This window comes from Eumetopias jubatus, unplaced genomic scaffold (assembly GCF_037043125.1).
Source record: "Eumetopias jubatus isolate StellerSeaLion01/CBP00866 unplaced genomic scaffold, mEumJub1_p1.0 scaffold_15, whole genome shotgun sequence".
In the NCBI taxonomy this organism is placed as follows: domain Eukaryota; kingdom Metazoa; phylum Chordata; class Mammalia; order Carnivora; family Otariidae; genus Eumetopias; species Eumetopias jubatus.
Genome location: NW_028274821.1, coordinates 58,217,549 through 58,289,637, shown reverse-complemented (window position 1 = coordinate 58,289,637; position 72,089 = coordinate 58,217,549). Strand labels below are relative to the sequence as shown.

At 41.6% G+C, this 72,089-nt stretch overlaps 2 protein-coding genes across 2 annotated transcripts; both read left to right on the top strand.

The window, feature by feature from the left end:
- The first annotated feature begins 18,831 nt into the window (after positions 1-18,831).
- SPATA31F3 (SPATA31 subfamily F member 3) lies at positions 18,832-25,228 on the top strand. Its single transcript, XM_028115156.1, has 5 exons — positions 18,832-18,975; positions 19,468-19,513; positions 20,039-20,099; positions 21,372-21,856; positions 24,762-25,228. Exons 1-5 carry the CDS (start codon positions 18,832-18,834, stop codon positions 25,226-25,228), a joined length of 1,203 nt encoding a protein of 400 aa, XP_027970957.1.
- A 27,748-nt stretch (positions 25,229-52,976) lies between these two features.
- Positions 52,977-59,634, top strand: SPATA31F1 (SPATA31 subfamily F member 1). Its single transcript, XM_088018810.1, has 5 exons — positions 52,977-53,120; positions 53,754-53,793; positions 54,316-54,376; positions 55,806-55,908; positions 56,008-59,634. The coding sequence occupies exons 1-5, from the start codon at positions 52,977-52,979 to the stop codon at positions 59,632-59,634; spliced, it is 3,975 nt and encodes a 1,324-aa protein (XP_087874936.1).
- The last annotated feature ends 12,455 nt before the right edge of the window (positions 59,635-72,089 follow it).

Below are 72,089 nucleotides of genomic sequence, written 5' to 3'. Positions count from 1 at the left end.
TTTTATTTTATTTTTTAAAGATTTTATTTATTTATTCATGAGAGACAGAGAGAGAGAGAGAGGCAGAGGGAGAAGCAGGCTCCCAAGGAGCAGGGAGCCTGATGCGGGACTCAATCCCAGGACTCTGGGATCATGACCTGAGCCGAAGGCAGACGCTTAACCATCTGAGCCACCCAGGCGCCCTACAGGAGACATTTTAGAGGATATGTTTTATATCTTTTTCTTTTCAACACTGAAGAATTTTATGGGTATGGACACTTCAATAACTTTGTAAACAAAAATCCCCCATGATTTTTGTTCATCAGTACTCTAATATTCAAAAGCTTATATTTTTTTAAAGCTTATTTTTTAAAGATTTATTTATTTATTTATTTTTAAGATTTTCATTTATTTATTTGACAGAGAGAAACACAGAGAGAGAGGGAACACAAGCAGGGGGAGTGGGAGAGGGAGAAGCAGGCTCCCCGCTGAGCAGGGAGCCCGATGCGGGGCTCGATCCCAGGACCCCGGGATCATGACCTGAGCCGAAGGCAGATGCTTAACGACTGAGCCATCCAGGTGCCCCAAGATTTATTTATTTGAGAGAGAGAGAGTACTAGTGTGAGCACGCAACAGAGGATGGTGTAAAGGGAGAGGGAAAGAATCTCAAGCACATTCCCTGCTGAGCGTGGAACCGGATGTGGAGCTTGATCTCACAACGGTGAGACCATGACTTGAGCCAAAATTCAGAATCAGATGCTCAACTGACCAGGCGCCCAAGCTTACGAGTTTTCAAACTATTCAGTGCTTTTTTAAATTTTTCAAAGATACAGAATAATTTACATAGGAAAAAAGAATTTTTCTTTTTACTGTATTATTGTTCATGTACATGGAAAATATGTATTTCTCTTTGAAAACCTAACCTTTTAACAGGGTTGCACAGTGTTAACAGTGGTGATAATGCTTTCAAATACCCTCTGAACTGTCTTGCTAGGATTTAATAAAACACCTTCTACCAAAAAAAAATTATCAAGAATGATTTGAATCATGCTTGCCTTCTTGTAATGTAGCTTAGGGTATGGATTGAGTATCTTTTCTATGCCTTTGCAGATTATCATACTCCTAAGTCTGGATCAACTTCCAACATTTTATCCTTTGCACTTTCAGTGTTATAAAATATCTCTGAGAGTTACTTTAATGTGAGGTATTTTGCTGGCATCACTTTTTCTGGGACATGATCATCCTTCCCCATTTATGTTAAGTTCACCTTCACTACATTCCTCTTTGCTACATATCTAGGGTCTCTCAAATGGTGGCTCTGTCATCCATGGTCATCTGTTTCTTCTATAACTCCATTTGCTTTACATTTGATTCACATTTCACCCCTAGTATTATTACTTTTTGTTTCTTTGCTGTACTCTCATCTTTGTTGACTTAATTCCATCTGTCAGGTATCTATCTTAGTAAAGTGCGTATGGTTTATCACCCAGAGATAAGGAGGTCACACAGCTGTACTCTGTTATTTCTGTGTAAACTGAATAATCATACAGTGATCAATCACTGACACGCTTTGAAAGAAGTGATGCATTGGCCACTGACCAATGCTTATCTGTTACTTACATAGGGATTTGTGGACTAAAAGGTTAGTATGAAGTTTGTACTTCATGTAGTTACTCACAGCTAATATACTGTGGTAACTGAAATCTGAACTATGTTGTTTCAGAACTGGTGTTATTTAACTGAACTGTGGTAACTGAAATTTGTGCATTTGGGAACTATGCCAGGTGAGTTCTGCGTATATCCTACATGTCTACAAAATTTGCCCTAATCCTTTTACTATCTTAAAATTTGATTAGCTATTATGAGAAGACTATGACTTATTGAGAGGATTTATACTCATTTTATAGGGATACTGAAAAATGAGAGGATTCATTTGGTCCGCATCCCTGTATTCACTGCTAACACTTAAAAATTCAGAGCACAGGTATAGGACAGTGAAAGTCATCATCAAATAAATTTATTTTAAGAGCTGGAGCTACATGGTACTGAGGAAGACATGTGAGATTAAAGGCCAGAAGACAGAAACCTTCAGATCATAAGAGCTTGACAGTGTGTGGACCAAGATATTTCCCTGCATCTACCACATCATCTGGTTCTTATAGAGGCTGAACCTTGCTCAAAAGAGGGACTTAGACTAATAATGTTTTGGAATTCTCTCAGATCCCTATAACTCCAAAGTAGGAAAAAAAAACAAATTTATTATTTCAACAATTAGATTTAGTATGTTTAAAAATGTCTTTTAGCCCCAATATACTCTGTAAGTTCCAAACTTGTAGTAACCATTTCCCCATTTCCTTCTCTCTGAAGCATGAAATACTAGCTAAGATTGTCACTGATAAGTTGGTTCCATACTCACCCACCTACCTATGTTGTAAGCACTTTCACTCAAGCACATACAAAATCATACAACTAATTGTTCAATGCCAAGAAACTCTAATCAAAGGGCAAGGTACTTCACTGGCAGGTATGCCTGGGTGGCTCAGTCGGTTAAGCGTCTGCCTTGGGCCCAGTTCATGATCCCAGGGTCCTGGGATTGAGTCCCACATCAGGCTCCTTGCTCAGCGGGGAGTCTGCTTCTCCCTCTGCCTGCTGCTCCCCCTGCTTGTTCGTTCCCTCTCTCTCTCTCTGACAAATAAATAAATAAATCTTAAAAAAAAAAAGATAACCTCACTGGCTGCAAAACCAAATTCATTTATGAATACCCTTCCTTAGGGCATATTTTAGGTTAAAAGGTTTTTGCCACTTCTGCAGCAAGGTTACCCACAGAGGCTGCTCTGGTGCCAACTTACACGCAGAATAAACAGTTGTCAAATCCATTCATTGCTAGCTTCTTGGAGACAGTGTTCAAAAGCTATCTGAAAGGGTGGTGTACTCAAGGTATAGACTTAAAAATTCAGTGAGTGGATGAAGTTTGACTAATCTCAAAGAAAAGTTTTAATAGTGCCTGAGGATAGCAAGTAGATTAGAACAAGAGAAGCAATAATATACAATTAAGAAGCTAAATTTGAGTTCAGATTTTATTTCAGACTCCACTATTTATTTTATCTGATATTTTTAATAAGGAACCTAGTTGGTCATTAAGTCCCAATGCAGGACTCCGTTTTCTGGAGTCTTACATAACTGTAAGGATCTGATAAATATTAAGAGCCCAAAAAGTGATATAGAGAAGGGAACCTAGAGTCCAGTGAACTATTAAGCTCTCATAAAACGCTTATAGATAAAACAGCAGTGGGCTTGCATGATATGTTTATAATTGAACTGATTGTCCTGGGTAGATCATTTGCCAGTGCCAGGGGTTAGTTTCCAGGGGCTGATGCTAAGAAGGTGTAACCTCCTGAAGGTAGTAAGGAGCAGGATGATTAGAGGGAAAGTTATAAAGACAGTTTGTAAGCAAAGCTGAGAGTCAGGCTGAGAAGTCAAAAGCAGTTGAGCCGTCTGGAAGTAGGATCAAGGCTGAGGATGAGAGAAAAATGAGAAAAATTCACATACAGGTTTTTGTGTGAACAGAGGCTTTCACTTCACTTTAGTAATAAGTAGGACTGGGATTATTAGGTGGTATGGTAAATATTTTAAATTTGTAAGAAACCGGAAAAATGTTTTACGAAGTAGCTGTACCATTTTGCGTCTCTACCAGCAACGTATGAGAGTTCCAATTGTTCCACATCCTCACTTGGTATTGTCAGTTTTCATTGTTGCTTCTGTTTGTTTATTAGGCATTCTTTTAGGTTTATATTAGTATCTCATTGTGGTTTTAATTTGCATTTCCTTAATGAGTAATAATATTGAGCATCTTTTTATGTGCTTATTTGTCATCTGTACATCTTTTTAAGTTTATCTTATTTAAATTCAATTAATTAACTTATAGTGTATCATTAGTCTCAGATGTAGAGTTCGGTTATTCATCAATTGCATATAACACCCAGTGCTTATTACATTCATATGCCGTCCTTAATGCCCATCACCAAGTTACCTCATCCCCCTACCCACCTCCCTGCCAGCAACCCTCAGTTTGTTTCCTATAGTTAAGAGTCTCTTATGGTTTGTCTCCCTCTATGATTTCTTCTTATTTTATTTTTCCCTCCCTTCCCCTATGATCCTGTTTTGTTTCCTAAATTCCACATATGAGTGAAACCATATGATAATTGTACATCTTCTTTGGTGAAGTGTCTATACAAGTCTTTTGCCCATTTAAAAAATTAGAGATTATTTCAAGGTACTAAATTTGGTGTCAAGAGTTTCCATTGATTTTTTTCCCTTAAAAAAAATTAAAGACTATCTTTTTAGAGCAGTTTAGGTTCACAGCAAAATTCAGAGTGAGGTACAGAGAGTTCCCATATATCCCTGCCCCCACACATGCATAACCTCTTCCATTATCAACACCCCCCCCAGAATGGTAACTGTGTTACAATTGATGAATCTACATGGACACGTCATAATCACCCAAAGTCCACAGTTACACTAGGGTTCATTCCCAGTGTTGCATTCTATGGGTTTGGACAAATGTATAATGACACATATCCATCATTATAGTATCATACACAGTATTTTCATTGCCCTAAAAGTCCTCTGTGCTCTGTCTATTCATCCTTCCCTAGACTCCCAACTTCTGGTAACCACTGATTCTTGTACTGTCACCATAGTTCAACCTTTTCCTGAATGTCAAATAGTTGGAATCAAACAGTATGTAGCCTTTTCAGATTGGCTTCTTTCACTTAGTAATATACATTAAAGTTTCCTCCATGTCTTTTCATGGCTTGATAGCTCATTTCTTTTTTGTGCTGAATAATATTCCATTGTTGGGATGTACCAGTTTATTTCTTTATTTACCTATGGAGGGACATCTGGGTTGCTTCCAAGTTTTGACAATTATGAGTAAAGGTCCAGATTTTTGTGTGGAATAAGTTTTCAACTCCTTTGAATGAATACCAAAGAGCATGATTGCTGGATCATATAGTAAGAGTATGTTCCATTTTGTAAGAAATCTGTCTTCCAAAGTGGCTGTATCATTGCACATTCCCACCAGCAATATATGAGGGTTCCTGTTGCCTCACTCCTCACCAGGATGTGGTGTTGTCAGTGTTCCAGATTTTGGTGTTTCTAATAGTTGTATAGTGGTATCTCATTGTTTTAATTTGTATTTCCCTGATGACATATGATGTGAAGCATTCTTTTCATATGCTTATTTGCCATCTGTATATCTTTGGTGAGGTGTCTATTAAGGTCTTTGGCCTGTTTTTTTGTTTGTTTGTTTGTTTTTTAGTTTTCAGAGGTAGAATTTAGTGATTCATCAGTTGCATATTGCATATAACACCCAGTGCTCATTACATCAAGTGCCCTCCTTAATGCCCATCACCCTTTTATCCCTTCCCCTCACCCACCTCCCCTCTAGCAACCCTGTTTGTTTCCTAGAGTTTTGTGTCTCTTATGATTTGCCTCCCTCTCAATTTTCATCTTACTTTATTTTTCCTTCCCTTCTATGTTCATCTGTTTTGTTTCTAAAATTCCACATGAGTAATCGTATGGTATTTGTCTTTCTCTGACTGACTTATTTTGCTTAGCATAATACTCTCTAGTTCCATCCACGTTGTTGCAAACCCTTCATTCTTTTTGAAAGCGCTGAATAATATTCCATTGTATATATATACCACATCTTCTTTATCCATTCATCTGTAGATGGACATCTGGGGTCATTCCGTATTTTGCCTATTGTGGATATTGCTGCTATAAACATTTTTCATTGGGCCCTTTGTTTTAATACTGTTAAGTTTCAAGAGTTCTTTACGTATTCTGGATGCAAGTCCTTTGTCACATATCTGATTTGCAAATATTATCTCCTAGTCTGTGGCTTGTCTTTTCATTTGCTTGACAGTGTCTTTCAAAAGCACAAGTTTAGAATTTTGATGAAGTCCAGTTTATCAGTGTGTTCTTTTATGGTTCTTGCTTGGATGGTGTATCCAAAAGCTCCTTGCCTAGCTCAAAGTCACAAAGGTCTTTCATGTTTTCTTCTAAGAGTTTTATAGTTTTATATTTTGCATTTAGTTCTATGATCAAGTTTGAGTTAATTTGGAATGTGTGAGGTATAGGTCAAGATTCAGTTGGGTTTTTTTATGGTGGGGGCACAAATGTATGCCCAATTATTCTGGCACTATTTGTTGAAAGACTATCATTTTTCTATTGTTTTGGCTTTTCACTTTGGTCAAAAATCATTTGACCATTTATGTGTTGGGTCTATTTCTGGACTCTCTATTTCAGGAATTGACTTTTCCCCTTAAAGGGCCAGATAGTAAATATTTAAGGCTACTAGTTACTAAATATTCAGGCCATATGGTCTCTGTAGCAACTACTCAACTTGACTATTTTAGCATGAAAGCAGCCATATGTACAATATGTAAAATGGGCATGACTGTATTCTGTAAAACTTTATTTTCAAAAATAGGCAGTGGGTCAGATTTGGACCACAAGCTCCACTTTACCAACTGCTCTAATCTATTCCATTGATTTTTGTTATCTCTTTTCTCTGGTACCCCACTGTACTGGTTATTGTAGCTTTATAATAGGTCTTGAAATCAGGTAATGTGATTTATAAATAATAAAGTGATCCTCCACTTTATTCTTCTTTTCCTCAGTTGTTTTGTATTTTACTTTCTTTGCCTTTCCATATAAATTTACAAAAAATCCTGCTGGAAATAACTGATCGATCTGGGCAAAATTGAAATGTTAACAATATTAACTTTTCCAGTCTTTGAACTTAATATGTCTCTTTGTTTATTTAGGTCTTCTCTGATTTCTTTCGTCAACATTTTGTAATAGCCAATATTTAGGGATTTTCCAGATATATTTCTAGTCCTTAAACTATTACTTCTAGTTTAATTCTGTTATGGTGAGATAATATACTTTGTACAATTTCTGTTTTTAAAAATTTAAGTTTTGTTTTATGGCCCATAATATGTTCTGTCTTGATGAATTACTTCATGTGCACTTGCAACGAATGGGCATTTTGCTCTTGTTGAGTGGAGTGCTCTGTAAATGCCAGTGTGAGACTTGAAACTATAAAAATCCTAGAAGAGAGCACAGGTAGTAACCTCTTTGACATAGGCCATAGCAACTTCTTTCTAGCTATGTCTCCTGAGGCAAGGGAAACAAAAGCAAAAATAAACTATTGGGATTTCATCAAAATAAAAAGCTTCTGCACAGTGAAGGAAACAATCAACAAAACTAAAAGGCAACCCATGGAATGCGTGAGGATATTTGCAAATGATATATCTGATAAAGGGTTAATATGCAGAATATATAAAGAATAAAACTCAACACTCCAGAATTGAATAATCCAATTAAAAAATGGGCAGAAGACACGAATAGACATTTTTACAAGGAAGACATACAGAGGACCAACAGACACAAAAGATACTCATCATTAGGGAAATACAAATCAAAATCACAATGAGAAATCACTTCACACCTGTCACAATGGCTAAAATCAACAACACAAGAAACGACAAATATTGGTGAGGATATGGAGAAAGAGGAACCCTCTTGCATTGTTGGTAGGAATTAACTGTGCAGCCACTCTGGAAAACAGTATAGAGGTTCCTCAAAAAGTTAAAAATAAAACGACCCTATGCTCCAGCAGTTGCACTACTATTTACCCAGAGAATGCAAAAATACTAATTCAAAGGCATACATGTACCCTGATGTTTATAGCAGGATTATCTACAACAGCCAAATTATGGAAACAGCCCAACTGTCCATTGATTAATGAATGAATAAAGAAGATGTGGTATATATACATATACATACAATGGGATATTACTCAGCCATTAAAAAATAATGAAATCTTGCCATTTGCAATGACATGGATGGAGCTAGAGAGTATTTTGCTAGGCGAAATAAGTCTGTCAGAGAAAGACAAATACCATGTGATTTCACTCATGTGGAATTTAAGAAACAAAACAAATAGGCAAAGGAGGAAAAAGGGGGGCAAACCAAGAAACAGACTCTTAAAGATAGAGAACTGATGGTTACCAGAGGGAAGGTAGGTGGGAGGGTGGGTTAAATAGGTGATGGGGATTGAGGGGAGTGCGCTTGTGATGAGTACTGAGTGTCATATGGGAGTGTTGAATCATTGTACACCTGAAACTAATATTACACTGTATGTTAACTAACTGGAATTTAAATAAAACTTTAAAAAAATGTCAATATGGTGAGCTTGGTTAATGCCTTGTTTAGGTTTTCTGTATCCTTGCTTATTTTCTCTCTACCTATTAAAGAGAAAGAAGTGTTTGATGTCTCCAGCTATACATGTGCATTTGTCTTTCTTTTCAGTTCTGTCAGGTTTTGCTTCATGTATTCTGGATCTCTGTCCTTAGGTACATATACATTAAAAATTGTTCCATCTTCTTTGGTAGTTGACCCATTCATAGCTATATAATTTTCTTCTTTACTGCTGGTAATTTTCCTTGTTCTGAAGACTACTTTTCTGATATTAAAGAGCTAATCTGGCTTTTTTCTGATTAGTGTTTGTAGAGCATATGTTTTCCAACTCGTGTGTGTGTATGTATAATTCCATATATGTAGAATTATATTTAAAGTAGGTTTCTTGAAAGCACCATATAGTTATACAGCTTGGTCTTTTTAAAACAAAATCTAAGAGTTTCTATATTTTAATTTGTATGTATAGACCATTCACATTTACTATGGTAATTGAAATGGTTGGGTTTAGGTGTACTACTATATTATTTTTCTGTTTGTCTTCTCTGTTTTCTGCTCCTTTTTTCCTATGCCTGGCCTTTTTTGGAATTTTTGCATATTTATTAGTATTCTATTTTAATCTATCTGTTGGCTTTTTGGCTATATAGCTTTGCATTATTTTTTAGTGGTTGCTCCAGTAATTATAAAATACATACCTAGCACTTACACAGTCTATTTAGATTTAATATTTTATCACTTCAAGTGAAACACAGAAGTCTTCTAACCATAAAAGTCCTTATCCTCTCCCTTTATAAAAAGGTATCTTATGTATTACATATAAATACAATGTTATAATTATTGCTTTCAACATTCTTACATATTTTGATAGGAGTAGAAAAACAGTCTATTTACCCTGATATTTACCCTTTCTATTACTCTTCCTTAATACCTGAAGTTCAAAGTTTCCTTCTGGGATCACATCTGAAGAACTTCTTTTAGCATTTCTTTTAGAGCAGGTCTGCTGGCAGCAAATTCTCTTAGTTTTCTTTCCTGTGAGAATGTTTCTAGTTCATCTTCATTTTAAAGGACATTTTAGCTAGATATAACATTGTGGATTGATAGTTTTTTTTTTTTAAACACTTTAAAGATGTTGTTACACCGTCTTCTGGCCTGTATGGTTTTTCATGAGAAATCCAATCATTTGAACTGTAACATACTGTTTTTCTCTGATTGTTTTCTAGATTTCTTTGGTTTTAAGAAGCTTGATTATGATGGGTCTAGGAATGGGTTTCTTTTAGTTTATCCTATTTAGGCTTCACTGAGTTTTTTGAATGTGTGAATTTATAACTTTCATTAAATTTAGGCAATTTTCAGCCATTATTTCTTGAAATATATTTTCTCTACCAATGATATACATATTACATATGTATATATTAGTTTATTTTTTTTTGAAGATTTTATTTATTTGACAGAGAAAGACACAGTGAGAGAGGGAACACAAGCAGGTGGAGTGGGAGAGGGAGAAGCAGGCTTCCTACCCAGCAGGGAGCCCGATGCGGGGCTCGATCCCACGACCCCGGGATCACGACCTGAGCTGAAGGCAGACGCTTAACGACCGAACCACCCAGGTGCCCCTGTATATATTAGTTTAAATGAAATGGTGGTGGGCGCCTGGGTGGCTCAGTTGTTAAGTGTCTGCCTTTGGCTCAGGTCATGATCCCAGGGTCCTGGGATCGAGTCCCACATTGGGCTCCCTGCTCGGCAGGAAGCCTGCTTCTCCCTCTCCCACTCCCCCTGCTTGTGTTCCTGCTCTCTCTGTCTCTCTCTCTGTGTACTTCAAAAAAATAAAAAAATAAATGAAATGGTGGTAATAATGGATATCTTTTCAAAGGAGTTTAATTTTATGAAATTCTTATAATTCTAGAAGTCATAAGGGTATAATATATTAGCTAAAATTGTATTTCCAGATTCTTAACTAACTTTAAAACTTTAATCATTAAACATGATCAGGTTAAGTAATAAAAATATCTCAATGCCTGAACTATTTCTAAGAAACAAATGTAGAAATACTGCTCACAAAACATAATTCTGTTTTGTCCTTATTTCCTAGAGTGGCAATATATTAACAAATATGAAAAAATATGCAAATGTACTGGATGATTATTTACTACCTCAATTTTCTTAAAATGATATATAGTAGGTGCCTGTAAAAAAACTAGCTAAATCACTTTTGCATTTCTGTCTTTTAATTTTCTCCTATGTCTGGAGAAAAGAAAAGTTCGTTACTTTCAATAAAGATGATAATTAATATAATTGGTTGGTGTACTAGGTATTTTTTGTTTCTCCAGTAATCAGAACAAGGCCTTTAACATACACAAAAGCACCCAATTAAAATTTGTTGAATCAATGAATGAACTGACTGTGGCAGTGACAGTGAAGACAAAAGCCCAAGATTGAGCCTAAAATATCTTTACAACAAGATATTTGTACCCCCTTTCCCAATTTAAAAACAATAGATTCTGGGGTATGGGTGGGGTATGGTATTAGCTCCATACATTGAAGAGAAAGGAAAAACAGAAAGAGAAAATTTCAGTGAAGAAATGGATAGAACTGGAAGGCTAAGAAAAGGAAAGGAAGAAATAAAATTTTATTTTTACAGCCAAAAAAAAAAAAAAAAAAAGAAATTGAAAGAAAAACCTCCAAAAAGAGGGGTAAATTGGATGAAAGGAAGGACAATGAAAAGAGATAAATGTGATGGATAAAAAATGGCACTTTAATGGATAAAAAATAGCCTTTTACCAATAAATGTTTTATTAGAAAAAGAACTTCTGAGGTCCATGTGGCAATGAATTATCAACTACTTAAATTACTAATAATGTATAGCAGTTTCATATTTGGGCTTCAGACAGGTTCTGTCAGCAGCTCACTTTCTTCCCCCCTACACTGCCACCCTTCTAATCCTTCCTTTGTCTTTTCTTCCTATCGTCTCAGGACTGCATGTGCACACACCCACAAAGACCAAAATATCTGCAGAGAAATGCACCCACACAGACGTTTATACCTAGAAACACATATGGTCAGATTCAGGAGACCTATCTCCACAGTTTATGTCCACATCATGCAGAAAAATACAGCCACAAGGAGATATCCAAAACCTCAGTTTCCACACAAAGACAAAATGAAGTCTAAACCTCACTGCACTGAGATAAAATTTATACAAAATAAAATGTACCCAGAGTAAAATAAATATTTCAAGTATCCTTCTGTTATCCCCACATATCATTACACAGAAACACCAGCAAACTCTATGTACGTACTGACTCCTGCATTTGGATCACTTTCTCTTCCAATTCCACACATTATAATTTTCTCTCTGCTTCAAGCAGTAGATTAAATGCCATTTTCTACATGAAGCTTTCCCAGATCACTTCAGCCAAAAATAATCTCTCTCCTCTTTATAGGACACTTATATAGTAGTTTGTCTGTATGAGGCACACTATGAGATCTTGAGTATTTTTGTATGACTACCTATTATTTCCTACTAAGCTGAAAACATACAACTTTCAAGTGATCAGGATTCACTTCTAGATAACATTTATTACTCCTCATGCTTTATTAAATAGTTTTTAATAGATAATACTTTATACTAATGAGAGAAAACTAAGGCACGTAAGAGGAAGTCAGCTTAGACTGAGAAACAGTGGCACTCTCTCTCCTCTGAGGATGCTGGAGATTGTGGTCATTGCAGTAGCCTGATGTTTAGGATTGCTCTCCCTGCCTCTGCAGCTGGCTGGGAGGATGGAAACTACTAACTAGGAGGAACAGAAAGGAGGGTGAAGTAGGAGTCAGCGTTCCTCAGCTTTACAAGTAGAAAGACTCCATCTTGTCAAAGTTCTGTGAGCCAATTGGTTTCTTCAGAATGGACAAACTGTAATTAAATGGAAAAGAATGTGGGGCACCTGGCTGGGTCAGTCATTGGAGCATGCAACTTTTGATCTCAGGGTGGTGAGTTGGAGCCCCATGTTGGGTATAGAGTTTAATTAAAAATAAAATCTGGGACCACCACATCAAAAACTAATGATGTATGGTGACATAACATAATAAAATTAAATTAAATTTAAAAAAAATAAAATCTTGGGGCGCCTGGGTCACTCAGTTGTTAAGTGTCTGCCTTTGGCTCAGGTCCTGATCCGGTCCTGGGATTGAGCCCCGCATTGGGCTCTCTGCTCGGCGGGAAGCCGGCTTCTCCCTCTCCCACTCCCCCTGCTTGTGTTCCCTCTCTCACTGTGTCTCTCTCTGTCAAATAAATAAAATCTTTAAAAATAAAATAAAATCTTAAAAAAATGTGAGACATAAATTATAATACTAATATACTAATTTACACTGGAAAATATAATCCCAAGTGACTTGTCATACTCCCATTTGCTGGTCAGGGCATTCTCTTCTTACAAGTTTATTTACATTGAAAGTTATATTCTAGTCAGAGTGATGAGCCTGTCATCAAGCCAGGAGTGTGAATGGGACAATCTTAGAAAGGTTCCTCTTTCTTCCTTGTGTTCCTGAATTTTTAACCTCCATATATAGTTCACTATCTACGTTAGGTCATTGCTAGAGATAACCAAACTTACCTACTATAGGAGGATATTTCATAATATCATCACATACAATCGGTTTAAATTTTATGAGTCTTTTGCTGTCACCCCTTTCACTCCACCCTTCCCATGAGAGCTCTTTCCTTTTTAACTGAAATCTGTCATTTTCAGAACATTTAGAAGCATTTCTTTAAATGAGAAAAAAGGTGTATTTTAAAAATTAAATTCAATTTAATTAACATATAGTGTATTATTAGTTTCAAGGGTAGAATTTAGTGATTCATCAGTTATATATAATGCCCAGTGCTCATTACATCAAGTGCCCTCCTTAATGCCCATCACCCAGTTATCCCATCCCCCTACCCACCTCCCCCCCAGCAACCCTCAGTTTGTTTCCTATAGTTAAGAGTCTCTTATGGTTTGTCTCCCTCTCTGATTTCATCTTATTTTATTTTTCCTTCCCTTCCCCTATGTTCATCTGTTTTGTTTCTTAAATCCACATGAGTGAAATCATATGGTATTTGTCTTTCTCTGACAGACTTATTTCGCTTAGCATAATACCCTCTAGTTCCATCCACGTCATTGCAAATGGCAAGATTTCATCTTTTTGATGGCTGAGTAGTATTCCATTATGTGTATGTGTGTATAATTTTTCATAATCTCTTATGATTTGTATTTCTGTGGTGTTGGCTGTGATCTCTCCTCTTTCATTCATGATTTTATTTATTTAGGTCCTTTCTCTTTTCTTTTTGGTAAGTCTGGCTAAGGAACCAGCTCTTAGTTTCACTGATCTGTTCTACTTTTTTGTTTGTTTCTATATCATTTATCTCTGCTCTGATCTTTTTTTTAAAGATTTATTTATTTATTTGAGAGATCGAGAATGAGAGAGAGAGAGTACATGGGGGGGAGGGTTAGAGGGAGAAGCAGGCTCCTCGCCGAGCAGGGAGCCCGATGCGGGACTCGATCCCGGGACTCTGGGATCATGACCTGAGCCGAAGGCAGTCGCCTAACCAACTGAGCCACCCAGGCGCCCTCTGCTCTGATCTTTATTATTTCCCTTCTTCTGCTGGCTTTAGGCTTTATTTGCTGTTCCATTTCTAGCTCCTTTAGGTGTAAGCTTAGGTTGTGTAATTGAGAATTTTCTTGCTTCTTGAGGTTGGCCTGTATTGCAATATACTTCCCTTAGGACTGCCTTTGCTGCATCCTGAAGGTTTTGGACTGTTATGTATTCATTCTCATTTGCTTCCACATACTTTCCTATTTCTTCTTTTTAATTTTTTAAAGATTTTTATTCATTTTTGAGAGAGGAGAGAGAGAGAGAAAACACATGAGTCAGGGGAGAGGCGAAGGGAGAAGGAGAAGCAATGAAACATCATCTCAAATGTGTTAGAATGGCTGTCATCAAAAAGACAAGAGATAACAAATGCTGGTGAGAAAAGGGCACTCTTGTGCCCTGCTGGTAGACATGTAAATTGGTGCAGCCACTATGGAAAACAGTATGGAGGTTCCTCAAAAATTTAAATATAAAACTACCATTTAATCCAGCAGTCCTACTTCTGGGTATATACCTGAAGGAAACAAAATTATTATCTGCACTCCCATGTTCATTGCAGCACTATTTACAGTAGCCAAGACATGGAAACAACCCAAGTGCCCATCAATAGATGAATGGATAAAGAAGATATGGTACACGGGGCGCCTGGGTGGCTCAGTTGGTTAAGCGACTGCCTTCGGCTCAGGTCATGATCCTGGAGTCCCAGGATCGAGGCCCACATCGAGATTCCTGCTCAGCAGGGAGTCTGCTTCTCCCTCTGACCTTCTTCCCTCTCGTGCTATCTCTCATTCTCTCTCTCTCAAATAAATAAATAAAATCTTTTTAAAAAAAAAGAAGATATGGTATGTATATATACACAATGGAATATTATTGAGGCATAAAAAGGAAATCTTGCCTTTTGCAACAACATAGATAAATCTTGAGGGCATTATGTTAAGTAAAAATAAACAGTGAAAGACAAATACTGTACTATTTCACTTATATATGTAATCTAAAAAAAAGTTCCTAAACTTAATAGAAACAGAAAACAGATTGGTGGCTGTCAGTGGCAGGGGTGAAGGGTGGGGGAAAGGGGAGAATGTGGTAAAAGGTACCAACTTCCAGTTAGAAGATTCGTAAATTCTGGGGATCTAATATACAGCACGGTGACTATATTTAATACTTTGTATTGTATATTTGAGAGCTGCTGAGAGAGTAGATTTAATTTAAAAGTTTTCATCACAAGAGAAGAATCGTAACTGTGAGGAGATGGATGTTAAAAAGTGGTAATCATTTCTCAATGTATATATAAATCATTATGTTGTACACTTCAATACAATGTCAATTATATCTCAAGAAAACTGGAGGGTGGGAGGGGCTGTTGCCAATATCTCCTAAATATACACCCAGACCTTGGTGCTGTATTGCTTGATGATTATTTTTGATACTTAATATATAGATTGTTGGACTCTGCCCCTAGATATTCTGACTCATTAAGTCTGGGCTGAGGCCAGGAAATCTGTATTTTTACAGGCTTCCCAGTAATTCTTATGTAAGGCCAGGATTGAGAGCCATTAGAACAGATGACCTTTTAAAGTTAGTCATTCAGGGGACGCCTGGGTGGCTCAAGTCGTTAAGCGTCTGCCTTTGGTTCAGGTCATGATCCCAGAGTCCTCGGATCAAGTCCCTCCTCAGGCTCCTTGCTCAGCGGGGAGCCTGCTTCTCCCTCTGCCTGCTGCTCCCCCTGCTTGTGCTCGTGCCCTCGCTCTCTGACAAATAAATAAAATCTTTGATTAAAAAAAGTCACTAAGAAGGCGCTCGACCAGGAGCATTGGGTGGGCAGGTGCTGCCCTCTAGTGTCGCTGGCTGCTTGCTACATTTAACGCTTACTGTAACCTGCTGCATGAGCCCTCCTGGTCTTGCTGCCTGACATTACTATGGGGTTTCCTGTCCATCTCCCTGCAAATTTTGATTCTTGGGCATTAATAAAAACACTCATTATAAAAATGCTGCTGCTGAATAGCACACTGTGCTTCTCTGTCCCTAGCACCTTGGCACATCTTAGATGTTCAGTAATATTTTCTGATACTGAGACACAGCAGAACTCCTTTGTAAGGTTTGTGTGGAGAGACAAACTCACATCAGTGGTATGTCTTTCAGGATTTTTCTTTATGGGGCTCTGATATGACCCATGGTACATATGAGTCAACAACTGTGAACCGTTTCCTGAAGAAATTCTACTATTACAGTAATTGTGGCACTGTGGCACACTCATAGAAGAAGAGTCTGGCTTTGGTAAGTTTTCTCGAAACAAATGAAAAGAATTTATAGTTGTGTAGCCCTCCAGAGTCCACAGAGGCTTTTCAGGTGCTTCGTCTCCCTTGTTTGCTCTTCACTATAAACTGTGAAGCAGGAAGAGCAAATGTGAAGATCCATGCCCACATCATCGATGTATTCATTACATGAATGTGCCTTTGTTTGGGAAGACACTGATCCCACTGTCCTAACCACTCAAGGACCCTTCATCAATGAGTACCAAGGCAGTAAACAAACCTGTACTAACGGCCTACTCTGCAAAAACATGTAAGATTGTCTTTGGCTCTAACTCCTGAGTTTGGAGACAGAGGAACAAGGGTGAGGGAGTTGCTGCAGAGGGGTTCGCAGCAGATGGTTTTAATGGCTTAGTAGGATGGCATTGTGTGGGTTATCTGTAAGGTAAATAGTGCACTGGTTGGAGCAAGTGCAAGGTTTGCGCAATCTGATGGTTTTATCATGGGCAGGGGTTTAGGAGGAGACTGAGAACTGTTTCAGCAGTAAAAAGGCAGCAGCAGCTGCAGGAAGCAGAGCTGGTTGGGTAGGACAGAGAATATTCTGTTCACCTTCTCTTCATCCCACTGGTGAGGGACGGAGTGTCCTAGGGTTCTGGAGGTGGTTGAGATTGTCAGCAGATTGACAGCAGTTTATTAATCACATATATTCACAGCCCAGGGGAGGAGGACACCAAACACCATGCAGGGCCACATTAGGTCAGGTTAATGGAAGACAGGACTGTTGAAGTAGCATAGAAGGCAGCAGCAGCTGCAGAAAGCACGAGCAGCTTGGGAAGGAATAATAAAAGTTAAAGATTCAAGCTACATTGTAGGTATCTCGACCTGCTACTAAGAAGGTGAGGCAAGCTGTTTGTTAACTTGACATTCAGCACTCTTTGGTTGAAAAAGTCTTCTTATTTTTGTAGAATGGTATTTGTAAGTTCAGGAAAGATGTTAAAATGGCTCAAATTCATCCCATCATCAGGGTGAGACTCTTCTTAAGTTATCTTAAATGTAAGGATGTACTTTGTTTGCATTTTGTTCTATATAAAAAAGACACTTAAAAAAACATTCACTCATCTTTTTATGAAATCATTTTCAGAGTATTCTTCCTTATAGCTAATAAAAAAGATCCCTCATACTAATAATTGGTAGGGTTTTTTTGCCTTTTGTTTCTTAAATTGTGGTATATACTTAACATAAAATTTACTGTTTTAACTATTTTTAGGTGTATAATTCAGTGTCATTAAATACATTTACAGCATTGTACAGTCATCTCTACTATCCGTTTTCAGAACTTTTTCATCATCATCCCAAAGAGAAACTCTGTACTCACTGAATAATAACTCCTTAATCCCCTCTTCCCCAAGTCCTAATAAGGTTGATTCTTGATTCATGTGAATTAGTTTTATCTTTTAACTAGGTTCTTAAGTGTCTTGAGAACAGGCAGGTAACACAACTCACATGTGTTTGTGCCTTTGATATTGCCCAGTCTAGGGATGACCTCAGATTGAGTGCTCACCACACCTGTCTGGTGGTAGACTGGAGGAAGGACCAAGTAGCACTTTCAGAGATGTTGAGCCTAAGAATTTTGGGAGTATGGGACCACTGTTATCAATAGGGCAAGAACTTAAGGAAATTCAGAAGTCCTAGGGTGTTGGAGGTTTCTCACAATGTCGACAGGGGTCATGACATTAACATTAATATGTGAATCAGTGGATGTAAGAGTGGTGGGTAACAGGTTGAACAGGAAAAAGCTTGCCCTGCCTGAAGGTATTCAAATTCAAACTTCATAAAACATTTAGCCAAACATTCCAGCCATGTTGGATTCAACCAAAGAACCACAAGTTTGTAGTCCTTAATCAAAAGTGTTGCCAGTGACCCATCTCCAGGAATAGGCAGGATGCTGAAAGATCTATAGAGGCTGCTTTGGAAAATCAAGCTCCAGAAGAGAACCTCACTTGTGTGCCTCATGGAAGGCAGTATTTGCAGTCTTTTTCCACCCATCCCAAGCTTGACCATAGACTAGGAGGAATCCTTAACTCTCAGATAGTTATTTTCAAAGGCAGCAGCTATATCCTTTCCTTGACAGATCAGACATGATCCTCTTCTTGAACCTCTTAATACTGACCACAAATTGCCTGTGACATTAAAATCCTCACTTTCTAATAGTTAACCAGATAATGCATGTCCTAGCCTCTTGTGTGTTTTTTTTAGTTATCTTCCCAGTACAGGTGATATAGTTCATGGAGTTCCTCTGACCTAGCCAGTCTCTCTTTTATAGGGCATACATGTACATAAAGACTAACTTATCTAAGGATAGGTGCCAGACTGTTGTCTTAAGGAGAGAGCTAAGCCATCAGGTTATAGGGAATAGAGCATGAAAGAATATATGTTGCCCATGACCTTGGCACCTCTAGGGCCCAAGCTCTGCAACTCATAACAGACAACCAGACACCTCATCTGAACACTGCATCACATGAGCTTCTCCTAGACAAATAAAGGCCTGTGATGCTCTGCATACCTTTTGAAATAGGAGAGCTTTGTGATGTAGTTTAGTGACCTGGTTCCATCTTCTGTGAGGCAGAGATGACAAGGTCTAGAATTTGGAGGCATTAGGTTCCAAGTCCCTGAAAACCTAGGAAGAGAGATGGCTAGTGAGGTTTAGATTATGTTGACCCTTACCTTTCTTCTGTGGGATGTTGGATATTCCTTATACACTTATGGCTCCATCATCATTATTGCATTAATTATTTGGCAAGTGAAAAAGAGCCACCAAGAATTAAGGTTGGGACCTAACAGGAGCTCTTGCCGGGTAGGGAAACACAATGACCATGCCTGAACTGATTAAGCCCCAAACAAGAAAATTTTATCTCCTTACTTTCTCCTGTTACCCTGACCCCTACTTTTTTATGGGGGTTTCCTCATGGATCCCAGAAGAGCTCCAAATTGGGTTGATTCTTCTGGCTGGGAGACATTCAGGACCTTGGATAGCTAAAATCCTTTGGCTACTAGACCTCTTATCCTTTAATCTGTTCCTCTTTTCTCCTGTCTCATTCTGATCTCCCCACAGAACTTGTTCAGGGAATGGGGGTAGAGGTATGGAGTATAGAAGAGCCTTAAAATGAATTAGTAATAAGAGAAGGGAAATGATGGGTGAAAAAGATAGAGTAGGGGAAAGAATGGTAGGAGAGTGTATAAAATTGGAATATAGAAAAAGTTTGGGAAATATTTACAGGTTTTGTCTCGTTTAGACACAAAAAGTAAAAGGTGCCCAGCTTAATACTCTTAAGTTTTTGTTTTCAAGCATCACAGGAGAGTCAAACAAAGGGCTAAAGATAGAACATCAAGAGGTAAAGTCCTAGTTTCTCCTTGGACTCCCCTCACTATGGGCAAGATTCCTCTGATTCCTGTCCCTCTATGACCCCTGGAACAAGTAGCCAGGTGCTCTAACCACTGAAGGCTCCAATTACCCCAGTTTCTCCCAGAAGACTTTCTTGGGTGGGAAATCAGGGCCTAGGAATGTTCCAGAATTCTCTACCTTACCCTGCCCCTGGGAATGAAGAATGAGGAAGTAGGACGGAAGCCTTTAGCTGTGTCATTTACTAGCTTTACGACCCTGTGGAAGTCGCTTCATCTCTCAGTCTGTGATCCATGAAATGGGCATATCATGAGCCTGCCTCACTCACGGTGTGGTTGTGATGATCAAATGAAATTAGGTCCAGGACAACATGTTGCAGCAGGTTAAGTTGTACACAGACGTGCCTTAGAGCATTGACTGTTGGGGTTTTCAGCCTCTTCTTACTCAAAGGCCTGTGGCTTGCTATAGGATGTCCCTGCATCCTCTCATTCCTTGTAACACTGTCCTGGTTTTTCAGCTAGGAGGTTTTGCCAGGAAGAAGCTGAGAAGCCGTGGGAGCTGCTCTCTATCATGAAAAGGTGATCACTTGCTCTTTGCAGTCTCCAAACCTCCGGCCTGGCCTGTGATGATTTCTCTGCTTGGCCTGGAGCAGGGAGGAGAAGAGGGATAATGTCTGGGAGGGAGTCAGACACAGTGGATGCTAAGGACTGGTTGCGAGGGTTGTCAGGGCAGAGGGGGATCAGGTGTCTCAGGAAGGAGGAGTCTTCCAGTTCTGCTCTGGGCTAGGTTCACAGTGGTCCTGAAATTCAGGATTTTGCTATGTAATTCATTGACGACTCTACATGAGTTTGTACTCAGCCACAGATAAGTTATCCAGTCAAGAGAATAGATAAATGCATGCATAAATAAATCACCATGTCATATTCCCTTTATAGTTACAACTATTCAAGGGCAGACCCGTGGAACCTGCTGATATTACCTCCATGGTTTTTTTCTTCAGAGAGGCCAATTCCTGGGACAGACCTCAGAAAGGATCGTGTCATCTTATCCTCTTCTTAAAATCTCTGAAGAATGGGATTGGCCTTTAAGAGATGCTATGTGCAGGAGCTAGGACACTCCATAGTCCCCAGAATGCAGAGTTCCCACAAAGACCTCATTTTCCACAGTTTAGGAATACTGAATGCCAGGCTGTGGCCTTCTTAACCCCAGATGAGACTGACTCCAGGTTCTTCTGGGAATGTTCCTGGTGATGCCCCATCAGCTAACCATTGGCTCCCTGCCTCTGCCTGGTTTCCTTCTCCTGGTTCAGCTTCTCAACATAGATCAACAGACAATACACCCCACCTCCTAGTCACTCATGGCCTTACATTCTCATGGGTTGTCTGAGACCTTGCCCAATAAGCTCCAGACCCTCAGCCCAGCCCAACATAATTTGCCAATGGCATTTTCCTAGGAGGCAAAGGAGATGGGTGAACCCCATGAGGGTACAGGCCCCAAGGGTTCCAGGACTAGGGGAGGGTGGACCAAATCTCCAGGCCACACATATTTAAAGAGGCAGGTGTTGGGGTGCCCGGGTGGCTCAGTTGGTTAAGCATCCCACTCTTGATCTCAGCTCAAGTCTTGATCTAAGGGTTGTGAGTTCAAGCCCTGCATTGGGAAGTACATCAAAAACTAATGATGTACTGTGTGGAGACTAACATAACATAAAAAAAAAAAAAAAAAAAAAAAAAAAGCCCCGCATTGGGCTCCATGCTAGGTATGGAGCCTACTTTAAAAAGCAAAACAAAACAAACAAACAAAAAGAGGCCGGTGTCACTCCATCAGTAACTGTTGCCCTCTTCCCTTCCCAGCCAGGGCTGGCTTCCTAAGGAGGGAAGTGTGAGGTGGCTCCTGTGTGCAGATTCCACCTGCCCCATCTGCAGTGCTGTGGCTCTGGAAATTCAGCAGTTGCTGACGGGTGAGAACACCCTGATCTCTCCCCCTTCATCGGGACCATCGCAGGGCTCCTCTTGCCTAGAGATTTTGTCCAAGTCTAGTCTCCCTTTGGAGCAGAGTCAGGGTTCCCTGCACTCCAAAGATCTTTCACTTCCATCTGTAACCCCCACAAAGTTACAGTTAACGGATCAGAAATCCTTAACACAGTCAGCTGCCCAGTCAACCAATATCAGCATCCAAGATCACCAGGCTGAACACCTTCAGCGAAGGAAGGCATTTCAAGTGCCAGATGTGTCCAGGGATGCAGGAGATCTTTCTTCTTCAAGTGAGGCGCCTAGGATTCCCAGGAATCAGCAGGACAAGAGGAAGAGCCACTCGGAATGTGTGCTGGAGAAACAAGGTCAGCTGCCCTTGAATATCTGATTCTCTTTCTTTCCCTGAATTCAGAACTCATGAACCTAAAACACCCCATTGCCTTGCATGTTCCTATTTCCCCAAAGCCCTGAGGCATCCTTAAGTACATATATATAAATGCATACATTTCTATACCTGAGGGCTCCCAAGATCTTTAGAAGAGTTTTTATGACAGCTTATAACACATAGTCCCAAATATTTTCCAAGCCTGGGAGAAAAAAACCAACCATTTCTTTCATCATAATGCTACCTCTAAGGCCTCTGTTGAAAATATGGACTATCTCCTTGACCTGGGTTCATGAGAATTGAGCCAGTCTGCCCAAACTTTCTGGGTTATAGAAGGATCCACTATGAAACCAGAGCAAATACACTGCAAGCAAATCCCAAACTCCATGGCTCTGGCTCTACCCTCTACTACTTTTCAGTTTCTAAGTGGTCTCTATCCATTGCCTGGAGGACCCACTGAGGCCTCAGTGTAATATCTGCAGCAGAAACATAGCTACCTTTCTATGATTCTTCTTTTCTGCACAATGAGTCCTCGGTTTGCCCATAAAGATCTCTCCACAGAAGGGGTGCCCCAGTCCCTTTTTCTTCAATAATTTCTTCTTGATCTCTGTACTGTCTAAAATTTCCTCCACCTAAGTTAGCCCCATCTTCTTTTCACATCCCCAAATTTGGGCTTCTCCCTCTGACTAACAACGAACCCATATCAATATCCCACTTCCTCCTCTATTCAAGTGTAAAGCCTTAGAGTGGCAGCAGCTGCAAAGGCAGCCACATCTTCAGTGGGGCTTGCCAGCTGTTGCCCAGAAATCTCTGTAGATGCAGAGAACCCTACAAAACTAAGCCCTGAGACATGTTTCTGCCTGTCTCCAGGGGCCTATCTGCTAGGAGAAGCCCATTTCAGTCTTTAAGAGGGAGGTGGTTTTTCCCTGAAACATGCCCAGAGCTGCTTGGGTTCTACTTTCAGAAGTGGTTGATTTAGCAAATTGATTCACTATTGCAAGGGCCTGCCCCAGAAGATCCAGCAGTCCAGACAGTTGCTCCTGTCTCCTCCTCACCAGCAGCCCTTGCCCCAGAGCTGCACACTGACCAGTGTGAGTGTCCCCTAGCTTGTAGACCTAGAGGCCAGTGGGGATAGTGACCTCTTCTGATCCACTGTGGGAGCAGGGCCGGTCCACAGTTGATTGCCCAGCTAAGGCAGTGTTGCAGAGCTACAATGACTACAGGTATAAAAATTGCTAGGGCATTGTTCCTGTTCACATTTGCAGCTGTTGGGACTAGAAATCATTGGGTGTACAGCATTCCAAGTGCCCTGGCAACAGCTTGGTTTTCTTGTGCCCAGAAAGTCCCTAGACGTGGAGGCAGCTGTCAGCCCCTATGTGGATCAGGAAGCTACATCCTCAATACTGATAGGCCTTGACCAGCAGCAACAAGCCTCACCTGCTGCTGTCACTGATCATCCTGATCAGCACCTGCCTGGGTATCTTCCCAAGGAGCCATTGAGAAACTGGAGACAAGTTTTGGCTTTCCTGTCAGGGCTGCCAGCTTTTTACTATGTGGCTTTCTCCAAAGCCATGGCCCTGGCAATCACTAGCCAATCTGCAATAACAGAGATGTGTCTGGGCCTGTTGGGGGCCAGTAGAACCTATGGCTCAATATCATCTAAACACCAATGTATAAGTCCTGGGCCAGCTTTCAAGATGCCAATGAGACTTGTGCAGACAGTGCATAAGCATTCCAGGTTGAAGTATAGGTGAATGGAGATGGTGCCTCTAGAGAGCCAGACATCCTGCTGGCCCCTGTTCACTCAAGATACCCATCTTGGCCATACTAAATTTTTACCTAAAAAAGAAATTCCTGGAGATACATTTGGGAAGTCTTATAAAGACAAAGGAGTCCAGGAACAAGTTGTGGATGTCCCAAGGAATATCTGTGCCTAGAACTCCTTTTGGAGTCTAAACAACCAAGGAAAAACATTGCTCCAGGATCTCTCCATCCCACCAGGTATCATCCCATATGCTCTAGAATGCTCCACCTTAAAGAACAGCTTGCCGTTAAACTAAGGCAGTGCAGGAGAACCAAAGGCAAGTTAGTCCCACTGGGCCTCCAAGATCTCACAACCCACTGGGGACACAACAGGGACCCAGGTGCTTTGTATTCAGCTGGAGGCCAGTGTGAACAAGCTCAACCTGGAGGAGCCCTGGAACCCTTATCCTCCCTACCTCAGCAGAGAAAACAGAGGACCCAGGAAGACTTAAAGCAACAGAGAATCACAGACAAGGGGGTGCAGCTTTGAAACTCTCCCTAACCGGAGAGAACATCTACTCTGTTGAGGTTCAGAGGCCAGGAGGGACTCATAAATAGAACCCTTAGCACCCCTGACTTCCCAAATGTATCTCCAGGATCTTTCTCAAGTATAATTTGTTAGGTCAAGATGGTTGCCTTGAGTGAGTTGGAACTAGCAAGGGTCTATCTGGATCTGCAGAGCCACCATTTCCATCCCCTCAGCTGACTGATCCCTATCAGCACCTTCACCAGTTTCTCCTTTACTTTGAGTTCCTAGAGTTTCCCCTAGGATTCCTTGGGTCAAAAGGCCAGACGAGAATGGTCTGTAAGGTTGTTAAAGCAAGCTGAATGATCTCACCCAAACAAGGATTCCTCAGAATGCCAAAACTGGAGTCGCCAGAGCTTAATGGGCCATACCTTATATGACCAACTTACAGGGCCATTATTTGCTGGGCCAAATTGTAAGTCCAGCATTGAAACTAACCACATTTTTTGAGATCCAAACTTTGCAGGGCCAAAATTTATAGGGCCACACTTTCTAGGGTCAAGAGCTGCAGGGTCTACTAAAAGCAGCCCATATTCACAAGATCCCATTCTTCCAGAAGCTGCAGAAGCTGGCTTAGGAAATAAGGTGAAGCACTTTCCACACTGGATTAACCCCAAGATGAAAGGTCAAGGGCATAAAGAATCCATTCTCCTCTCTAAGGATGAGACAATGCCCAAAACCATGACAAAAAAGGTTGAGAAGACTCCACCCCCCACCAAACACCCTGTGAGAGGAGCCAAGTTGAAGAAGAAAACAGAGGAGGAGGGCATGACCTTCTTTGATGCCCCCCAGTCTCTGGACAATGAACTCAAGCAACAATCCCTTCCGCCCAGATGCTCCTGGTTCCTGTGCCTTTCCCAAGACAGCTCCAAGCACTGTCCTCAGCTGACTTGTGCCACTCAGCCAGAAAATCCATCCCACGTCTCAGCTCTCACCTCAGCAGAAGGCACTGGTCTACACAAAGAGAATACCCAGTCCAGGAAAAAGGAGTTTGTAGGTTCCCAATCCTCTGCATGCCCATGAAAAAGGATGTCATCATTTCCATTAATGTGCAGGTGAGACAGGACCCTCTCCAAATATACTCTATACCTCTAAGCAAAGAACCACCTGTTTGTGCCTCCTTATTTTCAAGGTTGTATGTGATGTAGAGAGTAGAGAAGGTAGATAATACTTCCCATACAGTATAGGAGCTTAAACTCATATTTCAAATAGATCAGCATTTTCCACACAATTCTTTCAGTCCCACCCTGAATTGTGGATAGGGGGACTTGAGCAAAGAAGGAACACCCTTGTCCAAGGTGCACTGAGGGCGCACCAGGCTTGAATTCTATCATGTCTTCCCGTGGCATCTATGGGCCCTAGAGGAACAATGTGGGCATGATGATAGTATAAGAAGTAGCAGCCAGGAATCTAGTGCATTTTTGGCCCATAGGCACAATTCACCAATAACTTCTATATATGCCCACAGTCTGAAGGGAAGTTTTTTACAGGAGTGTCACAATGCTCATCCTTGATAAACACAAAAGAACACAGATAATGTGACATGTGTCAGAAGCAAATGATAGAATCTCCCCTCTCTGCACCCTGATATTATTGATTAGATCTTTAAAAGGGCTAACCCACCTGGGAGTCTGCTGTAGCCTGTTGCCAGTTTGACCCCCATTGCCTTTCAGTTGCATGGGATAAATGCCTCCTAGAACAAAGATCAGTTGAAGAGAAGGTTCCCAAAAAGATCACAATAAAAATGACTTTGACCTGAGTCTTACATTCAACAGTTCAAATATTCAACTACTATGTGCCAGGTACTATGCCAGACTCTAGGAGCACAATGGTGAACAACACCAGGCCTTCCTCCATTGAGCTTATGGAATCATGGAGTAGACTGTCAAATAAAAATTACTAAAAGCACTGTGATAAGGACTGGTTAGAGGATGTAGGGGAAATACACACAGGGCACTTAACCTAATTTGGCGGGGGGGGGGGCGGTTCATGGAAATTTTCCTAGAAGAGGTGATACGTAGACTGAGTTTCAAAGGATAAGAAGTTGTCCAGGAAGGAAGTGGGGAATCTCTGGGTTTCCCCAGGCTGAAAGTACAAACTGAGCAAATGTATGGTGTCAAGCAAATGGGTATGCCATGTAAGAGAACAGTAACTTGCTGGAGAAGTACCTATGATAACCAAAAGCATATTAAAATGTTTGAGGGATCAGAGTGAGATTGCCAAACTAGAGAATGGATAGCATTCACTCATGCATTTTTTCATTCCTTCAACTAATACTGAGTGTCCACTATACGCCACACACTTGTATAAGCACTGAGTATACAGCAATGAACAAAAGAAGAAAAAACAATCTGTCTTTAATGAGCTTACATTGATGGTACACTAGGGAGGGAGATAAAAGTAGCATAAGTAGGGGCGCCTGGGTGGCTCAGTCGTTAAGCATCTGCCTTCGGCTCAGGTCACAATCCCACAGTCCTGGGATCGAGCCCCGCATCAGGCTTCCTGCTTGAGGCCTGCTTCTCCCTCTCCCACTCCCCCTGCTTGTGTTCCCTCTTGCTGTCTCTGTCAAACAAATAAATAAAATCTTAAAAAAAAAAAGAAGCATAAGTAAAAAATACAGTATGTAGAAGAAGACCAAATATATAAAAGGTAAGAAGTTTGGGGAAGACTTAGGTGGGGTGCAGTTTTAAATAGGGAGTTCAGGGCAGGTCTCACTAAAAATGTGGGCATGAGGGTGCCTGGGTGGCTCAGTTGGTTAAGTGTCTGCCTTTGGCTCAGGTCATGATCCCAGGGTCCTGGGATTGAGCCCCATGTGGGGCTCCTTGCTTGGTGGGGAGTTTGCTTCTCTCTTTGCCTGCAGCTCCCCTTGCTTGTGCTCTCTCTCTCTCTCTGACAAATAAATACATAAATTTTTTTTTTCAAAATGTGGGCATGTGGGATGCCTGGGTGGCTCAGTTAAGCGTTGGGCATGTGGGATGCCTGGGTGGCTCAGTCAGTTAAGCATCTGCCTTCAGCTCAGGTTATGATCCAGGGTCCTGGGATCAAGTCCCTCATCAGGCTCCTTGCTCAGCAGGGAGCCTGCTTCTCCCTCTGCCTGCTGCTCCCCCTGCTTGTGCTCTCTCTGTCAAATAAATAAATAAAATTTTTAAAAAATGTGAGCATGGACTAGAGAGAGATTAGAGAGTAAATCACATAGGTAACTGAGGAAATTTCATGTCAGACATGGATAACTGAGCAACTTTCATGTCAGAAACATGGTCTGGAGGCTGGAGCATGCTTGAGCTATTCCAAGGAAGAAGAACAGTGAGCCCAAAGCAGAGTAATCATTAAAGGGGAAAGGAATGGAGGACAAATCAGAGCAGTAAAGGGGCCAAATGGGGTAAGGCCTGGAAGGTCATTGCAAAGGTCATTGACTTTTTGGGTAAATGGAAGTTGCTGTTAGAGGATCTGCTTAAATCTGCCTTATGTTTTAAAATGATCACCCAGGCTGAGTTGCTAACAGCAGTGTTTTTTTTTCTTAAGATTTATTTATTTATTTTGAGAGAGTGAGAATGAGAGAGAGAGAGAGAGAGAGAGAGAGCACATGAGAGGGGGGAGGGCCAGAGGGAGAAGCAGGTTCCTCGCTGAGCGGGAAGCCCGATGCGGGACTCGATCCCGGGACTCCAGGATCATGACCTGAGCCGAAGGCAGTCGCTTAACCAACTGAGCCACCCAGGCGCCCACTAACAGCAGTGTTGAGGGTATAGACTTGGATAGAAGCAAGGGAATTAGTCATGAGATTATTCCAGTAATCTTAGCAGCAGAGGAGACCAGAAGTGTTTAGATACTGGATTCATTTTGAGTAGGACAATAGGATACTGATATCCATTTACAGATAGATTGGATGTGGACAGTTAGAAAAAATAAAAAATCAAGGATAACTCCAATGTTTTTGGCCCAAACTTCTGGCAATAGGGAGTTACCATTAACTGATGTGAGAAATGCTAGGACTGGAGTAGAATGATATGTGTGATTGGATAGGGGGAGTGGTAATCAGGAGTTCACTTTTTTTAAATTTATTTTTAAAAATTATGTTCACTTAGGAGTTCACTTCCACACAGAGATAGATACTGGACATTCAAGTGTATATATTGATTAGACAATTTGAGCATATGACCCTGGAGTTCATGGAAGGGCCTAGGCTTTAGGCAGACAGACAACTAGATAAATAGAAAAACATAGGTGATGACGATGATGATGATGATGATGAAGAAGAAGAAGAAGATAGATGATAGATAAATAGATAGATAGATAGATAGATAGATAGATAGATAGATAGATAGATGTATTTAAAACCCCGAACCATGAGACCAGGCTACGGAGACAGAAAAATTATTACATCGGTGTGATGAGTGCTATGGTATATGGGATCCTGTCCCAGGAGGAGGTACTCAGCTGATAAGGAGAACCCTGGGGTCACATAAAGGTGTCACAATAAAAATGACCTTGAAAGACATCTTACATTCAACAATTAAAATATTTGAGTACTTACTGTCTTCCAGGAACTATGGCAGACATAACAGTCACCAAGACACAGGCCTGGCCTCTATGCAGATCATGATCTCCTGGGTAGACAGTCTCACATGCCCAAATTGCCTAATCAAAATAAACACATGGATGTCCAGTATTCATCTTAAAAGTGAACTCCTGATTCCCTGTCCCCCTCTATCACAGAATCACACATACCAGACCTGGCAGAAAGACAGAGGCTGCCCTGAGTGGAAGGTATGGATCTCTGTTTTGGACACCTTGTATCTCTCAGAAGGTGGCACCTCTGCATTCCCCAACTCTGCATTCCCACCTTCTGACCTACCACACAGGAACCAAGAGCTAAAGGAAGTGCAGGAAAGTGCTGTAATCTCCCTATGATGTGGTATGGGGGACTATGGGACACTCCTGCTCCACTGATTGGTAAGGAAATCCAGAATGACTCAGTATCCCGGTAAACCAAGAGGTGGTGGCAGGACTCTCTTCCACTGATAGGACCCAACTGCGAGCAAGTTGCAGAAAACCCAGGACGGAAACATCAGTGTGTCCCTCCTCTGAATGATGATTCTGTGCCTAATGGATGGGGGCCCAGCCCCTGTTGTGACCCTCAGGGTGAGGGGGCCCAAGACCCAAGCTTGCTGAGCCAACACCCTCCACGTGTTTTCCTAAAGCATCCCCGAGATCATAGGAGGTCTTGTGACAGGCACATCCTCCCTGCCTGGTGGGAGTTGGGCAGAGAGCCATGTAGGAGGATGCCCAAGAGAAGGAATGTGACTCAGAAGGGTCACAACAGCATCAGGTGAAAAGCCAAGGTTAATGTGCACACATCCTGGCTTAGGTGGAACAGGCCCTTCCCATGGTCCCCCACAGGCTCCTACCTGCCCCCAGTAGATTTCTATCACGGAAATTTCAAACAGCTGACTATAACTGCTAGACTCTTTTCCTGCTCATTCCGCTATGGCAGGGAGGTCATAGAATATTCTGAGCACAGGAGTTAAGTGTGTGAGACTTTATTTCCTTACTCTTGCTCAATTCTGTCATGCCAGCAGGGGACCAGGATTCCATGAACATGAGTTGAAACTCCTTGCCCTACTCAAATTCCTAACCTGTTGGAGATCCTTAGCTTCAAGGGCTCAGTTATCTTTGCTCATCTGCTCAAAATTCTAGTTCTCTACTTTGTAGGTCTTTGGGTAAAATATCCCCTGCTCCTAAATTCCCACATCCTCTGAATCTCATCCTCCTTTTCACAGCCTTATCTCTGTTTTGGCCTAATTTCCCATCACCACCCTCTACTTGCCCTTCACTGTCCAGGCTGAATCCCTGGAAGGATGATAGTAAATATGAACATAGTAGTGAAAAAAGCAAGTTACAAAAATAATCATATTACAGTCTCATTTTAAAAATATTAATAGATTTTATTTTTAGAGCAGTTTTAGGTTTGCAGAAATATTGAGCAGCAAGTACAGGGAATTCCCATACACCTGTTCCCACCCTTGGCCACATACAGTTTCCCCTCTTTTAACATCTTGCATTTAGTGTGGTATATTTATTAAAATTGATGTGCCAGTATTGATTCATTATTATTAAACAAGGTTCATAGTTTACATTAGGATTCATTCTTTGTGTTATACATACTATGGGTTTTGACCAATGTATAATGATGTATATCCACCATTAAGGTATCATACAGAATAGTGTCTGTACCCTAAGAATTCCCTGTGTTCCACCTAATCATTCCTTTTTCCCTTCCCCCAAACCCTTGGCAGCCATTCATCCTTTTTTTTTTAATTGTGGTAAAATATACATAACATGAAATTTACTCTTTTAACCATTTTTAAGTGTATAATTCAGTAGCATTAAGTACATTCACAGTGTTGTATAACCAACATCACTATTTCTAAAACTTTTTCATCAACCCAAACAGAAACTCTATACTCATTAAACAATAACCCCCAAACCCCACCCTACCCCAGCGCCTGGTAACTTCTATTTTCTGTCTCTATCAATTTCCTTATTTTAGGTACTTCATATAAGAGGAATCATGCAATATCTCTCCTTTTGTGTCTGGCTTATTTGCTTCTGACATAACATAATGTGTTCATCCATCTATATTGTAGATGTATCAGTATTTAATTTCTTTTTATTGCTAAATATTCCACTTTATGTATATATTACACTTTTCTTATCCATTTATCCATTGATGGACACTTGGATTTTTTCCACTTTTAGCTACTGTGAGAAATGCTGCTAGGAACATTGGTGTGCAAGTATCTGCTTGAGTCCCTGCTTTCTATTCCTTTGGATATGTACCTAGAAGTGGAATTGTCAAATCATATGGTAATTTTATGTTTAACTTTTAGAGAAACTGCCACCAAATTGTTTTCCACAGCAGCATTTTGCCTTTCCACCAGCAACGAATAAGAGTTCTTATTGCTCTACATCCTTACCGCATTCACTATTGTCAGTGTTCTGGATTTTGGCCATTCTAATAGGTGTGTAGTGGTATCTCATAGTGGTTTTAATTTTTAATTCTCTAATGACATATAATGTTGAATATCTTTCTGTATCTTTTTTGGTGAAGGGTTCAGGTCTTTTGTCCATTTGTAAATTGGGTTATTTTCTTATTGTTGAGTTTTAATAATTTTTTGTATATTTTAGATACCAGTCCTTTATCAGGTATGTGTTTTGCAAAGATTTTCTCCAAGTGTGGCTTGTTATTTCATTCTCTTAGTAGTGTCTTTTGGAAAGAAGTTTTTTGTTTTAATGAAGTCCAACTTAATTTTTTTTCATAGATTGAGCTTTTGGTGATGCATCTAAGAAGTCATCATCAAACCCAAGATCCTATAGATTTTCTCATAATCTCATTCTTGAAAGAAAAAATATATGTATGTTTCTATTTTTCATCTTTTGTTAATGTGTATTTTCTAATTTTTTTACATTGCAAATTAATTACATACTTTTTTATATCATTTAAAAATACCAGAGTTGGCAACAAGGTGGCTTCTTTTAGTTTTACATATAGCACTCTGTGACCCAGAAGACAAAGTTTTACCACTTCGGGTTTCAGTTTCCCTATCTATCATGGAGTACTGGAACAGAGAAATCACAGAGTTCCCTTTCTGTCATAACATCTAGCATACTCACACTTTTTTTCCAAGTTCTTTAAAAAGTCCATGGACTTAATTGAAGCATCCAGCCAGGGTGTATCCAGCTATGGGGCAGGGGAGGACTGTGTGTAAATGTGTAAACATTTTTAAGGCTATTCACCTAGGAGTTTATTGAATTAAGAGGCTGGGTCTATAGTTTCCAGACACTGTCCACATGCCTCATGAGCACCATCTGTGCTCTATGGTGAGGTGGGAAAGCAGGTCCCCATGAGGGGAACAGGCACACCACACCAGGGGAGGAGAATGTGAAACTGACATACAACCTGGAACATAAATTGGTACAACCACTGTGGAAAACAGTATGGAGGTTCCTCAAAAATTAAAAATACAGATACCATAAGATCCAATAATTCCATTATTGTGTATTTACCCCAAAAAATGAAAACATTAATTCAAAAAGATATATGCACCCCTTTGTTTACTGCAGCCATTTCCAATAGTCAAGATATGGAAGCAACCTAAATGTCTATCAATAGATGAATGGACAAGGAAGGTGCAGAAGACACACACACACACACACACACCCCTTATATATATAACAGAATATTATGCAGCCATAAAAAGGATTAGATCATGCCATTTGAGACAATGAATGGACCTAGAGGGTATATGCTAAGTGAAATAATGCAGACTAAGACAAATGCCATATGATTTCACTAATATTTGGAATAAAAAAATGAATAAACAAAAAAGCAGAATCAGACCTATAAATACAGAGAACAAATTGATGGTTTCCCAAGGGGAGCTGGTGGGGTTGTTGGGCAAAATGGGTGAAGGGAGTGGGAGATACAGCATAAAGAATATAGTCAATGATACTTTGATGTATGTGGACAGGTGGTAGCTACACTTGTGGTGAACATGGCATAAACTTGTTGAATCACTATGTTGTACACTGGAAACATAACATTGTGTGTCGACTATACACAAAAAATTTAATTTAAAAATCTGCTCTGTGCTATCATGCATACTCTCTCTCAAATAAATAAATCTTAAAAAAAAAAAAAGCAAGGGTGGGGTACCTGGATGGTGCAGTCAGTTAAGCATGTAACTGGTTTCAGCTCAGGTCATGATCTCAGGGTCGTGAGATCAAATTCCCAGTCAGGCTCCCTGCTCAGTGTGCAGTCTGCTTGAGACTCTCTCCCTCTGCCCCTCCCCCCTGTGCTCTCTCATGTGTGCTCTCTCTTTCTCTAAAACAAATTAATCTTAAAAAAACAACAACTGAGGGGAGCCTGGGTGGCTCAGTCCGTTGAGCCGCTAACTCTTGGTTTTGGCTCAGGTCACGATCACAGGGTCCTAGGATTGAGCCCCATGATGGGCTCCTTGCTTATCGTGGAGTCTGCTTGTGATTCTCTGTCCCTCTCCCCCTGCCCCTCCCCCACTTGCTCTCTCTCAAATAAATAAATAAAATCTTAAAAAAAAAAACTGACACACAATCCTTCACTGTGGACCTTCCTCGTGATCAATTATTATTTCCAAGGCCACATTTTTTCTCAGAAAACTTTTCTGGTAAGTCTTTCAGATTTTTATTTTACTTTTTTTTTTTGGAGAGAGAGAGAGCGTGCACAAGTGGGGCAGGGGCAGAAGGAGAGGGGGAGAGAGAGAATGTTGTGGTTTTTTTTTATGTATAGGCATGTTCATAGCAGCTTTATTTACAATAGTAAAAAATGAAAATCTAGTGTTACATTCACACAATGGATTACTATTCAGCAATAACAAAAAAGAACACACTAACTAGAGAAAGAAAAACTAAAGTGAAAAAAATCAAAACAGTTATAATTTCTTATAGGTTAGACATTGACTGAAAAAGGATACAAGGGAACTTTCCGGGGTGTTGGAAATGTTCTATACTGTAATATCCTTTTGTCAAAAGTATACAGCTAAAAACTGTACACTTCAATGTATGTAAATATTACCAAAAATGATCATATATTAATGATGATGATGATGGTCATAGAATGAGGTGGTAGGGAATAAGTGAAAGTATAAATGATATAAAAATGGCAGAATATTGGGGTACCTGGGTGGTGCAGTTGGTTAAGCATCCCACTTCTGGTTTCATCTCAGGTCATGATCTCGGGGTCCTGGGATTGAGACCCCCCCATCGTGTGCTCAGCATGGGGTCTGCTTGGGATTCTCTCTCCCTCTCCCTCTGCCCTCCCACTGTCTCTCTCAAGAAATCTTAAGCAGGCTCTACACCCAGCACAGAGCCCAATATGGGGCTCAATCTCATAACCTTGAGATCATGACCTGAGCTGAAACCAAGTCAGATGCTTAACCAAGTGAGCCACCCAGGTGCCCCATCAAATTTTTTTTACTGTGATCCATAGCAAGAAATATAGCTGTATATACACAGTTATAAACATGTGTTTGTAGATCTAGACCTGAACCCAAAGTTTTGTGAAACAGTCCTACTTTTACTACATGTGACGTTCCCTGATATTTTCTATACTTTTTATCCTATTTCATTAAAACAGTCCTGATAGTGACTCTCTCAGATGATTTCATGACTTCCCAATGAGTCTGGACCTACAATTTGAGAAACACAGCCTTAGGATAATTTTACATTTTTGATTACAGAACTACCTTTTTTGTCTTGATTTAAAGATGGCTACCTCTAAAAGACAAGGACAACATTGTGGAGTATAAGGTAAGCCTTCCCCGTAACTTCTGTGGTGCAAGAACAGAATTCTCAAGCTTGTCTTAAGAGTCTATGTGGTTGGAAGGTCTAACAGAGATGGACAGCTACTAATATACCTTTGACTGAAAAAAAAAGTACTCTATATGAGAGGCTGATCCTTTTTGACCTGTGAATATATATAAAAGAATGTTTATTGGAGCACTGTTTTTAGTGATTTAAATGTGGAAATAGGGGTGCCTGGGTGGCTCAGTCAGTTAAGCATCTCCCTTCGGCTCAGGTCGTGATCCCAGGGTGCTGGGATCGAGCCCCACATCCTTCTCTCCTCCCTGCTCCTGCTCTCTCTCACTATCTCTGTCTCTCTAATAAATGAAAATTTTTTAAAATGTGGAAACAATCTCAACAGGAATACAAAGTCTAGAGCAATGATTCTTAAATGGTGAACTGAATGGATCCTGGGCAGGTGGGAGGTGTCTATAAGAAACTCCAAGAAGAGGGAGAGAAATGAGTGGATTGAAAAAGCATATTAATTAGAATATACATATTTATATTTGGAAGACAAATATTAAAACACATTACCCCGGGGCACCTGGGTGGCTCAGATGGTTAAGCATCTGCCTTCGGCTCGGGTCATGATCTCAGGGTCCTGGGATCGAGTCCCGCATCGGGCTCCCTGCTCCTTGGGAGCCTGCTTCTCCCTCTGCTTCTCTCTCTCTCTCTCTCTCTCCCTCTCTCTCTCCCTCTGCCTCTCATGAATAAATAAATAAAATCTTAAAAAAAAAAACACATTACCCCCCCCTTTTTTTTGTAACATAGACTACAAAACAGTGGAGGTTTACAGTATCTTCTTCCTTCTTGGGAAGACACAGAAGGTACCAGTTCTCTAAATAGTTTGGGGAAGCCCCCTCCCAGAAGTTGTATTAGAAGTTTTAGGGAGCAGTCATAAAATGTTTACATTTTAAAAGCTGAGAAACACTTGTTCAAAGACCTAGAATAAACATACTTGAAATTTTAACTTTTCAAGAATTATTCCTTGGAGGAAAATCAGTGGTAATCATTTAATTCTTACAGGCTTTTTCAGACAAACATAATAAGAGTTATTGAACAAAGCCCAGCCAATTGGGGAGTTACACTTTAAGTGAACTGACTCATTAATATTGTATCAGCAAATTAACTACAGGCACCTCCTAATACACTGTAGTCCTGCTACAACCATTATTCTCTATAAGGATAACAAGAATCACTATTAAGCTATCTCAGTTGTTAATCATGTCATTACAGTGGCTTTGGGAGACTGTCTTTAAAGGAATTTCAGTGAACTAAAGTGGACATCTACCAGTAAAAGAAATTAAAAAAAAACCCCACACAACACCCCTCCACATCTTCCTCCCAGAAAAACACCCAAATACCCCAACGCTTTCCAACCCTGACCAGACTCTAAGAGCACTTCTGTTCCTTTTACCTGAGATGGCTCCTTTCCTAGCCACATTTTCCCCTCTCTAAAGGCAGAAAATGTAAAATAAAAGAAAATAACAAAATCCAAACAAGATCTTGTCAATTTGAATTGATATGGCTTTGATTTTGAGAGTAAACTGTGAGGACACAAAAGAACTAGGCTTAATGAATGAGGCCAAAGTTTTTAATGGTTAATGGAGGAGAGGATCAAACCTTGGTCTCTTCAACAGATGGTGTTGGGAAGAGTGGACAGCTACATGCAAATGAATGAAACTGGACCACTTGTTTACACCATATGCAAAAATAAATTCAAAATAGATTAAAGACCTGAATGTGAGAACTGAAACCATAAAAACCCTATAAGAGAGCACAGGCAGTAATTTCTCTGATATCTGCCATAACATTTTTCTAGATACGCCTCCTGAGGCAAGGAAAACAAAAGCAAAAATAAACTGTTGGTTCTACATCAAAATAAAAAGTTTCTTCACAGCAAAGGAAACAACCAAAACTAAAAGATACCCTACCAAATAGGAGAAGATATTTGCAAACGACATACTCAGTAAAGGGCTAGTATCCAAAATATACAAAGAACTTATACAACTTAACACCCCCCCAAAAAATAATAATCTAATTTAAAAACAGGCAGAAGACATGAACACACATTTCTCCAAAGAAAACACATAGATGGCCAACAGACACATGAAAAGATGCTCAACATCATTCATCATCAAGGAAATGAAAATCAAAAACACAATAAGATATTACCTCACACCTGTCAGAACGGCTAAAATAAAAAACACAGAAACAACAAGTGTTGGCAAGGAATGAGAGTTTTAAAAGGCAACCCTCATGCACTGTTGGTTGGAATGCAAACTGGTACAGTCACTATAGAAAACAGTAGGGAGGGTGCCTGGGTGGCTCAGTTGGTTGAGCGACTGCCTTCGGCTCAGGTCATGATCCTGGAGTCCCTGGATCGAGTCCTGCATCGGGCTCCCTGCTCAGCAGGGAGTATGCTTCTCCCTCTGATCCTCCCCCCTCTCATGTGCTTTCTCTCTCTCTCAAATAAATAAATAAAATCTTAAAAAAAAAAGAAAACAGTAGGGAGATTTCTCAAAAAGATTAAAAATAGATCTACCCTATGAAATCACACTACTGGATTTTTACCCAAAGAATACAAAAACACTAATTCAAAAGGATACATGCACCCCTATGTTTACAGCTGCATTATTTGTAAGAGCCAAATTATGGAAGGACCTAACTGTCCATCAATTGATGAATGGATAAGAAAGATGTGGTGTATATATTGGTATATATATATATATATATATACCATATATGTACCATATACCATATATATACACATACACACACACACACAATGGAATATTATTCAGCCATAAAAAGAGTGAAATCTTGCCATTTGAAACAACATGGATGGATTTAGAGAATTTAATGCTAAGGAAAATAAGCCAGTCAGAGATAGACAAATACTACATGGTTTCACTCATATGTGGAATTTAAGAAACAAAACAAATGAACAAAGGAAAAGCAAAAGAGACAAACCAAAACACAGACTCTTAAGTATATAGAACAAACAGTTACCAGAGGGGAGGTGGGTGGGGGCATGGGTGAAATAGGTGGAGGGGATTAATACTACACTTACCTTTTTTAAAATTTTATTTTACTATGTTATGTTAGTCTTCATACAATACATCATTAGTTTTTGATGTAGTGATCCATGCTTCATTGTTTTCATATAACACCCAGTGCTCCATGCAGAACGTGCCCTCTTTAATACCCATCACCAGGCTAACCCATCCCCCCACCCCCTCCCCTCTAACACCCTCAGTTTGTTTCTCAGAGTCCATAGTCTCTCATGGTTTGTAAGAGTACATTTATCTTGATAAGCACTGAATAATATATGGAATTGTTGAATCACTATACTGTACACCTGAAATGAATATAACACTGTATGTTAACTACACTGGAATTAAAATTTAAAAAGTAAAATTTGAAAAAAAATTAAAATGGATAAAAAAGACACCTTGATTAAAAGTGAGTGTTCCCAAATATCCAAAATGTACACGTGGAATACTTGAGAAATTTAAAAAATCAGCTTGAATTTCCAGAGAAACAAGTGGTAGTGGTTAGTGACAGTTAAAAACAAATGTCTGGAGAGGCCTAGCTAATGTAATAAGACACAAAAAGGAAATGAAAGGTATACAGACTGGGAAGGAAGAAATCAAACTATCTTTGTTTACAGATAACATGAATGCGTATGTAGAAAATCCAAAAAATTGACAAAACTGTAATAAACAATTATAGCAAGGTTATGGATATAAGATTAATATACAAAAGTCCATTGCTTTCCTAGGTATATAAGGAAAACTACAAAATTCTAATGAACAATATTTTTAAAAACTAAATAGATATTTCACCTTTAAAGAAAAGGAAGACTCAACATTATCAAGACATCAGTTCTTCCCAGTTGATCTATAGATTCAATGCAATTCCAATCAAAATTCCAGCAAGTTATTTTATAGATATCAATAAACTGATTCTAGCATTAAGGAGGGCACTTGAGGGAATGAGTCCTAGGTGTTATATGTAACTGATGAATTACTAAATTCTACCTCAGAAACTAGTAATATACTATATGTTAATTAAATTGAGTTTAAATTTTTAAAAATATTCCCAAAAAAATCTGATTCTAAAGTTTATATAGTGAATTCAGTTTTGAAGAAGAAGAGCAAAATCAGAGAGACAAAAAGGTATAAAGGTATAGGACCATCTGGTTGTTTGAACTAGAGGAAATGAAAGCAGATGACAACCTGAATCTTTCCTTGGTACCGCTGCAGCCAAAAAGTCTGTCTAGATGTTTTTCTAAGGTACTAAGATATACATGGCAACTGGGTTGTGTGTTTATATGTGTATAAAATATGTATATTCTCTGCAGAGAATTTGCTCATTTTTAAGGGCAAAGTGGGAGGAGGGGTGCTGCTCTGCATCAGGAGAAGGGAGAGAGGGAATTGGAAGGCAGTTTAGGAACCTCTCTCCATAAAGCTAAATAACTGAGAAAGTAAATAACAGTGATCTCCTGAAAAGTGAGAGGGCTTCAATAGGCAAAAACAAAGCAAAAGAAACCTCTGAAAGGAAGGACAGGTGGAAGCAACCAAAGAGGGCTCAAAAGGTGGAAAAGAAAGCCCCAACTTTTCATTGAGATCAGAAGAGAGGTAAACGAATCTAGATGATTCTTGCTACCTTCCAGAAAGCATGTGTTTTATATATCTTTGTTGAATGAATGCTGCATCAATGACTGGGCAACAGAAAATGTTTGAGATCATGGTATCAGTACCTTTTCTTTTCTTCAAAATGGACCGGAGAGACTGATCAGACAAATTTTAAAAATTCAATTCTAGAAAATACACAGGTACCAACTCATCACATCAATTTGCTTCTCCAGAGGTAGAGCCTGAATGATGATTCAGGGCTAGCAGGGGTGAAAATAGGCAATTATATAGTAGCTACAAGTGATTTCTCTGGCCACAGGGGAGAGCTACAAAATTGTAGAATTTAGCCAGTTTCCATAACCACAATGATAAAAGAGAGACCAAAACACCAAAGTCAAAAGTTTGCTGCATATATGCTGTGTCCTGGGGCATTGTGACTGGCCCACAGGAGGGCAGCTGCCCCAAAGGCATGTATAGGAAGCTTCAAAATGCATCTCTTCTGTCCTGGGTTTGAGCTGGAGAAATTTAGCACAAGCAGCATCTGCACATAACAGTGAAAATTTTCAGAGTGGTTGATAATTGGCTTCTGGAAGCATGTGCCTGAATGATTGTGTGAGAGCCTCAGGGAAAGCCATATACCTAACATAGAAAGTGGAAAACCAACAGAACTAGGGTCTGTAAAAAAATGTAGAATGCACATAACAACACCCTGAACTCACTGCACATCTGGCTGTTATTAATAGTGATGAGACTCTAAACATAACCAAAAGAACAACAAGTCTCTACGCAACTAATGAATCGTTGAACACCACAACAAAAACTTATGATGTACTATATGCTGGCTAACTGAACATAATAAAAATAAATAAATAAATAAATAAATAAATAAATAAATAAATAAATAAATAAATTGTGAATTTATATGAAAAAAAAGTCTCTTTACCCCTCCATGAAACTCCTGCTTTTTGAGGAAATCCAAGTCTTAAGTGATTTGCCTGTTCTCCAGTCACTGGCTGTTGCTTTAGGAATGGAGTACATCACCACAGTGCTTTTGGAGCCTATTCTTAGCCAGAGTGATTTGGCATGCTATTTTTAGTTTCCATCTCTGTAGATTCAGTGTCACTCCACTTACCCTTGTTTATCCAGTACAGCAGCACTAGCTTCAGTCAGCCCAGAAAATATGGCCACCCTAAATTAACTGAGTTATTTTGGGGTTTCCAAGGACTGAAACTGAGTCTTCCTGGACTCAGCTCAAGAGAATGAGGCATCTGTGAGATCCTGCTGTTGCTTAATATTTACTGAAAGCCCCTAAAGCTCTAACATACATGGGGACAAAATTATGGCATGATCTTTAGCCTCTGGGGGCCTTGGGTGAATCTTCATGAAAAGCTACAGTGCTGGCTTTCCACAGAAGCAGAGCAATAGTTAAAGAATATCCCATATCAGTGACTGGCTGGTATGACTGCACTTAGCAGGCAGAACTTTCTAGCAAGATGGAGAGGCACTGCCTGTTCTCTGCTCTGGACTCAGTAAACACAGATTTTGTCCTATTTAATGTACTCATTACATCCTGTTTATCACCATTAACTTATTTTTTGATACTACAAACATTTGCAGAGTGCAACCTAGTATGTATCAAGCACACATCAGCCTCATAATAAATGTTGGTAAAATGAACAAATGGGACCTCACTCAGCCTGTAGAATGCAGTATGAGTATATGTGTGTAGGGTGCATAAGTGGAAGGCTTTTTGAGATGTTGCATAAGTTAATCTTGAAAGATAAGAGTTTCTGCAATGGATAAAGAATAGTCATTCCAGAAGGAAGTAAAAGCACACAGAAAGGCAGGCACTTAGATCTACAGAGACCCCTCCACTCTCCTGCATTGTGGCTCAGGTAGTATGAAACCAGACTGGGTGCTGGGTAGAAATAGGCAAGGAAACCTACTTTCACATAGAATTATCATTAGCTCAAAGAATTGATTGGAAATCGTATGGTTAAAGTAATAAGAAGGAAATATGTCCTTGGATTTCAGAAATTTAAAAATAAACTGACCTAGAGAACTCGATTTCCTGTGACTAGTGTGGTAGGCAGTCTCTCAGATGGCTCCTGTTGAGCCCTGTCTCCTGATATTCATGGCACTGTATAATCCCCTCCTGAGTACCATGCTTCTGGCCAAGAGATTATGGCAAAATTGAGGAGTATCATTTTCCATGATTAGGTGACGAAAGGTTATTACTTCCATCTTGCTAGCCAGCTCTCTTTATTGCCTTCTTAATGTGCACACTTTTATGAAGCTGTCATATTGGAGAGGCCTACCCACTGAGGTTGGCCTGTGGCAAACAACTAGTGAGGAACTAAAGCTCTCAGTCCAAAAGAGCCTAATGAACTGAATTCTGCCAACAACCACTGAGTGAGCTTAGAAGCAGATCCCCGTTTGAAACTTTGGATGAGACCGCAGATTCATGGCTGACACCTTGATTTTGACCTTATGAGAGACCATGAGGCAGAGGATACAACTAAGCTGTTTGGATTCCTGACGCATAGACAGCATGAGATAATAAATATGTGTTGGTGTAACTGACTAAGTTTTACAGTAATTTGTTATGCAGCAATAGTAATACAGACGGGAAGTGGGGAAACTCTGATAAGTTCCAGGGCTTTCAATGTATGTACTGCAGTACGGCAAAGGCCTTGGGATACAACATTCCTGTGCCTCACAAATTCTCTAGTGAAGTGTGTATTTAAATCCTTTTCTCTTTTTAAAATTGTGTTGTTTGGGGGAAAAAATGGGTTGCTTGCTTTCTTATTGTTGAGTCTTGAGAGTTCTTTATATATTCTGGGTATGAGTTCTTTTCCAGATAGATAACATGCAAACATTTTCTCCCACTATATGACTTGTATTCTATTAACAGTCTTTCAGAGGCAGAAGTTTTAAAATTTTGATGAAATACAATTTATCCCTTTTGTCTTGTATGGATCATACTTTCAGAATTACTATATCTGAGAAATTTTTGCCTAACTCGTGTTCATGGGTTTTCTTCTATGTTTTCTATAAATTTTATAGCTTTAAGCTTTACATTTGATCTGCAATCCATTTTGAATAAGTTTTTGTATATGGCATGAAGTAGGAATTGAAATTCATTTTCTTGGATATTGATAACCAATTATTCCAACACCATTTGTTGAAAAGACTTTCTCCTTTGTTGAAAATTAGCTGTCCATACATGAGTGGGTCTATATCTAAACTCTCTATTCTGTTCCATTGATCTATTTGTCTATATTTATACTAATACCACATTGTCCTAATTTCTGTTGCTTTATTATAAGTCTTGAAGTAATTTAGTATTAATCCTCAAACTTTACTCTTTTTTTTTTAAGGATTTTATTTATTTATTTGACGGAGAGAGACACAGCGAGAGAGGGAACACAAGCAGGGGGAGTGGGAGAGGGAGAAGCAGGCTTCCCGCGGAGCAGGGAGCCCGATGCAGGGCTCGATCCCAGGACCCCGGGATCATGACCTGAGCCAAAGGCAGACGCTTAACGACTGAGCCACCCAGGCGCCCCTCAAACTTTACTCTTTTGCAAAATTGTTTTGGCTATTGTGGGTCCTGTGTATTTCCAGAAGAATTTTTAAATGAGCATGTCAATTTCTCAAGCGTGGTGAGGTGACATCATAATAATATTGAGTCTTCTGATTGATGGACAGGTAGGTATAGCTCTCCATTTTTTAAGGTAGCCTTTAATTTCTCTCAGCAGTGTATTGCAGATGCAGTGCATTGGTCTTGCACATTTTTGCTAGAATTTTATCCGTATTTCATGTTTTTATGCTGTTTTCAATGGTATTTTTTTTATTTCAATGTCCAGTTGTTCATCACTAACATACAGAAGTACAATTGAATTTATATACCAGCTTTATTTATATCTTACAACCTTGCTAAATTCACTTACAGTTCTTTTATATTAGTCACTATACAGTACTTAATTAGATTTTGTTGTAGTGTTCCATGATTCATTGTTTGCATATAACACCCAGTGCTCATTGTAATACGTGCCCTCCTTAATACCCATCACTGGGCTAACCCAACCCCCCACCTCCTCCCTCTGAAACCTTCAGTTTGTTTCCTGGAGTCCATAGTCTCTCATGGTTCATCTCCCTCTCTGATTTCCCCCCTTTATTTTTCCCTTCCTTCTCCTAATGTCCTCCATGCTATTCCTTATGTTCCACACATAAGTGAAACCATATGATAATTGTCTTTCTCTGCTTGACTTATTTCACTTAGCATAATCCCCTCCAGTTCCATCCATGTCCATGCAAATGATGGGTATTCTTCAACCTTTCTGATGACTGAGTAATATTCCATTGTGTATATGGACCACATCTTCTTTATCCATTTGTCTGTTGAAGGGCATCTCAGCTCCTTCCACAGTTTGGCTATTGTGGACATTGCTGCTATGAACATTGGGGTGCATATGCCCCTTCTTTTCACTACATCTGTGTCCTTGGGGTAAATATCCAGTAGTGCATTGCTGGATCATAGGGTAGCTCTATTTTTAATGTTTTGAGGAACCTCCATACTGTTTTCCAGAGTGGCTGTACCAACTTGGATTCCCACCAACAGTGTAAAAGGGTTCCCCTTTCTCCACATCCTCTCCAACATTTGTTTCCTGCCTTGTTCATTTTTGCCATTCTAACTGGTGTAAGGTGGTATCTCAATGTGGTTTTGATTTGAATTTCCCTGATGGCTAATGATGTTGAACATTTTTTCATGTGTCTGTTAGCCATTCGTATGTCTTTGGAGAAGTGTCTGTTCATGTCTTCCGCCCATTTTTTGACTTGATTATTTGTTTTTTGCATGTTGAGTTTGAGAAGTTCTTTATAGATCTTGGATACCAGCCCTTTATCTGTAGTGTCATTTGTAAATATCTTCTCCCATTCCGTGGGTTGCCTCTTTGTTTTGTTGACTGTTTCCTTTGCTGTGCAGAAGCTTTTTATCTTGATGAAGTCCCAAAAGTTCATTTTCTCTTTTGTTTCCTTTGCCTTTGGAGACGTGTCTTGAAAGAAGTTGCTTTGGCCAATGTCAAAGAGGTTACTGCCTATGTTCTCCTCTAGGATTTTGATACAGTTTTTTTTTTTATTTTATTTATTTATTTGTCAGAGAGAGACAGAGAGCACAAGCAGGGGAGTGGCAGGCAGAGGGAGAAGTAGGCTCCGTGCTGAGCAAGGAGCCCGATGTGGGACTTGATCTCAGGACCCTGGGATCATGACCTGAGCCGAAGGCCGACGCCTAACGAAATGAGCCACCCAGGCGTCCCATTGATACAGTTCTAACGGCATTTTTTTTTTTGCAGATTCCACAGGATTTCTACATAAATGATCATGTCATCTGTGAATAAAGGCAATTTTCCTTCTTTATTTCCAACTGGATGCCTTTTATTTCTTTTCCTTGCCTCATAGCACTGGCTAGAACCTCTAGTACAATGCTGAATAGAAGGGGCACCTGGGTGGCTCAGTCGTTAAGCATCTGCCTTCAGCTCAGGTCATGATCCCAGGGTCCTGGGATTGAGCCCCATGTTGGGCTCCCTGCTCAGTGGAGATCCTGCTTCTCCCTCTCCCTCTATCCTTCCACCTGCTTGTGCTCTCCCTCTATCTCAAATAAATAAAATCTTAAAAAAAAAAACAACAATGCTGAATAGAAGTTCTAAGGATAGATATCCTTGTATTATTATTAATCTTAGCGAATAGGCATCTGGTCTTTCGTCATTAACTATGATCTTAGCTGTGGGGTTTTCACAGATGCCCTTTATCAGCTGGAAGAATTCTTTTCTTAGTCTGTTAATTTTAAAAATCAGGAATGCATCTTGTATTTTGTCACATGTCTTTTCTACATCTATTGACATGATCATATTGTGTTTTTTTTTTTTTTTTTTAGTTTGTTAATATGATGAATTACACCAATTGATTTTTGAAATGTTAAGCCAACTCTGCATTCCTGGGATAACCCCACTTGGTCATGATGTATTATCCTTTTTATATATTTTTTGTTTCAATTTGCTAAAATTTTGTTTTAAAGTTTTCTATCTATGCTTGTGAGGGATATTTGTCTGTACTTTTATTTCTTGTAATGTCTTTGTCTGGTTTTGTCATCAAGGTAGTGATGGTCTCATGGAACAAGTTGGTAAATATTCTCTCCTCTTCAATTTTACTCTAAAAGAGTTTGTGGAGAATTGGTATTATTTCTTTCATAAATATTTAGTAGAATTAACCAATGAAGGCACCTGGGCTGGAGATTTCTTTCTGGGAAGGTCTTTGACTAAAAATTCAATTTCCTTTATAGATACAGGACTATTAGGTTGTTTACTTCTTCTCAAGTGAGCCTTGGTAGTTTGCATTTTTCCAGAAATTTGTCATTTTCATCTAAGTTGTTGAGTTTATTGGCATAAAGTTGTTCATAATAGGCTCTTATTTCTTTTGTTATCTGTAAGATTGGTGGTGCTGTCCGTCCCTCATTCCTTATATTGGTAATTTCAATCCTCTATTTTTCCTGATCAGTCTGGCTAGAGTTTATCAATTTTATTAATTGTCTCAAAGCAGCAGCTTTTGGAATTATCAATTTTCTCTATTGTATTTCTATTTTCTATTTTATTTCTATTTTCTATTTTATAGATTTCTCATATTTATTATTTCCTTCCTTTTGCTTACTTTGAATTTTATTTGCTCTTTTTTTCTTGTTTCTAAGGTGGAACCTGAAATCTTGTTTTGTTTTGTTTTGTTTTTTTAAGATTTTATTTATTTATTTGACAGAGAGATAGAGAGAGCACAAGTAGGCAGAGTGGCAGGCAGAGGGAGAGGGAGAAGCAGGATTCTCGCTGAGCAGGGAGCCCGATGCGGGGCTCGATTCCAGGACCCAGGGATCATGACCTGAGCTGAAAGCAGATGCTTAACCGACTGAGCCACCCAGGCACCCCGGAACCTGAAATTGTTGATTTGAGTCTTTATGCATATAACTCGTTAGTACTATATATTTCTTTCTCCTGCACCCCACAAATTTTATTCTAATTTTCATTCAGAAATATTTTAAAATGCAGTTCAAAATACTTTTTAATTTCCCTTTTGATTTTTCCTTTTACTGATGAGTTATATAGAAATGTGTTGTTTTTTCAAATATTTGGTGCTTTTCCAGATGTATTTCTGTAATTTAATTTCTAATTTAATTCCATTGTGATCAGAGGACATACTTTGTATGACTTGAATTCTTTTAAATTTATTGAGATTTGCATTATGACAGAATATTTTCTATCTTGGTGTTTCATGTGCACTTAAAGAAAATTTATATTCTGCTGTTATTGGGTGAAATGTTCCTATAACTGACATTTATATTAATTGGTAGCAGTTTTCAAGCCTTTTATATTTTACTGACTTTTTTTTACTTATTCTATCATTTATTAAAATCTCTGAATATAATAGATTTATTTCTCCTCCAATCCTTTTTTCCTTTACTTATTTTGAAGCTATGTTATTGGGAGCATAAATGTTTAGGATTGTTATGTTCTCTTGATAAATTAACCCATTTAGCACTATGAAATGACTTTTATCTGTGCACCCTTTGTTGTAAAATCTTTGTCTAATATTAATATGGCCACTGCAGCTTTCTTTCTTTTTTTTAAAAGATTTTATTTATTTGACAGAGAGAGACACAGCGAGAGAGGGAACACAAGCAGGGGGAGTGGGAGAGGGAGAAGCAGACTTCCCACGGAGCAGGGAGCCCGATGCGGGGCTCAATCCCAGGACCCTGGGATCATGACCTGAGCTGAAGGCAGACGCTTAATGACTGAGCCACCCAGGCGCCCCTGCAGCTTTCTTTTTATTAGAGTTAGCATGGTTTATCTTTTTCTATCTTTTTAGCAGATTTGTCTTTATATTTGAAATTTGTTTCTTATAGACAGCATACAATTCAGTTTTGCTTTTGTAATCACACAACCTCTGCTTTTTTTATTGTAATTGTTATTATTGATATGGTTGGTTTTAAGCTTATCATCCTACTATTCACTTTCTGTGTCCTTTTTCCATTTTTCCTCTTTTCTTCTGCCTTCAAGTGTTTTCTGTGATTTCATTTGATCTCATTTGATTTTCTATAAATATTTTTGTTATTTTGGTGGTTATGTTAGGGTTTACAGTTTAACTATTAAACTTATTACCAACTACCTTCAAGTGATACTATGCCACTTCATGTATGAGAACTTTATAATAGTATATTTCTATTTCTCCATTCCATGCCTTTATGGTATTGTTGTCATATATTTTACTTATACATATATTTTTAAATGCACAATATATTGTTATTTCTGTTCAGTCACTTATCTTTAAAGAGATATCAATAATAGGAAAAATATATGTTTACATGTATTCTTACCATTTGTAGTTTTCTTCATTTCTTTTTATTTTTGTTTTTATTTTTATTTTTTTAAAGATTTTATTTATTTATTTGACAGAGAGAGACACAGTGAGAGAGGAAACACAAGCAGGGGGAGTGGGAGGAGAAGCAGGCTTCCCACAGAGCAGGTAGCCTGATGCGGGGCTCGATCCCAGGACCCTGGGATCATGACCTGAGCCGAAGGCAGACGCTTATCGACTGAGCCACCCAGGCGCCCCTATTTTTGTTTTTATTTTTAAAGATTTTATTTATTTATTTGAGAGAGTGAGCGAGCAAGAGAGAGAGAGCAAACACGAGCAAGGGAGGAGCAGAGGGAGAGGGAGAAGCAGACTCCCTGCTGAGCAGGGAGCCCAGCTCAATCCCAGGACCCCGGGATCATGATCTGAGCAGACGCTTAACCAACTGAACCACCCAGGCACCCCAAAATGTATTGTAATAATACAATATGTGGTCTTTTGTGACTGGCTTCTTCACTTAACATAATGTTTTCACAGTTCACCCATGTTGTAGCATATACCAATACTTTATTTGCTAAATAATATTTCATCTTATGGATATGGCATACTTAATTGTCCATTCAATTGATTGTTTCCTTTTCTTTGGCTATTATGAATTCCAATTCAATGACCAAACTTTTTCACATCGTACACCCTTATCACTTTTCTTAGCCAGTCTAGAGTCCATGGCCTAGCACTAAAAATGGTCTTTTTTAAAACACCTAAAGCCCCTTGCTTCTCTTTTCTGCCCATAATTCTTGCCTGGTAAAAGTCACACTCTGGCCAAACTAAATAATCTGTTTAGTTCACACAGCTATTGAGCCTTGCAGGAGAAAATCAATGCTGACTGGATTCATATTACATATGTTACCATAATTCTCAAATCTTCCCAAGCTAACCATTTCCCACCCTCACTTTCTTTATATCTATATTATCCTCTCCCCCTAACACTGAGGTGAGGAACAATTATAATTTCATATAGAAAATAAGTATAATTGGAAAAGAAATGTTCTCATTTTCTCAGTACAAATTCTACCAATATTCCTCCTTCTGTATTCACATAATATGCCTTTTCTCTAAGCTAAACTGCACCAAGTAGTCCTCCAACTTTCCATCAATTTCTTCCTATCTAGATCATTCTCATCAACACACTAACATGTGGTAGTACTATCAAATCTCCCTTCCCCCCTCCTCTTTCCCACTTTCTTCCTCCTTCCCTCCCTTCCCCCCTCCTTTCTCTCTCTCATGCACATCCTTTGATCCTATACTCTTTCTAGTTATCAAACAATTCTTTTGCCTTTCCTTCACAGCAAAGTTTTTTTAAGATTTTATTTATTTATTTGACACAGAGAGACACAGGGAGAGAGGGAACACAAGCAGGGGGAGTGGGAGAGGGAGAAGCAGGCTTCCCGTGGAGCAGGGAACCTGATGCAGGCCTCGATCCCAGGATCCTGGGATCATGACCTGAGCCGAAGGCAGATGCTTAACGACTGAGCCCCCAGGCACCCCACAGCAAAATTTTTTTAATGTCTATCTCTATTCATTTGCCCTACTTTTTCAGTTCCCATTGTTTGCTGAACCTCCTCTAACCAGGCTTTTTTCCCATGGCTCTACTGAAATGGACCTTGTCAAGGTCATAAATGACTCATATCTTTTGAGTGGTCATTTTCTATTTTATTCTTACTAGACCTTTCATTAGCACTTGACACAGTTGACTGTACCCCTAATCTTGAAATTTTTTTTTTAAAGTTGGCTCCACACCCATTGTGGAGCCCTATGTGAGGCTTGAACTCACAACCATAAGATAGAGATCTGAGCTGAGACCAAGAGTTGGACACTTAACTGACTGAGCCACCTAGGTGCCCCAAGGGATAGAAATTATTAAAAACAAAAACAAAAATCAACTAACAATTCTGAACCTGACAAAATACAATAAGTAAATGGAAATGTTCACTAGAGGAATTCAATGTTAGATTTGTGCAGGCAGAAGAAAGAATCAGCAGATGTATAGACAGGACATTTGAAATTAACAAGTCTGGGGAGGGTATGTACTATGGTGAGCACTGTGAATTGTGTAAGACTGTTGAATCACAGACCTGTACCTCTGAAACAAATAATACATTATATGTTAAAAAAAAAAAAAGAAGAAGAAGAAGATAGCAGGAAGGGAAGAATTAAGGGGAGGAAATCAGAGAGGGAGACAAACCATGAGAGACTATGGACTCTGAGAAACAAACTGAGGGTTCTAGCGGGGAGGGGCATGGGGGGATGGGTTAGCCTGGTGATGGGTATTAAAGAGGGCATGTACTGCATGGAGCACTGGGTGTTATACGCAAACAATGAACCATGGAACACTACATCAAAAACTAATGATGTAATGTATGGTGATTAACATAACATAATAAAAAAAATTAAAATGGGGGGTGCCTGGGTGGCTCAGATGGTTAAGCGTCTGCGTTCGACTCAGGTCATGATCCCAGGGTCATGGGATCGAGCCCCACATCGGGCTCCTGGCTCAGCAAGGAGCCTGCTTCTCCCTCTGCCTCTCTCCCTGCTCATGCTTTCTCTCTCTGTATCTCTGTGTCTCAAATGAATAAATAAAATCTTTAAAATAAAATAAAATAAAAAGGGGGGGAAAAGAAATTAACAAGTCTGAGGAGCAGAAAAAAAGAATGCTTTCCCCCTAAGATCAGTAACAAAGCAAAGATGTCTGCTCTCACCACTTCTATTCAACATTATACTGAATGTTCTAATCAGTGCAATAAGGTAAAAAAGAGAAATAAAATGCATTCAAATTGGAAAAGAAGATGAAAATGATCAGATATTATCATCATTTTGGAAAATACTAAAGAATTCACTAAAAAAAGCTATTACAACTAAAATGTGAATTTAACAAGATTGCAGGATATAAGATATTCAAACAAATTCTATTTCTACATACTAACAATAAAAATTAGAAAATAAAATTAAAAAGCAGTATCATAAAATGTGAAATAGGGGTAAATTCACAAAATATGTACAAAACATGTACAAAAAATATTTCTGAGAGAAATTAAATTAAATAAATGGAGAGATATACCATATCCATGGATCAAAAAAACTTAATATTGTTCAAGTGTCAATTCACTCACAGGAATTTTTCCTACAAATATACTCACATATGTGTACATAGATTTATAAATATATGAGGTTTGTGTCAGCATTATTCTTCAGAACAAAAGACTGTAAATAACTAAATATCCATTAATAAAGAATTAAGATGAGTTGTGTTATAGCCATAACAAGGAAGACATTACAGCCATTAATTTAATGGTATGTACAAGATATATGTGTATTATTAAATGAAATAAAAGGAAAAGCTGTCATACTATACTTCCATTTGTGAAGAAAAACATAATTCATTTGTTTTTGGCTATGCTGGACTAGTTTGGGAAGATACACAGAAATCTGATAGGAATAACTGGCTCAAGAGAGGAAAAATGGGAAATGAGAGACAAGGGTGAGCAGAGATATTTACTACATACCTTATTCTGCCCATTGAATGTTGTACTATGTATATGTATGCCTACTTTTTAAAACAGTTTCAGTAATTAAAATCAATTAAATGCACTGGCCCTCCATCAAGAGACCTCATCCCTGCTACTCTAATCTTCTGTCACAAGTCCTCTCCAATCCACCCATCTCCACCTCTGCTAGATAGACTGCATTTCTTACTGCCAAATGCACTCTATGGCCCATTGCTCTGTGTTCTGCATTTGTTCGTAAGTTTCTCTCCCACCTGGAATATGCTCCTTCCCCACAGCCTGCACTTTTAGACCCAACTCCTATGTCACTCTACCCAGGAGCCCTCTCTGACCACCCTGATCCCTCACTATGGTTTCTCTCCTCTAAAATGGGATATTTATAACCTAGACTTTGCAAATGAGTATGTAATTTTATTTGTTCTAGATTACTAGCTCCTGCTTTGTGTGAATTAGTCTTATCTTGGTAACCAGATAGTTAAGTGTCTTGAGAGCAGGAAGGCAACACAACTCAAACGACTTTGTACCCATGACACTATAACCAGTTTAGGGATGAGCACATACTGAGGGCTCACCATGCCAGCTGGGTGGAGGACTGGATGCTGGAGAAGAGACCAAAATAGCCTCTTCAGAGATTTTGAGCACAGGGATTTTTTTGGCCGCGAGACTGCTGTCACCAGGGTAAGACTCTCAAGGAAATTCAGAAGTTCAGTGTTGGAAAAATATGACAGTAACCACAGAGGTCAATTAGGTAACATAAATGTATAAATAAATGGGCAGAGAATAGATTAGAAATAAATTAGAAAACAACTGGATTGCTTAAAGGTTTCAAAAATCCAAGTTAAAAAAAAAAACAAAACCAAAAACCCTCCTTGAGGCAAACAGCTTATATCCAGAGTAGCTGAGTAGATCTAACCGTGATCACCAACTAGTTTATGACCTTAAGTCAGAAGTGGCCACTAACCCCTCTCTGGAGGTAGTCATATTCATGAGCAGACAGAATTCTATAACACGGTAAAAACTGCTCTAGAAAACCAACTTTTAAAGAGGTCAATAAATGAATCTCCGTACTCGATCTCCATGGAAGGCAGTGTTTATATCTCTTCCCACCTATCTGTAAGCTTGAGACCACACACACCAGGAGGCATTCCTTCCTGCTTCCCACAATGTCAGTTAAAGGTGTCACCTTGCCCTTTTCCTCCTATATAAGCCATGGTCCCCTCTATATACTTTTGATTCCCCATCACCCAATGCCTGTAATATCAAAGCTCTCCATTCTCAAGCCATAATCAGACTCTGCTCTCCCTAACTTCATGTGTGCTTCACAGATATATTTCTAGTACAGGTGAGGGAGTTAATGGAGATTCCTCTGTCCCAGCCACTCTTCCTCAAAAGGTGCCCTATGTCCCTAAACATTCAGTTTTCTGGGGACGGGTGACTAGATGTAAAGGAGAGAGCCAAGACATTAGGCTGGTGTAGAGTTTGCAGAGTAGAGACAAAGTGGAGGCATAGACACTGCCTATGAGTAGACACCTTTAGTCCCAGGCTCTGTAACCCTTACAGACAACTGGACACCTTCTTCTACAGACTAAATCACCATATAAGCTTTCCTAAAACAGATAAAAGTCTTTTACACTACGCCTGCCTTGCGAAACAGAAGGGCTTTGTGATGCAGTCTCGTGGCCTGGTTCCATCATCTATGAGGTGGAGATGACAAGGCATAGCACTGGGAGTCATTAGGCACCAGGACCCTGAATGCCTAGATATAGGGATGGTTGCTCTCCTCATGCCAATGCGGTTTAGACTATGTTGAGCCATACTGTTGTTCTGTGGGATTTCAAGTATCCCTTATATACCTATGGCTTCATCTTCATTATTCTTCTAATTATCTGGCAAGTAACAAGGAGTTACTGTGGATTAAGGTTGGAACCTAAAAGGATCTGCTGCCAGGTAGGGAAACATGAGACCATGACTGAACTAATTAAGCCTCAGATAAGAAGCTTTTAAGATCTCAGAGTCTCTTCTTTTACCACCACTCCCCAATTTTTATACCATGCATTCAGTAACTTTTATATGGTACTTCTCAGAGACTAGTAATAATTCCTTTCCAGGCCACCCTACAGTGTATTCTAGTTGAAAAATAATCTCAATCTGGTTTGGGTTGGGGCCTAGGTGAAATGGAATCTACATCCTGGATCTCAGAATACCTCCCAGTAAGCAGGATTTTTCTGGTTGGTGGTTTCTATAGGCATTTGTTAACAGAATCCTTTGGCTATTACACCTACACACCCTTTAATCTATTCTACTCTTTCTCTTGCTTCATCATAAACCTCATGCATAACTTTTCCTGGGAAATAAATGAGAGGTATTGAGTATGGAAGAGCCTTGAAATAAATAAAAAACAAGCAGAGAAGGGAAATGTTGAGGTGAAAAGAAACGGGTATGGAAAGGAAAATTAAGAAAGTAAATAAAATATAGACAGACACATAGAAAGGGATTGGGAAATGTGTATTAGCTTTGTCATGTTTTAATCATGAAAAGAAATGGTATCCCAGCTTCATACTCTAACATTTTGTCTTTAAGCGTCACAGAAAAGTCAGGATAAGAGATGCAGCAACAAGAGGTAAGGTCTGTCTCTGTTCTGACTCCCCTCACTATGGACAAGATTCCCCTGACTCCTACTCCTACTCCAACAAGTAGCCTGGTGCTCTAACCACTGAAGGCTCCAATTACCCCAGTTGACAAATTCTCCCAGAAGACTTTCTTGGGTGGGAAATCAGGGCCTAGGAATGTTCCAAAATTCTCTACCTTACCCTGCCCCTGGGAATGAAGAATGAGGAAGTAGGACGGAAGCCTTTAGCTGTGTCATTTACTAGCTTTACGACCCTGTGGAAGTCGCTTCATCTCTCAGTCTGTGATCCATGAAATGGGCATATCATGAGCCTGCCTCACTCACGGTGTGGTTGTGATGATCAAATGAAATTAGGTCCAGGACAACATGTTGCAGCAGGTTAAGTTGTACACAGACGTGCCTTAGAGCATTGACTGTTGGGGTTTTCAGCCTCTTCTTACTCAAAGGCCTGCGGCTTGCTATAGGATGTCCCTGCATCCTCTCATTCCTTGTAACACTGTCCTGGTTTTTCAGCTAGGAGGTTTTGCCAGGAAGAAGCTGAGAAGCCGTGGGAGCTGCTCTCTATCATGAAAAGGTGATCACTTGCTCTTTGCAGTCTCCAAACCTCCGGCCTGGCCTGTGATGATTTCTCTGCTTGGCCTGGAGCAGGGAGGAGAAAGGGGATAATGTCTGGGAGGGAGTCAGACACAGTGGATGCTGAGGACTGGTTGCGAGGGTTGTCAGGGCAGAGGGGGATCAGGTGTCTCAGGAAGGAGGAGTCTTCCAGTTCTGCTCTGGGCTAGGTTCAAAGTGGTCCTGAAATTCAGGATTTTGCTATGTAATTCATTGACGACTCTACATGAGTTTGTACTCAGCCACAGATAAGTTATCCAGTCAAGAGAATAGATAAATGCATGCATAAATAAATCACCATGTCATATTCCCTTTATAGTTAACAACTATTCAAGGGCAGACCCGTGGAACCTGCTGATATTACCTCCATGGTTTTTTTCTTCAGAGAGGCCAATTCCTGAGACAGACCTCAGAAAGGATCATGTCATCTTATCCTCTTCTTAAAATCTCTAAAGAATGGGACTGGCCTTTAAGAGATGCTATGTGCAGGAGCTAGGACACTCCATAGTCCCCAGAATGCAGAGTTCCCACAAAGACCTCATTTTCCACAGTTTAGGAATACTGAATGCCAGGCTGTGGCCTTCTTTAGTTAGTTAGTTAGTTAGTTAGTTAGTTAGTTAGTTAGTTAGTTAGTTATAAAGATTTTATTTATATATTTAATTGACAGAGAGAGAGAGAGAGACAGGGAGAGAGGGAACACAAGCAGGGGGAGTGGGAGAGAGAGAAGCAGGGAGCCCGATGCGGGGCTTGATTCCAGGACCATGGGACCATGACCCCAGATGAAGGCAGTCACCCAACCGAGTCACCCAGGCACCCCTGGGTTGTGGCCTTCTTAATCCCAGATGAGATAGACTCCAGATTCTTCCTGGGAATGTTCCTGGTGATGCCCCGTCAGCTAACCATTGGCTCCCTGCCTCTGCCTGGTTTCCTTCTCCTGGTTCAGCTTCTCAACATAGATCAACAAACAATACACCCCACCTTTTAGTCTCTCACGGCCCTGCACTCCCATGGGTTGTCTGAGACCTTGCCCAACAAGCTCCAGACCCTCAGCCCAGCCCAGCCCAACATAATTTGCCAATGGCATTTTCCTAGGAGGCAAAGGAGATGGGTAAACACCATGAGGGTACAGGCCCCAAGGCTTCCAGGACTAGGGGAGGGTGGACCAAATCTCCAGGCCACACATATTTAAAGAGGCAGGTGTTGGGGTGCCTGGGTCGCTCAGTTGGTTAAGCATCCTACTCTTTATCTCAGCTCAGGTCTTGATCTAAGGGTTGTGAGTTCAAGCCCCGCACTGGGCTCCATGCTAGGTGTGGAGCCTACTTAAAAAGGCAAAACAAAAGAAAAAAGTAGGTGTCATTCCATCAGTAACTGTTGCCATCCTCCCTTCCCAGCCAGGACTGGCTTCCTAAGGAGGGAAGTGTGAGGCAGCTCCTGTGTGCAGATCCTACCTGCCCCATCTGCAATGCCATGGCTCTGGAGATTCAGCAGTTGCTGGTGGGTGAGAACACCCTGATCTCTCCCCCTTCATCGGGGCCATTGCAGGGCTCCTCTTGCCTAGAGATTTTGTCCATGTCTACTGTGTCTTTCAACCAGAGTCTGCAGCAACATTCCCTATACTCCAAAGCACTTGCACTTCGATCTGCACCCCCCCCAGTGTTGCAATTAGTGGATCAGAAATCCTTAACACAGTCAGCTGTCCAGTCAGCTGGTACAGTCAGGATCCATGATTGCTGGGCTGAACACCTCCAGCTGGGGCAGGGATTTCAAATGCCAGAGGTGCCCAGGGGCCCAGAGACTTTGTGTTGTTCAAGACTTGAGGAGCCTAGGGTTCCAGTGAACCAGCAGGAGATGATGCAGAGCAGCCCCACCCTTGTCTGTGGAAACCAAGGGCAACAGCCCTTGAATTCCCAGGTCTCTATGCAGACCCTGAACCGAGAAATCACTACCCTGACACACCCTATGGCCTTGCATATGGTTACTGTCCTCCCTGCCCACCTGCCATTCCTCAGTCCTGAAGTCCTAAGGCTTCTTGAGGTACATGTGAAAAAATGGATGCATTTCCAGAGGTGGGGGCTACCCAAACGTGTGGTGGAGTCCCTGAGGCAGCTTATGCCAAATCCGCCGTTGTTTTACCAACCTGTAAATAACCAACCAGTTTCTTTCATCCAGAAGAATACTTCTAAGTTCTCTATTGAAAAATTCGGAACCTATTCCTACCAGACCTGGGGTTCATGTATGGCCAGCCAGCCTACCCAGGCCTTCTGGGTTTCTGAATGGTCCATTATGGATCCAGAACAAAGACACCACCACCAGCAAATCCCAAACCATATGGCTCTGGCCTTGACCTCTCCAGCCCTTAAAGACTCAAGTGGCCTCTATGCACTTCCTGGGTACCAGGATCATGACTCAGTGGACCATCTGCAGCAGAAATACAGCCAGCTATTCTGTGGACTCCCTTCTCTGCACAGTGAGTCCCTGGTTAACACCTTCCTGGGCTCTCAAAGTTACTCCACAAATGGGAGAATGTCCAAGCATCCCTTGAAGGATTCTTTTCTCTTCAAGGAACTCTCCATTCTCCCTCTGCTACCTAAAACTCCACCCCAGTCTGCCACACCCTCTTCCCCACCTTCCCCAAATTGGGTCATTCCATCTGACTACCCACAACCTCAAATCAGTGTCCCATTTCTGACTCTGGCCGAGTGTGATGCCCTGGAGTGGCACCTGCTGCAGAGGCAGCTCCAGCTTCAGTGGGGCTTGCCAGCTGTTTTCCAGAGACCTCAGCACACCCAGAACCCCAAGCAGTATAGACCCTGTGGCAAAGCCCAGTCTCCTGAGACAGTGAAAACTTCCTGGCCAATGAGACCCATCACAGTCCTCACTAGGGAACTAGTCTTCTTCCCGGAGCATGCCCGGAGGCTGCTAGAATTCCACCTCCAGCGGCAGTTGATTCACCACCGCTGGGGCCTGCCCCAAAAGATCCAGGAGTCCATCCAATTGCTCCTGCCCCCCACTGATCAGTCAACTCTGTCCTGGAGCAGCACAGCCCTAGCCAACGTGCATCCCCAACCTACAGCCCTAGAGGCCACTGGGGCCAGTGACCCATTCTCACCCATCACAGACCCAGGGCCAGTCTCCATGCCACACTTGTTTGACCAGGCCAAGGCAATATTGCAGGGCCACATCAACTTCAAATGTGGGCAGATTCACCAGGGCAAGGTCCCTGCTCGTGTCTATAGCTCTTGGCAGTGCATAATTCCTGGGGACCTGCAAGTGGCTCCCTTCACCTGCATCCCAGAAAGCAAGCCCTTGGAGCTACAGGCAGCAACTGACCCTGCCCTAAAACAAAAAGCTGTGCCCTGGATACCAATGGCCCTTGATCAACAGCAACAAGCCTCACCAGATGCTGTCACTGAACACACTAAGCTGTCCCAAGTCCTGTCCGAGGGAGCCATTGAGAAACTGGAGACAACTTTGCGGCACAAGTACCTGGCCTTCTTGTCAGGGCTGCCTGCTCTTTATTATGTGGCTCTCTCTAGGGCCATGGCACCGGCAATCTCTACCCAAGCTGTAATCGCAGGAATGGTGCCTGGGCCTGGTGAATTCCCAAGTGAACCTCTGACTCAGATGATCTCATCTGAAGAGCGGTGTCTGAGTCCTGGGCCATGCTTTCAAGATGCCAACGAGACTTGTGCAGACATTGAAGATGAGCTCCAGGTTGAAGAGCAGGTGGAAGAAATGATCAAGACGGTGCCTCTAGAAAGCCAGGCAGAGGCCTCTGGGCCCTACACACTCAAGAAACCCATTTTAGCCAAACTAAATTTCCATCTAAGAAAGAAGATCCTAGAGATACAACTGGGAATTCCCATAAAGGCAAGGTTGTCCAGAGAACAAACTGTAGCAACCCCAGACAACACATCCACACAGGAGTCTCTAGGGAGTCTAAACAACCAAGGAAAAACATGGCTCCAGGATCTCCCCATCCCACCAGACACTCCTCATGTCCCAGATCCAGAATGGCTCCACCTTAAAGAACAGCTGGCCCTTGAGTTAAAGGCAGTGCAGCAGAACCAGAAGCAACCTAGTTCAAGACCAATACCTCATGGTTCTGCCCACTGGACCTCACAACCCAGTGGGGACATGACAGAGGCCCAGGTGCTTTGTGTTCACTTGGAGGCCAATGTGAACAGCCCCAGCCTGGAGGAGCCCTGGAGCCCTGAGCCCCAAAGCCCTGGCCACAGCAAGGACTCAGCCCAAGTCCCCATGCTGTCAGAAAAGAGAGAGGACCCAGGGAAACCCAAATTGGCAGGGGACCACGGAGAAGGGGATGCAGGGTTTGCACACTCCTCTACAAGAGACATAAGCCTCCCTGATGAAGCCCAGAGGCCAAAAGGGATACTTCTGAACAGGACGCCCCATAGCCCCTGGCGACGGAGCCATAGCTTTCCTCTTGATGCTCCCTGTGAGCACAGTACCCGGCATCACCCTCAGATGAAGCTCCCAGAGCCACCTCCAGGAATCCCTGGGGTGAAGGTATCTGAGAAGAATGACCTGCACAGCAGTCAAACCAAGCTTAATGTCATCCTCAAACCAGCAAGGATTCCTAAGAACGCCCTACCTGTGGTGCCCCAGGCATCACAGGGCCAGCTTTTCCTGGGCCAACTCATTCACAGTAAGCCTTTGCAGGGCCAAACTCTGAAAGGTCAGGTTTTGCAGGGACAGGTGATGCCAGTCCATACCCACAAGAGGCCCAGCCTTCCAGAATCAGGCTTGAGAAGTAAGATGAAATCCTTTCTGCACTGTTTTAACTCCAAGGCAAAAGGCAAAGTGCATGAGGAATCCATGTTCTCTATAGCTGGGAAAGTGGCCAACACCAGAAAAGAAAATGTAGAAAAGGGCCTGGCTCCAGCCAAAAGTCCCATGGGGCGAACCAAGACAGAGAGGATAAGAGGGGACTCCAAGGCCCGATCTTCCCCCACTGAGAAGCACGTGGGCCTGGCCTTCTTGGATGGTCCCCATTCCCCAGACAGTAAGCTCCGGCACTGCTCCCGCTCTCACCGACTCCATTCTGCCTCAGTCCTGGGCCACCCCCGCCACTGCCCTCGGCACTGTCCTCAAGCGGCTTGTGCCACCCAACCAAGGAATGTACCCTGGATCTCACCTCTCACCTCAGAGGGAAACGGTCTGCTCAAGAAGACCCAACACAGTCAAAAGACTTGGTAGTCTCCCCCAACATCTGTGTCCCTTGAAGAGGACTGCTACTGTCATTTTCATTAGTGTGCAGGTGGGGCAGAGTGCCCCCCAAAATACACTCTCTGTCTCTAAGCAAAGCACTGTCTCCTCCTTCTCTCCACTGTGGTGTGTTAAGGGAAGGTACGAGGGGAGGCTAAAATGTCCTTCCCATCTAGAGAAGGAGCTTTAACCCACACTTAAGCTGGGTCAGCATTCCACACAACTCCTCCCAGCCCACCCTGGACTGTGGATAAAGGGGCTTGAGCAGAGAAGGAAGGTAAGGTAAATAAAGGTCAGACTTGAATTCTAGCATGGCTTCCCATTGGTGTCCTTAGGCCCAGAGGAGCAATGTGGACACGAGGATAGTAGTGGCGAGGAGGAGTGGCCAGGAATCCCACAGGCAGAATTCACTGATGACTTCCGTAAAGGCCCACGGTCTGCAGGGGAGGTTTTCAGAGGAGTGCCACAGCACTCCCACCTTGAGGAGGTACTTTGTGTTTATTCAAAAGCATGTAGCTAATATGACAGGATGTCAAAAGCAAACGATAGAATCTCCCCTGCTCTGCTCCCTGTTGGTTATTGGCAAGATCTTTCTGGAGAATTCATCTGGGAAGCTGCTCTAACTCTCTTGCCTATATCCCGCCTCCACTGCCGGCCAGCTGCATGGAATGAGTGACCCTTGGAATGAAGATCACAGTAGGCCATGAAGAGGGGCTTGTCCTCCCCTCCCAAGGGCAGGCGAGGAGAGAATCAGGGAAGGGGAGCATGTAGATGGAGGTCTGAGTACCTGGGACAGAGGCTGACTGTTCCTGAGCAGGGTATAAGGGAGCAAAGCCAATTTACTTTGCACTCAAAAGAGCCTGGAGCCAGGAAGCCAACCCAAGGTTCAAGTGCTTTTGGGGGAAGTAGGTGAGTAAATCTGAGTTTCAATCTATTTGCCCTTAGTGTTATTAAGAGTGGTTGGCTAAGTGTTGAAGCTGCTGGGAAAGGACCCACAAACACAAGTAGTTTTCTAAACACACCCAGTCTTGTCAAGTACTGCCAGCAGCTTGTACCCAGCCCCACTGCTATGTCTTATTTCTGTGCCACCTACAACCTCAATCCTTCTCTACTTTCCTCCTTTCCACCAGTCTTGCCTTCCTGAATATACATACACATATATAAGTGTATATATGTTCATGCATATTATATGGTATTGAACTCAGCTGTATCCTCTCCCAGGATCTGCCTGGTATCTTCCCCTCAGAGGATGACTCTTGTCCTCTCCCCAGGCAAAGATAGCACCAATTAGTCTGACTACTCCGGCCCTCGGTGCCTGTCATCATTCCCCATTTCTTATGTCCCCCTACATTTCAAAAAGCACCAGAACCACTCATTTTGACTGTCAAAACAAACAAATAAAACAAAACAAAAAACCTTTAGCGTTTTATAGTGTTCTGTTCCATTGAACAGTCATGGAAAGTGGACAGGGATCCAGAATTTAGTGCCACACATGAGGCTCTAAAGCAGATAAACTGCTCAGCACTGAACAGGGACTGTGGCCCCTTCGATCTTTCTGGAATGTCCAATAATTGGCTATTTCATAGTAATATCTGTTTATCATTAATGGAAAGGTGATGTGAAATTCTCTGAAACCCCTGGAATGTAATGGAGAACCCCAAGAGGAAGACTGAGAGGCAAGCTGAGATCTGACCATATCTTGTCTACACACTCCCTCATACATAGACTAAATGAAGTTCCTTCTACAGACTTGTTTTATGAGGCCTCTCCAATAACTTGCCATACTAAGGCAGTATTAGAGCTCTTTCCCACTTCCTGTTCAGTCAACCTCACTCCCACCCCCCAGCACCACCACCAGCCTATGTAACCCTGGCCACAAAGTGAATCTCTTAATGGTGACCATCAGACTCATATTCCTTGACCTCCCAAGGAGGTGTGATTGGACCTCTCCTACCTTCTCCATTAACTGGGTTGGGGCAGGTATGGTGTCCTTGGAAGGAAGACTGAAATCCTGGCCTTTAAGGAGGCTACAGCTGAACAGCACAGCTGAAGGTTGTGCTTATTCCACTCGATATAAGGTTAAGTATGAATAAAAGATTTGGGTCACCTTCAGAAGGAAACTTCTGACTGAAATGACCAGAGAATGATTTCAGAAAAAGATGATAAGCATGAATAAAGGGCAACAAAACTACAACACAAGGAAAACATTACAAAATCCTTGAGCATGTGTTTTTACAATTTTCAAGCCAAATGTGTGACCCTTGGAGAGGATGCAGATTTTAAGGCCAAAGTCACAAGACTGGCATGTGAAAAGAAATCAGAGTTAAAATCCTAACTCTAACATTTGGCAAGTTACTTAACATTTCTGAGCACCAATTTCTTTATCTGGAAAGGGGGACAACTGTACATCCAAACCCCAAACCTCAATTACTGTTGATATACTGGTGATTCCCAAAGTCACTTTGTTGCTCTAGTCTTTCCTCTGAGCTCCAACTGTATAGCCAACAGACAGGAAGAAACTCCATCTTGCTCCAAAGACAATGCAGATTAATTCAAAATTTCCAAATATCCTCTACCCCACCAAACTGCTTTCTAATGTCCCGGAATGGTATCACTATACATCCACTTTTTTTTTTTAGACCATACATCAAGTCAGTCACTGGGTTCTAATTTTTTTAAGACTTTATTTATAGTCAGTATTTATAGACAAAACAGTCTAAACAGTATTGTTCATGTTTTCATGAGGCCACAAGAATTTGCCAAAGGCAGAGTTGGTGGTTTTGGCCATACATTTCCATATTTCACAGGAAGATGATACAATTTCGATCTGAAATAAACCACAAGTCTAAGTAAGAATTTATTAGGAAAAAAAAGATTTTATTTATTTTTCAGAGAGAGAGTACAAGCAGGGGGAGCAACAGGCAGAGCAGGCAGAGGGAGAAGCAGGCTCCCCACGGAGCAAGGAGCCCAACTCGGGACTCATCCCAGAACCCTGGGATCATGACCCAAGCCGAAGGCAGACGCTTTACTTGACTGAGCCACCCAGGTGTCCCTCTCTGGGTTCTAATTTTGATATCTCTCAGGTTTCCCCTTTCCTTTCTTTTTAATGCCTCTGCTTATAGTTCAGTTTCACGTCCTTTCTTTCCTAAAAAATTACAATAGTATCTCATATCCCCAGGGCTTAGGATAGGGGCTGTGCATGGTAATACCTTAATAGACTTGAATCCAAAGTCTGGCCTGAGGAAGCAGATAAATTACTACATCAATGTGATGAGTGCTATGGTCTATGGGATCCTGCCACAGGAGGAAATACTCAGCTGATGAGGAGGACCCTAGGGTCACATAAAAGGGTCACAATAAAAATGACCTTGAGAGGCATCTTGCATTTGACAATTAAAATATTTGTGTGCCAGGAACTATGCCAGACAAAACAATCACCAAGACACAGGCGTTGCCTCCATGGAGATCATTACTCTATGGGGGTAGTCTCATGCCTCCAAATTGTCTAATCAACATATACAGGGGCACCTGGGTGGCTCAGTTGGTTAAGCATCTGCCTTCAGCTCAGGTCATGATCCCAGGGTCCTGGGATGGAGCCCAGAGTTGGGTTCCCTGCTCAGTCGGGAGTCTGCTTCTCCCTCTCCCTCTGCCTCTCCCACCCCCCACTCATGCTCTCTCACTCTCTCAAATAAATCTTTAAAAAAAACATACACATGGATGTCCAATATTTATCTCAAAAGTGAAATCCTGATTCCCTGCTCCCTTACCACCACCCAGTCACACATACCAGACCTATTCTAATTGCAGTATTTCCCACATCAGTTAATGGCACCTCCTCTTGTCTGTTGTTCAGGCTGAAACCACTGGTGTCATTTTGATGTTTTATCTCTAACAGTCCATATCCAATCCATGAGAAAAATCTCTGCCTTCAAAATGAATGCATGGGGCCCCTGGGTGGCTCAGTCATTTGAGCGTCCAACTCTTAATTTCAGCTCAGGTCATGATCTCAGGGTCATGCAATGGAGCCCCGCATGGGCTCTGTGCTCAGCACAGAGTCTGCTTATCTGCTTGTCCCTCTCCCTCTCTCTCTGCCCCCCCACCCCCACTCTCACACACACTCTCTAAAATAAATAAAATCTTGGGGCGCTGGGGTGGCTCAGTCAGTTAAGCGTCTGCCTTCGACTCAGGTCATGATCCCAGGGTCCTGGGACTGAGCCCCGCATCAGGGTCCCTGCTCAGCGGGAAGCCTGCTTCTCCTTCTCCCTCTGCCTGCTGCTCCCTGCGTGCTCTCTCTCTCTCTCTCTCTGTCAAATAAAATCTTTTAAAAAATAAAATCTTAAATTAAAAAAAAGAATCCAGAACATAATCACTTTGCACTCCCTTTGCCTCTACAGTTATTGGAATAGTATCATAACTAACCTCTCTGATTCTTCCTGAGACCATACCTCCAAAATCTATTCTAAACACAGAAACCTGGGGTGCCTGGGTGGCTTAGTCGGTTAAGCGGCTGCCTTCGGCTCAGGTCATGATCCTAGGGTCCAGGGATCAAGCCCTGCATCGGGCTCCCTGCTCAGTGGGAAGCCTGCTTCTCTTCTACCCTCTGCAGTTCCCCCGCTTATGCTCTCTCTCTCTCTGTAAAATAAATAAAATATTAATAAAATTAAAAAAAAATAAACACAGAAACCTGATGGTCCTCAGAGAGAGATGATTGATTGATTGATTGATTGACTGATTGATTGGCTGATGTATGTAAAACCATGAGATTAGATAAGATCACCAAGGGAATGAGTGAAATGAAGGAAAAACCCAAAGGACTGGGCTCTGGGATATTCTAACGGTAAGAAATTGGAGGGAAAAGGGGATCCAGTAAGAAAGGAGACTAAGAACAGTACCCAGGGAGGAAGGAAAAGCAGAAGAGTGTGGTATACCATAAGCCAAGAGGAGAAAAATACTGCAAGGAGATAGTGAGCAACTGTGTCAAAAGTTGTGATTGGGCCAAAGAAAATGAGGACTTAGAATTGACCATTAGATTCAGCAACACAGAATCACTCATGGCCTTGAGAATAGTCTGATGAATGATGGACATGAAGGCATGACTGGAATGGATTCAAGAAAGAATGGAAGGTGGGGCATCTGGGTGGCTCAGTTGGTTAAGCGACTGCCTTCGGCTCAGGTCATGATCCTGGAATCCCAGGATCGAGTCCCAGGATGTAGTCCTGCATTGGGCTCCCTGCTCAGCAGGGAGTCTGCTTCTCCCTCTGACCCTCCCCCCTCTCATGTGCTCTCTTTCTTGCTCTCATTCTCTCTCTCTCAAATAAATAAAATCTTAAAAGAATGGAAGAAGAATAACCGGTGTTAGCAAGTGTAGCCAATTCTTTCAAGGAAGTTTGTTTCATAGAAGTGCAGAAAAATGAGGAAATAGCAGTAGGAGGAAGAGAGACCCAGAGAAGACTTTTTTAAAAGGTGAGTGACATCAGGGGTGCCTGGGTGGCTCAGTTGGTTAAGCGTCTGACTTTGGCTCAGGTCATGATTTCGGGGTCTTGGGAGTGAGTCCCCGTGTGGGGCTCCACACTCAGTAGGGAGTCTGCTTCCTCTCCCTCTGCTCCTTTCCCCACTCGTGCTCTCTCTCTCTCTCAAATAAATCTTTTAAAAAAGGGGGGTGCGTGACATCAATGACAACAACAAAGTCTGATTTAATAGTAAAATTATGGAAACTGCTCAAGTGTCCATCAACCGTCATATGGATAAAGAAAATGTAGTATATATGGAACTAGAGAGTATTATGCTAACTGAAATTAGAGAAAGAAAAATACCATATGATTTCACTCATTTGTGGAATTTAAGAAACAAAACAAATGAGCAAAAGGAAAAAAAGAGAGACAAACCAAGAAACAAACTTTTTTTTAAAATTTTTTAAAGATTTTATTTATTTGACAGAGAGAGACACAGCAAAAGAGGGAACACAGCAGGGAGAGTGGGAGAGGGAGAAGCAGGCTTCCTGCCAAGCAGGGAGCCCAAATGCGGGGCTCGATCCCAGGGCCCTGGGATCATGACCTGAGCCGAAGGCAGATGCTTAATGACTGAGCCACACAGGGGCCCCTTATTTTTTTATTAACATATAATGTATGATTTGTTTCAAGGGTACAGGTCTATGATTCAACAGTCTTACACAATTCACAGCATTCCCCATAGCACATACCCTCCCCAATGTCCATCCCCCAGCCACCCCATCCCTCCCACCCCCCCTACTCCAGCAACCCTCAGTTTGTTTCCTGAGATTAAGAATCTCTTATGGTTTGTCTCCCTCTCTGGTTTTGTCTTGTTTTATTTTTTCCTCTCTTCCCCTATGATCTTCTGCCTTATTTCTCAAATTCCACATATCATTGAGATCCTATGATAATTGTCTTTCTCTGATTGACTTATTTCTCTTAGCATAATACCCTCTAGTTCCATCCATGTTGTTGCAAATGGCAAGATTTCATTTTTTTAATGGCTGCATAATAGTCCATTGTGTATATATACCACATCATCTTTATCCATTCATCTGTCGATGGACCTCTAGGCTCGTTCCATAGTTTGGCTATTGTAGACATTGCTGCTATAAACATTGAGGTGCACATACCCCTTCAGATCACTACATTTGTATCTTTGGGGTAAATACCCAGTACTGCAATTGCTGGCTCGTAGGGTAGCTCTATTTTCAACTTTTTGAGGAACCTCCATACTGTTTTGCAGAGTGGCTGCACCAGTTTGCATTCCCACCAACAGTGTAGGAGGGTTCCCCCAAGAAACAGACTCTTAATTATAAAGAATAAACTGATGGTTACCAGAGGGGAGGTTGGAGGGGATGGGTTAAATAGGTGATGGGGATTAAGGAGTACACTTGTGATGAGCACTGGGTGTTGTATGGAAGTGCTGAATCACTACAGTGTATACCTGAAACTAATATTACACTGTATGTTAACTGAAATTTAAATAAAAACAAAATAAATAGAATAAAATAAAATAAAATAAAAATAGGCAGAGGAACTAATTAGACTATTTTTTCAAACAAGACATTTGAATATCAAACAGGTACATGATGAGATGTTCAACATTACTCATCAGGGAAATGCAAATCAAAACCACAATGAGATATTATCTCACACCTGTTACAATGGCTATACTCAAGAAAACAAGAGATGAATGTTGGTGAGGATATAGAGAAAGTAAACATTTGTGTACTATTGGTGGGAATTTAAATTGGTGCAGCCATTACGGAAAACAGTAAGGGAAAAAAAGTGAGAGACATAACATGTTGGATGTTGACTGAAATGATGTCAGGCAGATGATAAGGGAGAACAAAGAAAGAACTGCTGGAGTAATGAGGTGGTGTAGAAGTAGGGGATAGGACCAAATGCCCATGTCTAAAAGATGGCCTTGGCTAAAAGTACCACTTCACTGGTGGTAAGTAGAAAGTAGCATTGAGGAAAGACAGCATGGCTTACAAGAAAGGTTCCCTTACACGTGCGGTGCCTGGGTCGCTCAGTCCATTAAGCGTCTGCCTTCAGTTCAGGTCATGATCCCAGGGTCCTGAGATCAAGCCCAGCTTCAGCCTCCCTGCTCAGCAGCGAGCCTGTTTCTCCCTCTCCCTCTGCCCCTCACCCTGCTTGTGCGCTCTCTCCCTCATGCTCTCTCTCTCAAATAAAATCAGGAAGGAAGGAAGGAAGGAAGGAAGGAAGGAAGGGAGGGAGGGAGGGAGGGAGGGAGGGAGGGAGGGAGGGAGGGAGGGAGGAAGGAAGGAAGGAAGGAAGGAAGGAAGGAAGGAAGGAAGGAAGGGAAAGAAGAAAGAAAAAAAGGTTCCCTCACATGTAACAGAGTGTGGGCAAAGGCCCAAAAGGATAAGGGAGAAGCAAGAAATAGACCATGGCCGGGGATGGAGAGAGGGGTATGGAGAACCAAAACCAAAAGCTGGAGGTAGAGATGGATTCTGGAAGTTACCATGGCAAATTACTATTAGAGCCTATGGAGTAGGTGTCCCAACAGAGAGGCCAGGTGAGCATAAAAAAGTATTTCCATTGCTGATCATGTCTATAAAGATGCTCTCAGATGACTGGAGCAGTGGGAGAGATTTCAGAGAAGTTCTAGATGTGTGGGGCCTAGTGCATGAAGCTAGAGACAAAGAGGGCAGGTATAGCATCCTAGTGTTTAGAGATTAGGGAGGTTTAGGGGTGGGAGGAGAGAACTGGAAGGCAGAAAAGAAAGGTTGCCCTGAGTGGATGGGATGGACCTCTGTTTTGTATACCTCACATTTCTCAGAAGGTGAAACAGCTGCATTCCCACCTTCTGACCTACCACATAGGAGCCAAGAGCTAGAGGAAGTGCACAAAGTGGTGTAGTCTCCCTATGAAACCCAACATCCCATCAAATCAAGAGGTGGTGGCAGGACTCTCCTCCATGATAGGACCCTAGCACTTACCACAATTTGTCCACTGCTAGCAGGATGCAGAAAACCCAGGATGGAGAGAAGCATGAATGTGTTCCTCCTCTGAATGGTGACTCTGGGCCTATTAGATGAGGGCCCAGCCTCTGTTGTGGCCCCCAAAGTGAGAAGATACAAGGCCCAGGCCTGATGAGCCAACACCCTCCAGCTGTTTTCCCAAAGCATCCCCAAAGACCAAAGGAGATTTGTGACAGGCACATCCTCCCTGCCTGGTGAGAGTTGGGCAGACAGCCACAGAGCAAGGAGATACAGGGGAAGGGGGGGCAGCATGAAGGGAATGACCCAGAAAGGTCACAGCAGCATCACGTGGGAAGCCAAGGTTAATGTACACACATCCTGACTTAGGTGGAACAGGTCCTTTCCATGGTCCCCTAAGGCTCCTACCTGTCCCAGAGCAGTGTGAGTTCATAGTGCTGACCAAAGTCCTACAACAAAGGGTTGAGGGCATAAAGATGAGCTGGAACAAACACCTTCAGGATTCTCAGTTTTCAGCAAAGTCAAGAGCTGAGAGAGGACAGGGTCAGAGCCTGTGACTCACACAGGATGTTGTTGAAGGATGAAGCCTTGTTCATCCCATCCCATAACCCTAGCACAAGCCCCACCTTCCAGCTTTCCCTAGGCTCAAGAGAAGTTAAAATCAGAATAAATGGCCTCATGGAGGACAGAAACTCAAGCATTTACAACTCCAGAATTGGTGGTAGATGCTAGGAATGTATCAGTGCTTGCTCGGAAACTCTGGAGTTCACCTCTGGCCCTCTGAAATAACATGTCATGGTGAAAGGTTCTGACCTTCTGGAGCCCTTCCCTCGACCTCTGCCGAGGACACCTAAGAATTCTATGGAGAGAATTTCAGGCAACTGACTACCTGTGATGGAGGAAAGTGGCTTCTCCACAAAATCACTCCTCTTGTCCAACACTGAGTGCTAGAGGATAGAGACCATGACCGCTTCATTTTTGTACCTGCGTACCACAGCCCAGCCAGGCACAGCAGTGAACACAGAATGAGAACAGGAATTCTGCACCACGTGAGAGGGGGCTGGGCTTCTGCTCTTTCCCAGCCATCCAAAGCCTAATTTTCCACCTGGGTCAGGGGCCCATGGCAGAGGCCAGGGCTGTCAGAGAATGAAGAACAAGAATAGTTGCTGCGTCCAATGCAGGAAGAGGAAAGAAGGGAAGACCGCCTGGACTTCAGGTGGGGAGATGAGGAAGGAACACAGTGCAGACATGTAAGGCGCTGGGGGACACAGAGGACAAGAGCCCTATGGCTCTGGCTGGGCCTGCCGCGGACTGTTCATTCCTATCCCCAGAGACAGCGAGGCCGGGACCCTGAATACTTGGTCTGGATGAGAGCATGAGGAGGGAAAGGAGGCCTGGGAAGGGGCCAGAGGGAGATCTCTGTTTCCAGAAGGAGGGGTGGGCCCTGCCAACTGCCCCCCCTTTCCCGCCTTGCCCCTCTTCTCCACTGTAACTTCTCTGGGTCTGTGGCCAGGCAAGGAGCGCACTGGGGGCTTTCCAGAGTGTATTGCTCCCAAGGTCGAGCCTGCTACAGAGGCCACAGGGGCAGGACCCTATGCAGGCAGCTGGACCTGTGGGAATCCAGACAGCGGGAAGGGAACGGAAGCCATTCCTTGCGGTAAATGATGCTGGCAGCTGGGGAGTGTCAGGGGAGAGGGGCAGGGTAAAGTGAGAGGCCGGAGCAGAATCCCACACATAGTCAAAGGCACATGGACACACACATCCAGCCACACAGATGCATAAACACAAAGACACAAATTCAATGTTGCCACTCCAAAACTAGTTCAGGGTACCCGGAGACATGTCCAGGAAACACACCTACATAGGCTCAAGAACACCCTGAGTCAGACGTGCAGGAGCAGAGCTGGCACAAGCACACATGCCGGCACAAAGACAGTCTCCACATTTGCAAACACATACAGACCATCTTGCAGACCTACAAACACAAATGCAGGCCAAATCCATCCCTCAAAGTTGCTCTCCTCCATAAAGCTCCTAGGCCACCTTCAACCAGGCCTGTCTTTCCCTCCTCTAAACCCTGCTTTCTAACTTCTGTCCCATTGCTTGTCCTTTAGTAAGGACAGTCTTGGATTCACATGCATACCTCTGGTCTCAACAACTTGGTTGTGGGCTTCAAAGAAATGACAAGATCAGCAAGTGAGTCCACTGCCCTCTTCGGCAGCCCCATCCCTCACCTATACACCCATCTCCATCCCCAGGAGTGTCCCCAGTTTACTGCAAGGTCCGGACCCCCAGCCTCTCAGCAGACACAAACCCTAAGGGAAGAATAAAGCAGACCTTTCAAAATAATGCTGGTGGGTATTACCTCCCAAAATCTTTACCTTGCCTTATGCTTACCACTGTCTACCTCCAATCTGTAACCAACTACATCAAGGCTATTCTAGGCAGTTACCTAACCCTAGATAGCTATACACTGAGTAACGTCTGCACCTCCACTAGTCCCACAAATATCACACACTTATGACAGTATGGGTTATCTGCACTCCAGGAACTCAGTAGCTCCTTCAGTAACACCTGCATAGTCATCAGAGCAGGATGTCCCTGGAGGGCTCAGTGTTCAGCTGGGAACCCAGGAGCACCAAGGTGCCAAGGCCTTTTGACCCTTGTTAGACAGAAAAGCCTATGGGGGCCCAGCCCACTCCAAGCCCTGTTCTGGAACTAGCCCAGCCTCTGAGCTCAAATTCCCACTATACCCCTTCCTGGCTCCTTAATGTCAAGCTGGGAGCATCTGTTGCCCTGGAACTCCCATCCAGGTAGGAGTAAATGTGCCTAGGACTGGGGGCTGAAGGGATGTGGGGATTCCAGACTCTTGCAACAATAATACCTAGGAGTTCTACCTCAGAGCCTGGCCTAGGTGTCTCTCCTAAATAGATAAGTGGATCTACTGACATTGGAGGAGAATAAGGGTGAATTAGCACACCTCTCTCCCCCTACTCCAGGATCTCAATCTAGTGAAAGGATATATTCACAATGAACTCATCAACAGAGATAAAGCTGAAGTCAGCCATTGTACCTCCCTAATCCACTTACCCCTCACTTCTGAACACCAGGCACCAGAACCTCTAGTATAGGACTCCTCTGCACCCCAGCCACCCTAGAGATTGTCAAACACTACTTAGGCTCTGTCAGGAGTTCACCAAACCAAAATCTTCACCCAACAGTTGCAACCCTTGGGTGGACACTCACAACTCAGACATTAGCTATCCAAGCTTGTGACCCCTTCCCCAATGTCTACATCCAGCCTGGCCTGGGGACCAAAAGATGGGCTTGGTTCAGGGCTACAAGCTCCAAAATATGCACAAGGTGCTTGAGAAATTAACAAAATCAGTTCTAACCTCTAGAAAAACAAGTGGTAGTGATTGTCAAGAACTGTGCAGGGGCTGGGATTTTACTCTATTTTTTAAAAGGATTTATTTATCTATTTTAGGTGGGGGAGAGAGCACAAGTTGGGGGAGGGCCAGAGGGAGAGAATCTCAAATAGACTCTGCGCTGGGCATGGACCCTGATGCGGGGCTCGATCCCAGGACTCTGAGATCATGACCCCAGCCAAAATCAAGAACCAGACACCCAACCAACCAAGCCACCCAGACATCCCTAGATTTTACTCTGTTTTAAAGTTAGCAAGATATTCTATTACTGCTTCGTGAATGCTGGCAGAAGACACAAGACTCCTCGGTGAGTTATCAAGGATTTTATTACTCACAGAACAGCCACAGCAAGAGCTTTAGCATGTTTTTTTGTTTTGTTTTGTTGTATCAGTTCCCCATGTCTATCAAATGCCTTGGGTGTGGCACAGGATGTATGACCGGTGCCTACTCATACAGTGGGCTGTGTTACAGGAGAAGAATGCTAAGGTTTGGGGTTACACTCCTTTTATAGGAAGAAAAAGCAAGTCTGATCTTTGTCTAGGGAGAAATGTTTCCTTATC

What these genes read in the sequence shown, in the direction of transcription:
- SPATA31F3 (XM_028115156.1), top strand. Translation starts at nt 18,832, where the DNA reads ATGTTGACCCTTACCTTTCTTCTGTGGGATGTTGGATATTCCTTATAC. An exon ending in TAAAGATAGAACATCAAGAG is followed by an intron (nt 19,514 to 20,038) that starts GTAAAGTCCTAG and finishes CTGGTTTTTCAG; the next exon opens with CTAGGAGGTTTTGCCAGGAA. An exon ending in ATGTGTGCTGGAGAAACAAG is followed by an intron (nt 21,857 to 24,761) that starts GTCAGCTGCCCT and finishes CCATTCTTCCAG; the next exon opens with AAGCTGCAGAAGCTGGCTTA.
- SPATA31F1 (XM_088018810.1), top strand. Translation starts at nt 52,977, where the DNA reads ATGTTGAGCCATACTGTTGTTCTGTGGGATTTCAAGTATCCCTTATAT. An exon ending in CTAAAAGGATCTGCTGCCAG is followed by an intron (nt 53,121 to 53,753) that starts GTAGGGAAACAT and finishes TTTGTCTTTAAG; the next exon opens with CGTCACAGAAAAGTCAGGAT. An exon ending in TGGAGATTCAGCAGTTGCTG is followed by an intron (nt 55,909 to 56,007) that starts GTGGGTGAGAAC and finishes TCTTTCAACCAG; the next exon opens with AGTCTGCAGCAACATTCCCT.